General features: G+C 40.3%; 3 protein-coding genes across 5 annotated transcripts in view; all 3 read right to left on the bottom strand.

Annotated features, from left to right (window-relative positions):
* The window catches only part of IL26 (interleukin 26), a 6,036-nt gene extending 2,468 nt beyond the window's left edge, over positions 1-3,568 (bottom strand). The window contains exons 1-3 of the mRNA XM_059471550.1: positions 3,398-3,568; positions 2,962-3,018; positions 1,395-1,526 (exon numbers count right to left, since the gene is read on the bottom strand). Coding sequence (XP_059327533.1) covers positions 1,395-1,526; positions 2,962-3,018; positions 3,398-3,568 — 360 coding nt within the window. The remainder of the gene's footprint in view (positions 1-1,394; positions 1,527-2,961; positions 3,019-3,397) is intronic.
* A 14,930-nt stretch (positions 3,569-18,498) lies between these two features.
* On the bottom strand, positions 18,499-20,563 carry IL22 (interleukin 22). The gene is made up of 5 exons (XM_059473400.1): positions 20,372-20,563; positions 19,530-19,595; positions 19,293-19,436; positions 19,026-19,091; positions 18,499-18,612 (listed from the first exon to the last, which is right to left on the bottom strand). Exons 1-5 carry the CDS (start codon positions 20,561-20,563, stop codon positions 18,499-18,501), a joined length of 582 nt encoding a protein of 193 aa, XP_059329383.1.
* A 10,362-nt stretch (positions 20,564-30,925) lies between these two features.
* On the bottom strand, positions 30,926-52,186 carry MDM1 (Mdm1 nuclear protein). 3 transcript variants are annotated; one of them, XM_059472924.1, is made up of 15 exons: positions 52,031-52,186; positions 50,983-51,088; positions 49,480-49,832; positions 48,945-49,061; positions 47,059-47,202; positions 45,402-45,535; positions 43,201-43,300; positions 40,031-40,069; positions 39,490-39,665; positions 38,839-39,120; positions 36,994-37,139; positions 36,771-36,871; positions 35,617-35,857; positions 34,482-34,550; positions 30,926-32,243 (listed from the first exon to the last, which is right to left on the bottom strand). In XM_059472924.1, the coding sequence occupies exons 1-15, from the start codon at positions 52,184-52,186 to the stop codon at positions 32,137-32,139; spliced, it is 2,271 nt and encodes a 756-aa protein (XP_059328907.1). In that variant the 3' UTR covers positions 30,926-32,136. The 3 variants fall into 3 exon arrangements, with proteins under 3 accessions (XP_059328907.1, XP_059328909.1, XP_059328908.1); XM_059472926.1 differs by lacking the exon at positions 52,031-52,186 and adding an exon at positions 51,560-51,667 and having other exon boundaries at positions 49,480-49,574; XM_059472925.1 differs by lacking the exon at positions 52,031-52,186 and adding an exon at positions 51,560-51,662.
* Between the last annotated feature and the right edge of the window lie 19,903 nt (positions 52,187-72,089).

A 72,089-nucleotide genomic window follows, 5' to 3' on the forward strand; every position in this document is an offset into this window, starting at 1 on the left:
TTGACAGTCTAAACTCCTCAGTGAGTACTGGCATTTGTATAGAATGTCTGTTTCTCCAGACAAAAATGTAATCTCTATAAAGCATATTATATCATCTGAAATGATATTGTGTCACATTCTGGAATTACAGCATTTTCTGGAATTTTGACAGACACAAATAATCACAGCAGTATGATCACAGCAGACTGCTGTAATAATGGCTGTGAATCTCAACAGTTTAGCATGGTTTGAAATACAGAACCTGAAAGCTGGTGAAGTTTTCTCCCATTAGGATGTGAATTTTTGTACATTATGCAAATATCCCAGTTCAGTTTTGACCTCTGCAGAGAGGCCTGCAAAGAGATCTCTGAAGCTGCTAGGTTTTGCATTGCAAATGGTTTTGTGCATGTAGAACCACTGTCCTTTTCTTTCGAGCTACCATGCAGTTCAGATTAGCCAAAGTTTCAATTAATTTAATTCATAATTAATTGACTTGCCATCCTTCTCTCACTTTTTAAAATCACAACAGACATTTGCCTGGATATCCATGGCTATCTTTCACCCTAGGTCAGGCTCCACTTTCTGGGACACTGTTATTTGTGAGGACTTCAGGTTTAGGGGAGGAAAAAGGATACCCATAGGATATTTAGCTTTAAGACACATCCAGTTACTATTTGTTTACCCTTAAAAATTATGTGAGAAGTGACCAACAAGTGATGGCATCATCTCAGCATCTTCCTGGTATGTTAGTGAGTATATGCACAGGCAAAAGTGTGCTCTAACTGCTGTCCTGTCATTACTTAGGCAGAGCTGGTAAAAGTGCCTCTTCTCTGGGACACCTGAAGACATTTTGCCAGTGGGCAGCATCACTCTCTGACAACCTGCTCTGACTCTGAGCACAGCTAATACATAGGAACTGCTCCCATGTGCATTGTAATTGTGGTCCCTGCTCACTCATGAGACACCACCAGTTCTTTCAAAATTCAGTATGGAGGAGCAGAGATGACATGTGAGTAAAGATTACACACCAGCAGAGGGTAAGTTGTTAAAGAAAGAAAGCATTACCACTGTAACATCACAGAAACTTGAGGAGCCTCATTTCTCCCTGTGACCACCCTGTTTCTTTAGTGATGAGAGGGCAGCACAAGGTAGCATCATCAGTAGGGAAGTGGCTTGGCTCCATGGGATCTCCACCACTTGCACACTCCCCACAAGATCACTCTGGGAGGGAATTAATGGTGTTGAACTTCCCTGGGCCCAATGGAGAAGACCTCAAGAAGTTGGGTGCCCTGTGGTGTGGATCACACCATGACTGAATCACCCTCTGCCTCTCCATCTGCTGAAAAACTGGGATGGAGCCCTTCTCTAACTTTTGAGATGGATGAAGTTAGCTTAACTCTCAGGAATATACTCACACAGGCATCCATATTTGCTTGCAGGACCTGGAAGGCACTAATGAAGTACAACTTGTCACTTCCTACTTCAAGACGACTGAAGACATTTTTCACATAGAAGGAGAGGAGCTGATCTCGAACAGTGCAGTTTGTCTGAAAACAAATCAAGTAATATTTGTCAAATGAACACCCCCAAAGTCAACTTTTATGAGGCTGAAATTTCAGCCTCATAAAACATGCATGTTTAGAAAGTGTGCAATCAATAAAATATTTTTATTAATTTTAGTATCCAATTGACCTGTGACCTTTTGTTTTAAACAGCTCTATCTGTCTCTGTGGTTTCTGAAGGAAAGGCAGGAGGGTGCTGTGCTGGCAAGCACAGGGGTATTGGTAAGACCAGTCAAGGTCTTACAGAACAGAAGTGACAGCAACAAATATACTTAATACACAAAGAGTAAATGGAAGATAAATTAGGGAGTTAAGTAGACCATCTAGGTCAAATTGTTGGAGTGACTGTATGTGACATTTTTCCGCTCCTCCACATCACTGTCCCATGCCATTTGATAGGCTGTAGGGTATCCTGCCCATCCCCAACTGCTGCCCCAGAAAAGATCAGTCATCCTGTCAGCTCTGTATTGTATTATTGCCTGACCTGTGGGTTCTCTTGGACACCTAAAGGCGTTTCAAACTATATGCCTATTTTTAGGCAGTGGAATGAAGTGTCAGGTGAGAGGTTCCTGTCAGGAGGCTAATGCAGATGCAGATGACACCACTCAAATGTGGATATCTGTGTGTAGGTCCCACAGAAAAGTGAGGAGCCTTCACTCCCAAGCTAATTGGTGAAATCCAAGGGACATCAAAGGCCAATAGGTCTATACTTAAGGATAAACCAACTCAGTTGGTCTTGCTGACTAGAACTCTGCATGAAGAAAACTAAAATGTCTCACACACTTACAGTCACAATTAGACACCCCAAGGCTTGTTTCTCACTCCCATGCTGAGTTGCACTGGGAACTCTGATGATCCTCTCCCAGTGCACCTGCAGAGGGCTAAGCTCAAAGCAGCTCCTTGGGTGTCTCAGCTCCCTGCAGCATGCCCGGGCTATCCATGGTGCTGCACACCCTCAGCAGAAGGTGCCTCAGCCGTGGGACAGTGGCTGTGGCTCTGGCCCTCCTGTGGGGGCTGGTGCCTGAAAGCATTCCTGGGAGGCTCACATGCAGCCAGGGCTCACAGGAGGAGTGCTGCAACAAGCACACTCCTCCCTGACCAGAAACACCCTCACCCCAACCTCCTGGCACAGCATCACTTCAGCTGTCCACAAAGAAATGCCTCCAAGCAGGCTTTCCAAATCCACCTCTTTCTCCTCCTACCATGATCAACCATCCCTTCGTATCCCAGGGGAATATCCCTTTCATGAAACGGAAATAACACTCTTCCTCTAAGCACGTGGCTTTCATAAATGTCTTTCCCAATTAAACACAAGTGATTTTTGCATTAGTTGTCATTTCTTTTGATCACATATTCCTGTTTCTATTGACCAAAGGAAAGTCAAAGTAAGAAAAAGGAAAACAGGTAGTATAAATCTTACCATAAACAGCATTTTTGTAGTCTTTTTAAGCAATCTCGTGGTCTTGATGAGATCCTTCTGTAAAATATAATATGATAGTATTAATTAACCCGAGCAGAGGAAGGGAGACAGTTTTAAGTCTGGTTTGTACAAAACTTAGTAACGATAATATTAATCTTCATTGTCTTCTTCAGATGTAGGGTGAGGACTCACTAAATCTATATTCCAATCCTAGCTTAACTGCAAATTTCTTTAATGGAAAACTCATCCAGCCTCTCTATGCATCTTCTATGCATCCTTTTTTCCCACCTTTACAAAAGAAGTAGCTGCACTACCCCATCTCTCAGGACTGTAGAGATCATTGAACTTATTAAAGTTTCCAGAAGCGCAGTAATTAAACTATTAAAGAAGCATCTATAAATAAAATAAACTTTTTCAGTTAGTGGGATCAACTTACAGGAATAGATGATTTTAAAGTAGTTGCCTTGACATACAGGTTCTCTGTCACCTGGGAGAGGAGTCCTTTTCGGCAGGTGTGTTTTCCTGTAGGTGACTTTTTGCCTTCCACAGCAAAAAGACAAAGCAGAAATAAAAAATGCCCAGATCTGAAAATAGAACATCCTTTCATCTTCGCTCCCAAATCTTCGAGCCTCTACAGTCACAGCAGCATGTGTGATGCAGCCAGACTGGTTAGATGACAGAGGTTAACCTAATTTTGTTAACCCTCAAAGTAGCTTCTTCCCCGAGATGCTCACGCAGATAACCTATTGCTCATGTGGTGGCTGATCGGTATTTTTGCTGTGCTTTTTTATACGGCTTGCTCCACTTTCAACAAATTTGACCACAATCATCTGTGACGTTTTTCTAAACGATATCTCCATATTTACTGGCAACAGGGTCAAGGTTTCCAAGAAAGAAGAATTTCCCTATCATGTGAGAAGTCTTCTTTCACTTAAGTGGTGGTCAAGTGAGGAAAAGGTAGTTGAGCGCTAGTTTAGTTTCTCAACATGCCAAATGTGTTTTGGGGGTTTTTTAATTTTTCCACAAAACCTTATGGCAGAACTTTTCTGAAAGGTAATGGCCCAGAAGGGAAAAAAATCTTAATTTACTCTGAAAAGGATTAGAAAATCTGTTATCTATAAGGAAGCTGGACTGCATGGTGTTTAGAATTTCCCTGTTCAGTTTTTGAGATGGGTATTTTTCCCAGGGTATAGCATCTATCAGGTGTTTGCATTTTAAATTCTGTCATTTTTTCCAGGGCAGACTTTGCCCCAGTAGGAGCAATAGACTGCTTAGTGTGAAAGAGATGGCTCCAGGGAGGGCTCTGTGGAAGGACCAGGACATCCTTGGCTATCAAGTTAATTCAAAAGCCCACTGAGAGTTGTGGGCACTGGGAAAAAATGTGCAAGATCACAGCATATCCATCATGGAGGTGGTAAACGTAAAAGAGTAGAAATGATCACTCTTCTACAAAGGTGGTCAGAGATTGGGCAATCTCTGTCTCTGGCCTGTTTCCAACACAGACAAATGCTGCAGGTTTCTTAGGTACCACTCCAGACAGGCAAGAACATCACTCCAAGGATAGATTTGGAAATCGTGAAGTAACACCAGCCATGCGAGGCTGTTAAGCCAGAGATAGTTTTAAGTCAAATGTCAAGATCCTGGGTGAGACAACTGGCTGAGGTGTGTGCAAGAAGACGAAGAAAGCAGGTTTTGGTCTAGAACAAAATTTCCTTGGTACCAGTTTTGTTGGATGTGAAAGGAAGTCCTTGAAATATTCACTCAGGACAGGCATTTGACTTGTTTAATGTTTCAAAAGCAACATAGAAAACTTTAAACAGATCAGAAGAAGTGGTTTAAACTGCAGCTGAAATGACTCAAAGTGACCATGATCTGTTAGATCCAGCAGCAGAGCTGTTTGTCCCTCTATGGTGGCACAAGTGTGCCTGTGCCCAGAACGTGTCAGCTCTGGGAGGAAGAGAGGTGAGAGAAGCTGGGTAATTAATTCACTCCAGCTTCAATCGCACTGACCATTTACACACACAAGCACGCATGCGGCCTACAGGCCAAGCAGGGCTCTTCAAGCATCCCACCCATAACAGCTCTGGGAAATGCCTTTCTCCACAGAACCATCTACATACCACAGTCACTCGACTAGCACTGAAGTGCTGATGGGGTCCAGGGACAAAAACAGCCAGCAAGGGGAGGAGGTCTTAGATTTTGGAAAGTGGAGAGGATAATGGCCTGAGGGTTTATGTGCATTTTAGTGCTCATGTGAACTGTGGCCTCTGTTTAAACATTCCAAATGCTGGTCAGGCTTGCCAGATGAGGTGCACTGAACCTCAGCACACATGACATGTGGGCAGCAGCTTAGCCTCCTATTGCTAGTTTATTCCTAGAAGATGATCTTGGGTGAAAGCAATACAGTCAGAATGCAAAACTGCCTTGGTGTGGTACTCCATGGTCAACAGTTTTCCTCTAAACGGAATAAATGGGTCATGTAGCCAGTCTGTAGTGGCTTTTCATACGAAAATCAATAATTTTCAACATCTCTGAAACATCTAATGTTGCTGGAAAACCCTTGAGCCCACAAGTTTCATTTTGTCTCTTCTGTGAACTTCTATCACCGTACTTACAGGGCTGTAAGTGACACCTTTTCATTGGGCTCCAGACACCTCTGGATGTGAATCAGTAAATGTCTTACTGAATTGGCAAACTTTTCAACTGGGTGGTGTAAAAGGATGCAGGTAGATGCAAGCACAAGGTAGCCATACCTTGAAAAAATTAATAAAAATTAAATAGAGATTTCCTATCACTCCTTTCATAAAAGAATGGGGGCTATAATTTAATAACCAATCCTATAAAATCAATTACACTTCCACAATTTTTGATACAACAATTTGATTTTCTATTGAAAAATATTGGCTATTTCAAAAATATAGCCAATATTTTTCAACTTTTTTATGTGTTACTTGTCAGAACAAAGATAGTCTTATCTTTCTGGGTCTTGTGTAGCACTTTGTATTTTAGTCCCACTTTGGCACTCATTTATACCATAACTATGGTATAAATAATGTAGAATACCAAAGAACCAGTATTACTCAGTATTTTATAATTATAACAAGCAGAAGAAAAAACAAATTCGGGGACCAGCCCTTTTAGCAATGAAGTCAGAAAATACCTGCAAAGCTTTGTATGAGCAGCAGAACTGATGTATCCAGGTTAGTCTGAGGACAACAGAGCACACCACAAAGCATGCTGGCTTCCATGAGTAGCCTGGAAACCAGAGAAGTTCAAGGACCCTGCCCCAGAGGCAATGGGATCTCTCTTTAATGGAAAGTTAGATGTACACTATCAGCCAATACTTCAGGAACAACACAATTCTGGTAACACAAGTGAAGTTCATGTGTTACATCTATACAGAATTGATAAAACTTATGGCCATGAAAATGAGCAAGAAAGAAAGTATCTAAGAAAAAAGTGTAAGAAAAACCACCAGACTAGTCAGCTTATTAGATAAGAAAATCTTGCCTGATTTATCCTGTGTAAGGATTAAGTTTCAAAGCAACCTGTGTATGACCTATGCTCCATGTGAGTGCATGAAAACAACAGCCTGATGAAGATCCTTTCTTCCCTGCTTTATTGTGAGCCACAGAATTTTCTTGATCTACAAGAGCTTATTAGATATTATTAACATTAAATTCTCTTGGTCTGTGGAGAACAAACATGTACAGCTAGCACTTCTGCAAAATTCTGTTAGTCCGTTTAAGGTAACAATCATATGACTCGTTGTTTTGCAGCTTAAATGGCTTTTTGATCTCCATCCACAAAAAGCCTTGTCTAGTTTCTTACTTAGGAATCTTCTCACTTTTCACAATTTCTGTTTATTTCGTTTCCTGTTAGTATGACTAGAATTAAATGTCGTGTACTTCCTATGAACATTACTCATATTTGCTTAACTGCTGCTAATGTTATAATTTCTCTTAGGACTATACCAATTTTTTTGTTTCCTTATCCTGTTTGAATCACTTTGGTCTTCTGAAAAATAAGAGGTCTTCATGAAGAGGTGTAGTACTTGTCCTCAGAAACATGATTTGATAAACAACAAAGAAGTTTAGAGATATTTTACAAAAACTGAGGGTGACAACACTACTGTTAGGGCATAAAAAATTGAGATACCCCAGTACGTCCCTTGGAGAGAGTAGTTTGGAGAAGAGAAGCTTCTAGCATTCAATACTGAGCCTGCAATTTTCTAAAAATGGTTGTAATGAAATCATAGGTAAGCCCTGAATACCCACCAGAGTTAAACTGTTTCTTGTGACCTTCTGTTAGTATAATAGGAACCCTTGGAGCTGCTACAGGTTTTGTACAAGTTCTGTACAAGTACAGAACTATTATGAGCCTGTTTTTCAGGCAAGGGTATCAACATTACCCACGCAAACTCAGCACACAGGCACCCAGTGATCCACTACCAGTAGCCTCAGCAGTCATAAAAATCAGGGGAACAACAGAATAGCACAGAGAGATGGCACCAGCAGCTACAGCTTACATACTATACACACACTGCTCTGGCTAGGAAAAATAAACCTGCATAAATGAAATAAGGACAGTGCAAAGAAAATGAAAATCACTGGATGTCCATGACTGGATATCAGCCTGGTGCTTTTCCCATCCCTATGCACAGAATCCCTGCTCACCCACTTTTCATGGTGCCTGTCCGGGTGTCCCCAGCTGCCTTTGCCAAAGAGCAACAAAGATTTAGGTCAGAAGTGACCTGGGCAAGTCATCTTGTCCAAGAAGGGCCACCTACAGCTGCTTGTCTGGGACTGTGTTTAGTCAGCTTTTGAATATCTCTTAAGATGAGACTTCACAATCTCTCTGGTCAACCTGTGCAAATTTTTGGTCACAGTAGAAAACTGTCTTATGTTCTGGTGGAATTTCAGGGATTTTAATTTTTTTCCCATTGCCTCTTGTCCTGTCACTGGGCACCACTGAGAGAAGCCTGGCTCTCTTCTTTGCTTCCTCTTTTCAGGCATTTGTACACATTGGTGAGATCTCCTTGACTCTTCCCCAAGTTAACAGTCCCAGCTCTCTCTGCTTCTCCTCAGACAAAAGATGCTGCAGTCCTTTAATTATTCTGTGGCACTTCACCAGCAGATCCACAAATCCAATTCTCTCAGAAGTTTTTTACTCTATGCCTTACACAAACCTCATAAAAATTTTAAGGTATTAAGTAAAGCAGAAATCAGACTCAAACCCAGATGATGAAGACAAACTAAACCAAATCAACCCAAAACAAAACAACCCCAAACATCATAACAATTTTCCTTCATTTGCACTCCTTTGCACTTTATGTATAACAACTTCTGAGTAAACTTCAGATGTAAATTGCTATAAAACATGCTGTAAGTCCTCTGTCATTCTCAGGAGTAGTTCAGGTGGTGGATCTCCCTCTACTACTGGCCTGCTTCAGTGTTTCAGTTTGGTGACAGATGGCTGACAATTATCTGTCAAGCTGGTTTTTCTTCAGAAATACGATTGGAAGGTTCAGTACATTCAGTCTTTTCAGAGATAGAGTTTTTGAAACCACCAAGGTACTAGAACTGAAATTTTGCATTTGTGCACAGAAATAGACAACAAATAAAAAAAATAGTTTTCTAAGCAGTACCGGTTTTTATGGCAAACTGCTTCAGAAGAATGTTCAATGCTATCTGAGTAATAGTCAAGATACATCTCAAATGTCCAGTTACATAGCTAAAATTAGTAATCACTTTCTCGTTGGACAAGGAGTTGAATTTTATATAAAACCCTTATGCATATAGCCTTTACTAGTCACACACATGTAGTCTTGCATTTGAGAATAGAGATTATGAAAGAGATATGAAAAAATGTTTGAGCATCGTTCCCATCAACCAGTCAAGAGATCTCATTTAGCAACAATGATTCGATCCCCAAACTCTTTAGAAAACATTTGTTTGCCACCACAAAACTGACAGTAGGAAATCCCTGCACAGCAGTATTTCTGCAGAGTGTACAGATGTGCCAGCAATAACAGTTCAGCCTTCCCAGGTGGCTGATCCACACTCCTTGTCTTCTCTTGTGACATACAGGAGTGTTCAAAAGTCTGTGACCTGCTTTCTCTTATAATGTCATCATGGCATTAACAAAAGGCTGTACTAAAATTACAAAAGGAAAAAGCCAACCTCATGGAAACCTGGGTCTGGCTCTGGGGGAGGAGGATGTCCACAGCTGCTGGGTTGGTAGAAGTGTGTCAGTTTGCATGGCACAACTCTTATCCTGGAAAACTTGTCCTCCTTCTACTTTTGTGCACTATTTTTTTCAGTTTTCTCTCTCCCCACAATCTTTTTTAACCTTCATTCTTGCTTCTTTTTTCAAAATATTTTAAAGTTCTTTTTCCGCTCTGTTCTCTTAACCCAGGACACTCCTGAGTATCTTGGTAATACCAGGGCAGGCTGCCCACGCAGCTCTCTATGTGTTACACCCCCTGGGAGCTGGGCTGCAAGACTGGCATTGAATCTCTCTGCTGATGTGCCCATGCTAACGCCAGGCAATAAATTGAACCACAATATGAAAAATCACTTTCTATTTTTTTTTTCTTTTTTTTTTTTTTTTTTTTGCAAGAATAGTCCTTCATTAGAAAAAACAAAACCAACAAACAAAAAACCCTTATGTAGGAAATATTGCTTGCAATGAGAATACTTGCACTTCAGTAAAGAGGTGAAGTCATCCATTTGGTTTGCAGCTAAAGTTTTTCTACTTACTGAAAGCTGAATCCTAGCTTTAGCCAGGCAATTTTGAACAACAAAGAAAATCTCCAGCACACGAAAATGTAAAAAACTGGTCATGTCATCTCTCAGGTCAACTCCCTCACACGTGAGATTTGTTCCAAAATCCTGGCCACTGTTGGACTCTCCCACAGGACATCTGCCACCTTGACTCCCCAGTGCAGGAGCACAGAACAAAAGCTAGAGAAGCAACAGTGCAGCAAGCAACAAAGTGATTTCCCTGAGGGATTTTCTGTTTGGGAGTGCTGTTCTCCTCCGGTGAACTTATACCCGCAGGCAATAAATGTGCTTCCCTCTGTTGTCTTTCACTCAGAAGCATCCTTGATCCCCTCACTCAGAGATTGCTGCACGGGAGCCATCTCCCCCGCACCTTCGTGGCTTCAGACTTTCCACTTCCCACTGCCCATTTTCCTTCTTTGTGAAGTGCTGCTTCCAATGAACCCCATCAGTAGAGGCACATTTGGGGGAAATTTTACTTATTTAATTATCAGACATGGTCACATCTGGCACTTTTTGCTAGAAAATATATAGAAGACAAATAATGATTTGTTTGTGAGAAGTTCCAAAGCATGTAAAGTCCCATGGCACAGGTCATTAGAGAAGTACCTGATGGTGCTGTAAAAGAAGAGTTTCTTTTGCAGGATTTATAAAATAGAGACTGCAGTGTAAACACTCCTAAAAGTTATAGAAAAATAAAATATTGCAAAAAATTACTAGAAAAAAAAGAAAGAAAAATGCCACAGATGTCAAAATATCCATTGAAATTTTCACTTTAGATCAATAAACTTTTGATGATTTTTCCAATTAAAACAACAGAAAAACTTTATTTTAGAAACTTAAGAAATTTATTTTAGAAACCTAAGAAACTTTCTAAGAAAATTGAGTACAGGTTATATCTAATAACTTGCTGGTTTGGAGTTTCACTCTTTAGTCTGTTTCCAGGGTCTACTTTTTACTTAGTGTGTAGCACAGTATGTAAACACATGCACAACACTTTAAATTACAGAAATCTTTTAACAGATACTTTCTTTAAGAGTTTCTTGAACAAAAGAGAAATATTTAATCTCTTAATATTTAGTAGAGCTTTTAGAGAAGCCTTTTATGCAAAGTTAACAGACCTCAGCACTGACTTTGCAAACTCCCATACATCCAATTCATATTGTAACTGTGACGAAAGTTTAAATCATGTAATACTTGTAGGAGTAAAGCAAAATGAATTAGTAAGTCCTTAATGCACTCCATATGAAAACAGCAACTTTTAACTTTTTAAGCTATGATTTGCAGAGAACAATGAATGAACACCTTTTTGTTGTTTTCTTTTTTTTTTTTTTTTTTAATGTAATATCAGTGCTGGGCTTACCAGCTTTTAAGTTTACAGAAGAAAATCACTCTTGTGTAGAAAAGCAGAAAAACATTTTTTAAATCAAGTTAAAATGACCCTTAAACTTAATAAAATCTTTAAAGATACGATTTGCTACAAAGAATAAAAACAAAAAAAAAATTCTTTGCCATAATTTTTCTGATTTTTTGTATTACTTAAATCAACAAAAAGAGGTTAATTCTATAGTTCACTGTGTGGGCTGGAAAAATCACATGGTAGCCTTGATTTTAATTACTTTTTTCCCATCAGTACAAATTTTCAGTACTTGTACTCATTTGTGATGAAGCTTTTATCAGTTCCAAATACACATGGGTTGGGAAAGGTTTCCTCAGATTTCCAGGTTTAGGTTAGATTATCTGAAAGCAAATTTTTACCCATGAGAATTCCTTTTCTTGAAAAAAAGCCATTTTTGTACCAAATTTTGCTTTGTTTAGCTCAGCAGCTCCATAAAAACCACATTTGTTGCCTTGATCTGCAGACAACATGATTCAAAACTCTCAGATAAGCCCTTCAAAGTATTCTAGGTCTGAAATGTTTGCCCAAACCTCTGAACACATAAAAGTTTATTTTTATCATTCTGTTGCTTTGGGAAAGCAAACATTTTATTTATGTGCTATTTATATGGCAAGGAACAGGAGGTAATTTATCAATCTCTCTTATCTCAGTTCTGATAATGAGGTTACAGTATAAGCCTAAGCCTGCCAGCCAAAACTTCATACTGCAGGTCTAAGAAATTTTCTGGTTTACTCTTCACCAGTGTAGCAAAAAATTAGTTGCTCCTGTCTTCCTGTTTTCAGAGAAACATCACATATTCACCTCCCCTAAAAACATTCTCTCTTATTTATTCATTTCCAGTGACACTGGGTTACCAACAGAAAGTGAAGTCCATAACTGCAAGTACCAATGGAAAGCAGTTAGGAACTGAAAACTGAAATCTAATGCAGTTACATTCTTACTGCTAGAACATTTCCAAAGTAAAATGGCACAGAAAAAGCTTCTTCATTCTGGTTCTTTCACTTGCCCTCAGCTTGACCCATGAGCACCACACCACCCTGAAGCCCAAGCCTGGGATCTGCAAGGCCCAGCCACAGCCCCGAGGGTGCGTGCTGAGTCTGAGCTCGGTGTTGGGTCTGAGCTCATCACACATCACATATCACATATAACACGTCACATGTCACACGTCACACATCACACATCACATATAACACGTCACACGTCACATGTCACACATCACATGTCACACGTCACATGTCACACCACACACATCACACACATCACACGTCACACACCATACATCATATGTCACACATCACACGTCACATGCCACACGTCACACGCCACACATCACACATCACATCACACACCACGTACCACACACCAACACCACACACCGCACATCACACATCACACACATCACACGTCACACGTCACATGTCACATGTCACAGGTCACACCTCACACCCTCACACATCACACATCATCGTACATTACATGTCACACGCCACACGTCACACATCACACGTCACGCATCACATGTCACACGTCACATGTCACACGTCACATGTCACGTCACACACCACACATCACACATCACCCATCACACATGACACATGACACATCACACAGGGCTGATGGAGGCACCAGGCTCTCCGTGCCTGCCAGCCCTGCCGCTGACAGGGCGAGGGACGGGCTCTGCCCGTGGGCAGCAGCTCAGCTTTGCCAGCTGGCTTTCTGGCACCAAAGCTAGGGCAGATGACTCATATGAGGCTACTATCAAAATGAGGGGAATATGTGGTGCTTCAGCAATTTGCAGGATCAGAGTCTTGGTCACTGATTTGTTTCGAGTTCCCAGAAATCCAAGTCGGGTAAGAACTAAATCATTGGTAGATATTAAATGAGGGCACGGTGACAACACTGAGCAGCTCCCTGTTTTGGAGGCTACAAAACATGTGCATATGTGCATATCTCATGTGCAAGTAACTGTCCTGCATTTTCTGAGCCACACGTGGCTCCCATCAAGCCAAGATGCTTTCCTAAACTGAATTGAACCTCTATCACACAGAGGAGAAATGAACACAGTGTTGATGTTCACATTAATGACTACAAACCAGTCATATTTTTTGCCAAATGCTGCCCTTGACAAACAAGCACACTCCCTTTTTGAGCTGTCAAAGTAAAAATAAGCCCCAGAGCTGATAACATCCCCAAATCTGGTAATATCTACCTTAAATCTTAGTCACACCATTTATTAATTTATTTGGTCATAACATAAGAAAAATAGAGAATCTGGAATCTCTTTCCCTATTCAAAACTGTCAGGACTCACATTATAAAGGATAACTCCTGAAGGAGAAAAGCTGGTCAAACCAGAACCTTTACAGATGTTTTTGGTAAGAAGTAGGACAAGGTCTGAGTATTTTTAGACCAACAATAAATACAAGGTCACTGCAAAGACAAGTAGCATCTAAACTTTATTTTAGAACCTCTGCGTCTCAAACAAGTGCTAACACACTAGATTTTCACAAAAAAAACTTTTATTAGAACAGTCCAAACCATCACTTCCATTATCTGTGTTGAAACCTTTCTTTTTAATTTTTTTTTTTTTGGTAATAGAATTGACCCTATAAATACACAAACAAGTCTGATCTTACACACTTTGGAGTCAATAGGAGCTTACTTTCTCCCTTTTGTGGAGTAGGACCAGACACAGGATGAAATGATCCATTGGGGAGCTCTTACATCACAAGGCCTAATCAGAAAGTCAATCTTCATGATTGCACAGCTTTTAGACTTTACCACAGATGCATGATTGCCCCATTCTTTTCACTTCTTGAGGAACATCATCAATATTCTTTAAATGTGCAGTAGGAATCAGAAATCTTTCTTTTGGAAAAAACTGTAGAATAAAGAGAACTTTAAATTGGTGCAATTTTGCAGTTTTTGGAAACCAACATCACTTTGCATTCAGTCATTTGAAACTAGGGCTACAATTTCCAGGGGAAAAGCCTTACTGGTTCTTGAAGAAACAACCATAAAACAGTTTCAAATAAGCCAGTTAAATACATATTCATGAGTCTGCTTTTTTTTTTGAAATATTTTTATCCATGCTGCCCATAGCTGAAAATAAAACATTTTTTGTTTAGAAGATAGCCTTATTTTTTTAAATCAAACTTGGATAAGAAAAATGGCCAGATCCTGGAAATAATAAATGCTGTGCTTTAATCCTTCATACTGGAAAAATATTTACATTTGGGTCCCATGAGCTAGTTTGCTGAGGAGAAATGGTTCTTCCCAATATAATTTTTACTTTAATTTCTCCTTAGGGGAGGAAAGATGTAGGAATCTTTACTTTTCAAACCATTCATCATTGAATTCCAAATTAAACTATAGAAACTGATATATGTGCACTTGCCGGGGATTTGTAATATAAAGGTTAACAGAGAGAGTGATTTCTTAGACTTGAGAAGAAATCTTTTCACTTGCATTGCTGTTTAGCACTTTTGTTAGTGGTGAAGTACTTGCAGTTAATCTGATAATATCTGCAGTGTTAACCAATGCAAAAGGTGTCACAAATGGATATGTGCTATGAATCATATGCAGCCCCAGAAGTGCCACCAGCCTTGGCACAGTCTGTATTTAGTTACCTCACCCAAATCTGACTTTCTAACAAACATTCTTGAATGTTTGTTAGAAATAGAATCCTGGTCTGGATCCCCAGAGAGGTTGCATTACTTTCCATCTTAAATATGTTATTCTATGTAACTTTTTTTTTTTTTTTTTGATAGTGGCCTGCCAACAATACCCAGGGTCCCACAGAACTGCATTGCAGGTTTTTCCTTCTTTCTGTGGTCATTACCTTGACTGAAAAGTTTGTCAGGCATTTACTGCTGCTCACTGCAATCCATACCTCCTTCAGAGCAGCTAATTGTGTAGCTAAGCGTGCTTTAAAGCACAAGCTGACATAATCACATGCCACTGATTTATGAACAGGATAGCTTCAACATTTTGCACTGCCTAGAATATACTTCCAGTAGCAAATTGGAAATATCAACCCTGTATTATTCTAGGTCACTTGGGGAGTATATATTCACACATTGAATATCTAATCTCTTAAATGAGTAACACTCCAGGCAATACATTTAAGACATGTTTCTTAAACTGTCACCAATACTTACTCAGCAGGATGTGGAAACTTCTGTTCATGCTTTGGGTTCTTCTCTCTTCACTACATGACATTTCAGAAGCAGTTTTATAAATGTTTTACAATTATCTGTGTAGGGAAAAAAAAGCCTGTTCTGGTCACCTAATGTAAGAGAAGGGGAGGAAGAGTCGATGAAACGCTAATTTGACAGTAGAGTGGTCTGTGAATTTCTGCCCAGGAAGAGGTCCTGGAGCCCCTGTAGGGGAGGTGTCCTCAATGTGGAGCAGGTGCTTTCCCTAAGGGTGCTAGTCGAGGATCTCTGGGAATTCCAAACAGCTCGTGACTTGGAGGCAGAAAATGGAAATGAAAATAGGGCAACAGGAATTAGAATTGCATGAATAATGGAGTTTCTCTTTAGTGGCTCAACCACAAAATTAAGCCAAAATAATTCATTTTGTGTAGGCTCAAAGCACTTGTCCAACTCAAAATGAAACAGCTCATTTTGCTTACAAATCTCTTTTCAACCTTTGAAAGAAATGCACCTAAAACCAAAACACTAACTTTTTAGAAAATGTCAGAACAAAACATTTCAGCAAGATTTTCCCTTTTTGAGCTGGAACTATTAACTGGATTAAAACCCAGCTTGCCTGACTGAAACTACATTTTTATTTTCTTTTGGTCAATAATTGTTTGTCCCAGACATTTCCTCCATTTAAGGGAAACCTATTCGAACTTCTACTTCCTTTGTTCAAAACTGACCATCACCACCACCCTTCACACATCCTCAAGTCACACATACCCTGAAAGAAAATCTGAGAAGGAAATTCTACAAATTTTGCTGTGTGGCATTTCCAGGGCTCCAGCTCATGAGGTTTCTGTGGTACAGTCTTCCAACTGGTGGCTTTTAGGTTTGGAGAAGTTAATAATTAGTCAACTTCATTTTTATGCTTTTGTGGACAAACGGATTTTAATCTGCCCAGTGTGGAAAACTTGAGACTGATGTGACATTTCTGGGTAGGGTAACTTGGTAAGGACAGTGCAGAAGAGACCTAAAGGAATCAGAAGAAGGAAATAAGTTATTCATCCATTTGTGAAGTGATTTTATCAACAAGGAACAGCATGTATGTGGCTCATGGTCTGGTCTTTATCATTAAGGAAGAAAACAGGTACTTTTAGCGTAAATTGTGTTATCCTGCCCAAAGCCCCAACCTTTATAAACTTCTAATGCAGACCAGGGAAATGACACCTGTATAATTCCTCTTCTCCTCCACTGACTGTAAAGGGAGACAGATGTAGTTCAAGAAGATACTGTGCATGTCAAAGGTCAGTGAAGTGAACTATTCATTTGGTATTAACCTCCCTTCCTTTGCTGTCAGTTATCACAAGTTTGAATGATAAGAGAAAGGATGCTGGCCAATAGCTCTTGACAACACCATTCCATATCCCAGAAGAGAGGAAATATATACCAAACTGAATATGTAATAAAGGTTAAATCCCTGAAACTGTCATGCAGTACCAGATCCTGGCTGCCTGTCATTTATGGGCCACTTCTGCCTTGACTGTTACTAGGCATGTAAATCATGCCTTGTGATATGCAAATGAAAGTGTGGGGAAAAGTAAATCATGTTGAATGAATCTAGTTTGACATGTAACAGGCATCCATCACTCAAATGGATCAATATGCTGGTCTAATATGTGATTTCCCACAAGAAAGTGCTGTGATTTCAGTTCACATAAACTATGTTCAAAACAGGTAAGGATGGATGCTTTTAAATCCATCTTTAATTTGCTCTGGCTCAGGAGCAACACTTTTTAAATGTGGACATGATACTTGTTGCCCTGATGAATAAATGGTAAGGCCTCACTCAAGAAGACTTCAGCAGTTGCTGGAATCTGCTGTTACATATTTCTGATTATTTGGATGCTTTTCACCCCTTTAGCCTTGGTCCAATCACCAGTTTCCCTGGCTACACCAGAGCAACTCTTTTGTCTTTCCAGGAGACACTGCTCAAGGACATGACAGGATAAACACAACTAAACAGTGCTTCAGGGACTTGGGGGGTTTTTCTGCCTTGGAGTTTGTGTTGAGAATAGGCACCAAGCATTCTCTTCTGAAGGACTCTCAGATCCCTGATGCTGCAGAGCACTATTTGTGCTCAGTATGCTGTGGATGGGCAGTGGGAAGACAGAGCTCTGAGTTTTCATTAGCAGCTGCTGCCTGTTTGTGTCATCTGGCCCATGGGGACAGTTTGGGACTTTTCAGCAGCAGCAATTCAAGGGGGGATCTTGTCTCTGCGTGTACCGAGGCAGAACCAGTGAACCAAACCAATGGCTTTCAGGAGTGATGCTGTTTTTCCCACCATCCCCTACAAGAAAGGCTGACTGACATGCTGCCCACTGAGCCCTGGCCTGTGAGAAGCCAGAATTTCAGGCTTATGGTGAAGAAGCACAGCCCCAGGCAGCGCTTGCATCCTTCCTGGGCACAAGAGCACAGCCACTAGTCCAGCAGCTCCACAGGTGCAATGTGTGTCATCTCCCTTGCGTTTGAAAAAAAGACAAAAAGCTCTGCAAATGGCAATATTTGGGGACCAAAATATTTATTATAATAAATTAAAGCATTTATAAAACGTTCCATCTGCATATAAATATCACACAGGAGTGTAAATTTCTGGTAAAGCTTCATAAATACATTTCCTTGAATATTTTTCAATTAATCTATATAAATAAAAGTATTTTATAATTATTACCTTAAAATAAGTTACTGTTAAATACAAAAGACAAAAATTACTTCTGAAATACCAGCTTTTCAGGCAAAGGTCAGAAGGGGGCAACATATGCAAAAGAGATTTCCAGCTAGGAGGCTCAAAATATCCTGGCTAAAACATCACATCAAAACATCACGGCCTTAAACAGAGCTGATTCATAGGTGTCAAATTTCAGTGTGTAAAAGACAGAAATGGTTGCCTCGTTCCTGTGGGGACCAGGAGGACAGAACAGTGCTTTTGTAAATAACTAATGCCCTGCGTTGCAATCAAGAGGCAATGTCCTGGAGTTCTCATTTTCAAAGAAGGCAGCAATATCCATCCTGTCTCTGCCCACTTAGTTTTCTAGTTTTGACACAAGTGAAACATATACTGCATCTGGGGGGAATGGACATAGTTGCAGCTAATCAATTTGAGTTATTGCAAGAGATCTGCAGAGACGTCTCTTCAAGCCTGGTCCAGAATTTTTTCAATTTTTCTTCTTGTTCCCTCCCTTCTTTGGGGCATCAGTACAGGCATTTTCCATGTAGTCAAACAGTAAATCCAGCTCTCCAATGGCTTTAGTCTTTCCATTTTCTCCCAACTAGAAAAGAGCAGAATGCAAATCTTAACAAATAGGTTTGGGGTTTTTTTGAAAATTGAAATTAGGATTGTCACAGAAACTGAATCAATAATTTACTTTCCTAATTTTCTTACACAGTTCTGCTAGTGTCATTTTATCATAAGATATAAATTAGTTTGTTCAAATCTAGACTAGCATACAAGTTTCCTGAAACCTAATTTTTTAAGGTTTAAATTCCCATAACATGTGCAGAGAGCTAACAGGACAAGTGAGGGAGGGCTAGAAGGGGAAGTACCATTAATCTCCTATTTCATGCCCTTGTAGGCTTCACGTCCTAAATAATCTCGAGTTTGTTTCATAATTAGGTCAGCCTTAATCCAGCTAAAGGACTGGGGTTTGAAACAGCTTTTTCTAAATGTCTGGGGAAAATGTACCTGTTCCATTTTGTTCTTCATTTGTTCCAGGTTCTTTTCAATGTGGTCTCTCTTTCCTGAGAATTGCTAAAAGAAAGGAAACATCAGACATAAGATGGACAGATATATGCAGTGAGGTACTATTTTTTTTTCACACCTTTCTATTAACTCTGACTTTCATATCTTTGATCTGAGGTTTCCTTTCATATCACTGCCTTTTGCCACTGCTTGTAGCATTCTGAGATTTAGGAGCAGCAATGAGAGGGAGAGAAACGCAGTGTTACTCACACAGCTGCTGAGCTCTGAGGTCAGGGATGCCAAGAACTGTGCCACCTCCTCAACATAAGGGTACTGGCTCTTGACTTCAGTGAGGAGAACATCTTTTACTATGAGCTCCACAACCTTCTTCATCACGTAGCAGCGGTTGTTTTCCTATGTATGAAAGTAAAGCAATGTTAAATCAAGGCAAGAGATCGTAAGTGCTGCAGAGGGATGCAAAGAGCAGACTCCTCATGTAAGGCTTACCCTGATGTTAGCAAAGAGCTGCTGCCCAATCAATCTGTTGTCCGTGTCCTTGTCTGAGGCGCTGGCCTGAGAGGAAAAATGAAGAGTCAGGTGGTGTTGGGAACCTTACTTAAAAATTAGTAATAAACCCAGAAGTTTTCATCAGCAATGAAAGTGCAGGTGAAATGAGGGAATGGACCCCACAGTCTGTTACAGGTAGATAAGCTTGGACATCGTGTCTGTTTCTCCTCTCAGCTGGGTGAGATTCAAGGTCAGTATCAGAGGAAAATAAATAAGCTGAGGTCTGAACTCGTATCCCCCAGTTGAAAGTCAGAAGTCATCGTGGTTATGGTGACTAAACCAGATACTGCAGGTGGCCGACCTCACAGTGGCCCACAGTGCTGCAGGGAGGTGCTCGGTGGTGTGCACCCAGGGACACCCACCCACGGCAAAAGCAGCCAGGAAACCTGCCCAGCAGAGCACTGTAGGACACCAGAGCATCTGCTTGGCTGTGACTGGAGTCATGGACAGGCCCAGCTCCAAATGGCCTGAGCACACTCAGAAATTTAATGTCATATTTCACAATTTACTCACTTTGGCAGCAGCTGCTTGACAAGAAGCAGCTGTGCTGTTCCAGGGGCTGCCTTTCCCTTGGGGAGCAGCAGGAGGAGAGGCAGCAGCTTCCCCTGGCTGCACAGCCAGCAGGCAATAGACCTGCTCCAGACACCCAACCTCTGCCTTAACTGCAAATCCACTTCTTTTTATCAGGGGAGAGAGGGAGGAATGCCAAAGGCTAGAAGTCACAGCACCAAGAGAGGAGTAGGTCCCCAGACCCCACCATGAAGAGCACACAATGACTGTACCGTTTTGGCCAAGGTGTAGGTGCGATTCCTGATGTAGGGCTGCTGGAAGTGGATCTTCCTGAGCCTGCAGGCATGATGGGCACCGGGAGCCCCTTTCAGAGGCAGAGAGATGGTGAGAAGAGGGAGGCAGCAACAGCAGCAGAAGAGAAGCCATCCTGGGAAGCTGCTGGCCGAGGTGTGCAGGGAGGCCATGGCTCGGGGTCCGGCAGCGTCCGTCCCAGCGGCTGCAGAGCGGGCTCAGCACTGCAGAGGAGACAAGGCAGCGTTAGCACCGGGGAGAGCGCGTCAGAGTGAGAGCAGCACAAGGGCTGCAAGCCTTACCTTTGCTGTGATTCTTGGTGTGCTCTGCAGGAGGTGAGCTGCACCTTATATAGGGCCACCAACATCTCTCTCAGCTTTTTTTTTTGGGGTACTGGTGGTGAAATAAAAATGACATCAGCAAGTCTCTTACTTTCCAGTATCCTCTTCTGAGAACTACCTAACCACTTCAAAGCCCACAAATACAACTTCAAGGCCATCATAATCTTTAGTTTCCTATAAAAAAAACCAAATATTCATGTGGGGCAAAGCAGGGGCTTTTACCAGGGTGGGAATCCTGACTTCTTTTTGCATAAAAATATTTGAGAATTGTAGGAGTTTGTGCCTCCTGTCCTAATTATTACGCACTCACTTGATTGACAATTTGATGGCAGAAAACCGTCAAATCTTCTGTGGTACAAGACTGGTTTCACTGCTGCTGACTGGTGCACACAGGTGATCAGAGATTGTATGAGAACCAAAACACTGACCACCTGTGGCTCCTACCCTGAAAATACCTTTCCCCACACAGTGGCCCACTGGAGTCACTGGCCATCTGCACATCACTGTGCAATCCTCCCTGAGAGATCAGAAACTGTATAGGACCAACACAGCATTTATCACATGCCTGATTTCCAAATTCTGTTTTTCAAAACTATCATCTGTATTTAAGGTTGTAATCTGGTAAAATGACCAGAGCTGTGGTCATGTATCCATCCAGGTGATTCCCATGTTCCTAAGGCTCTTCTGCTAACATGCAGGCAGTGCTGCACCTTCAGTCTGGAATGCCAGGCAGTGCTCCAAACAGGACATTGCACTCTTTAGACAGTAACTTGCAACCCATCTGTAGACAGTAATGCATGAGAACACAGAACTGGTACAAATGTAAACTCTTGGTTTTCTAATACCCAAAAGGTACACAGCTGACAAACAGGAGAATAGAGACCTGGAAAACCAAGGCTTCAGCTCTGCCTCTGAGAGTGGATATCTGAGAGCTCTGAGGGTGGGCATCCATCTGGCTGGGCTCTATTCTTCATGCCTCATGGTCTGAAACGCCCAGATCTTTTTCTTACACCTGAAAGGAAGCAGTTAAAAGCTGAGTGGAACGAGGTTTATTCTTTAGCCTCCTCTGATGCCTCTGCAGCATGAATTTATCCCTCCATGTCTCAGTCCTGCCTCAGTTGCCTTTAGACACCTGCTACATCAGCACTGCACAGATCTGTGCCCTCGAAGCTGAGCCCTGGAGCCATCATCACCACTTCCTTTTCCTTGCCCCTCTCAGGCACCCATTCCCATGACCAGCCTCCAACAGCATCTTGACTGCAGCAGGAGCAGAAACTTAGTCTGGACCCAGGATGTCAACAGTCTAGTTCACACCCAAATGTACCACAAGGCTACTCAAGAATATATTTCTAAACTCTTTTCCACTTACATTTCAAGCTAATAGTTCCAGTGGGGCTACAGGTTAATGAGAAGATGAAAGGCTGAGTTTTACAAAACCAAAGGACAGATGTTAAAGACCAAACTGGGAGAATCCTGATGGATAGGCTGATTTGAAGTATTGAGTCTCCCTGAAATGCATTTCCATTAACTGCTCCCCAGGTGTTAAACACAGTCTGATAACCAAAGTCTGCTTCTAACTGAGGTTTCTCCACCAGCTCATCCATCAGAACTGAAGTCCCACACCCACAACAGGAGCTGTGGACAGGCATTCAGGTCCCCTGTCCTCTTGTCCTTCTGGCAGGTGTTACCTCTCCATCCCTTTGGTCACTCACTCATCAGACACAGATCCAGCTTGTATGACCTCTTTTTATGTCTCCAGCCCCATGGAAAGGGTGCATGACCTAAGCCAGTGCTGTGCCACGCCCATCAGTTCAAACCACCATGAGGAGCACACCTCATCCCTTGTCCTGATGGATATTTAAACAAAATCAGGCAGATTAATGAGGAATTAGATGCTGAATCTTTCTTCTACCCCTTCCTATGCAGTGATTACAGCATCTCTTCTGTCTTCCTGCTCTTTTATTTCAAACCATACAGTGGGACATACCTATTTTCATAGAAAACCTTAAGCTAGCCTCCCATCTGTATTGTTAGCCATCTCAGCCATGCTACTGTTTGGTTTTGCCATCATGTCCTCCTTTTGAGGCTGTTTCAGTTGTTCAGTTTACCTTGGTATTTTCCAGACACTGAGATGCTGAAATGCATATTTCAAGTTCATTAAGTTTCACAAAAACCATGTTTTGCAAATTCTGGTTTTATGACATTCCTAAAGCTTTTGCATTATTTACCCTTTTGTTGGCAGCTGTGAGTTACAACTATCTTTCATCCCTCTAGCTTACTCTGAGTATGGTCCAGCCCAAAAGCAAACAGCCAAGATGTTTCTGGACACTAGCACAGCAGACTTTACATTTCCCATGTTCATCAGATCATTCCTGGCCTCTTCCCAGGTCTATTGGTGCCACAGAGCTATGGTGTAGCCCCAGTCATGGCTTCAGTAGTTCCTTGTAACACATCAATAGGATTTCTTTGGAAGTGGAAAAATGCCTCCCATTCCTAGGGTCTTGTGTTTCTGTCATGAGATTGCATTGAACAAAGACTAGTCACAGTTACCACGTCTTTTTCCTGGATGGGAGATGCACACCCAGCCATATATCCCATGGAAAGATGGGGCTGAAAACCTGGGCTAGTGCTCCAGGATCTTACTTCAGTCTCCAGCTGAAGTCCAGAAGAGACTTCAGCTCTGTGCTTTCTGCTACATTTGAGGAAGGGTTTATTTTTATTCGTGTTTGAGGAGGAAATACAATAGACTTTTCAAAAGCAAGGTCTTGAAGCATCACTTAGGGTGAGCCTCAGGAAAATTGCTTGGTTAGATTCCCCTTCTCAAATGGGCTACCCTGACCTGCACAGCAGGAGAGATCAGAGGAAGGAAAGCTGCCTTTCATTTAAAATGTGGTACTCTGGATGAAACCATCACTGGAGAGTCTTGCTTTGTGGAGAAAGAGTAAACTGAAAAAATGCATCTGAAAAATGAGAGGGAAGTAATTTCCCTTTCTTATTTCATGATTTTTAATAGGTTTAATGATATTTTTCATATTTAAGGCTAGTAGCACTGTTTAAAATATGAAACTCTCACAAGAAAATATGTCCTCTGCTTTCATTTTAATTAAAACTTACCAAAGACCTTTAATCTTCTATAATCTTCTATTTTTTTCAAGTATAATTAATTAAGGAAATTATTTTGAAATTGTTCACAGGTCACTTTTTCTCCCTGGTACCACCCCAAGAGTTAAGTGTCTATCCTATCATGTAACTCACCTATAAACTTTTGAAGTCTAATTACAGGGAACTTCCCTAATTCATTAAGAAACCATAGTGGTAAATATTCTCGACAATGACATGTTGACCCATTTTGAAGAGAGAAGATTTTTTGGGGAGGACTGGAACTCTGCATCACATCTGCTTCTAAAGCCACAGACACTTCCTTCTGACTTTGAATGAGGCCACAGGTGAGCAACCAACACTGTACTTTGATGTTCAGCTGTTGTGTATCAGCAACAATGTACCAGCATGCAGGAATTCTCTTGGGCTTTAGGACATTTTCAACCAGCCAGGATTATACTGCACTATTGGAAAAGTCAGGACTGGCCATGGGGCTGGAAATACTGTCAAGAGTGGACATGAGAAAAAGTGAGCCTGTGTACTGTGCTCTTGTGTGATGGTGTTCACAGGGGTCTTAGGATGAGGGAAGAGACGAGGATCTGACTCCATGTTTCAGAAGACTTGATTTGTTATTTTATTACCTATATTATATTAAAACTATACTAAAAGAATAGAAGAAAGGATTTCATCAGAAGGTTAGCTAAAAACAGAAAAAAGAAAGAATGATAACAAAAGCTTGTGTCTCGGACAGAGAGTCCGAGCCAGCTGACTGTGATTGGCCATTAATTAGAAACAACCGCATGAGAACAATCACAGATCCACCTGTTGCATTCCACAGCAGCAGATAATCCATGTTTACATTTTGTTTCTGAGGCTTCTCAGGAGGAAAAATCCTAAAGAAAGGATTTTTCAGGAAATATCATGTCTACACTCTTGGATCTTTTATTTGGCAATGAGATTCTCTCCCCTTAAACCCTTGTATGAATGGGCCATACATCATGTAACACCTAAAACTGAGCACTCAATCTCACGTTTCAGGTCACACTCATCCCCTCATTTTGCTCCAGCTCATTTGTGAAGCACTCAGCTGTCACATTCATTTTATCTCAATTCTTCTCTGCTTTTGTCCAGACTTTCAAACTTCCAAAGATCAAAGTAGACTATAAAATTGTTTCAGCTCAAGATCCAGTAAACTTATTTTAGACAGCTCTCTGCCCAGCAATGAAAACCTCAGTCATGGAAATAAATTCTTCCCTACAAAACTTGAAAATAAGCTTTCCTGTAATCCAACCATTCCTTATGGAAACCTAGTACACAGGCAAGTGCCTTCTGGGCACAATCATTAGGAATGGCAGCAGGGATTCAATTTCTACAGAGGAAATGGTACCAATACAGAGACTGGGAGAGGACATGTAGCATTCAACCATTATACTTTTGCTTGACTTGTTTTTTTTCTTTTTTTTTTTTAATAGGTTTAATGTTATGTAAGAAATTGTGAGTCCTTTGGAAGAAGAATTAATAGCATCAATAAAATTGCTTAGCCTGGGAATATCAGGTGATTGAAAAAGACTGGAGACAGTACTCAGCACAGACACTGCTGAGTCAGGGCTTTTGCTGAGACTGTGCGATTTCCTACCTTCCCTGGCTGTAACATTTTTGTAACACAGAGTAACACATTTCCTCTACCAGTAACACTTTGGCTTTTATATCTGATCTTTCATCAAAGATCTTTGTCTCTGACCCTCACTTGGTTTTGTTACATAATTTTTGGGTCTCCTAAGCATAAGATGCTATATCATAAAGTTGGTATTTCATATAATAAAACATCCAAAAGGAAGGGAAGTCATTGCCTCAATTTTAAATTACATTGGGGGGGGAAGGGGGGGGGTGAACACCAACAAAATAAAAACCACAGCCATATACACACAAAACAAAACAAACAAAAAACCCCCAACCAAAATAAACAAACACAAAAAACTCCCCTTCTGTTTTAAATAACTTTATTCTCAAAAACATTCATATAGTGGAGATACAAGAGAAAGCAACCTAGAGATACATTGAGACAACACTATATTGCTGCTACCAGTGTTCTTAATGTGTTAATACCATGTAATTACCAGGACCATTGAGGTAGTAACTTCTACAGCAGTCCCTAAATGATTAACTAATTAATACAAAAACAACAACAAAAAAACCCTGTGTCAGTGTAACTGCAATAGATCCTAGTCCAGCGGTCTTGCTTCTTCAGAAAACTCCTGCCCACATCAGTAAAACATAAAGAAGTTTTAATAAGGCTTATCAACACACAGTCAACACTCAGTTCACACAGAGGAAACAAAAGAGAATTGAGACCATGTCAGTGCACACAGCACCAAAGGCACCACTATTAACCCCTTCCACCAGATGGCAATTCTTAATTCAGAGTGTAAAGTCACATACATATTATAAGACTATCACCTTATATAGTGACCTACATGTGTCCAACTAGGTCTTGTGAACAGTCAGATCAGGTGAACTGAAACTTTAGAGCTTCCTGTTAATGTGTGGTGTGGTTGCACAGCCATGACTCAGTAACATGATGAAGTGGAATTAATGACATACTGTAGCTGAAAGAAAACCACTTTAAATGGGAACAGAATTTTGCAAACTGGCTTATAATTCAAAATCCAGTAAGAAACAGTTATTCAGGTTAAGAAATGGCCCCAGCACCTTGGTTGAACAAGTACTAGCAGTTTTATCATGTAACAGATTAATTATATGAAGCCATTTTGAAGACTGTCCTTTGGGAAAGCAAGGCCTGATTTACGTACAGATTTCACAGCTTCTGTTGGATTGCTCGTTGCACTCGTGGGGCTCTGTTAAAAGTGTAAGAACAAGAGCACTCATTTGCCAAGAGCTTGCTCTTTGCAATGAGAGCTGGGTGGTACAGCCAGAGCAGCAGATCCTGCTTAGTGTTGATGGTTCTTCAGCGGAGGGCGCAAAGAACAACTCAAGCTTCTTACTCCTCACTTTCTTCAGAGGCCATGATGATGTTGTCTAGCAAAGCATGTCAGCTTTGTAAATGTGCCTGACATTATATTTATGCCAGGTAACCTTATGGCAAGGTAACTAAGGCAAAACTGTGAAGGTTTCAAGTGGACCTCAGAGTTTTTCCTTTTATCTGTGTTTAAATCTGATATACACATATACTCTCTGTGTAGGTATACATATGTGTGTGTGCTGGAACAGTTATTTTTTTCCATAGTAGCTAGTATGGGGATGTGTTTTGAAATTGTGCTGAAGATAATGTTGATAATACAGAGGTGTTTTCTTTATTGCTGGGCATGGGATCAAGACCTTTTCTGCTCTTCACCCTTCTCCATTAACAGGTAAGCTGGGGGTGCACAAGAGGTTGTGAGGGGACACAGCCAGGACAGCTGACACCAACTGACCAATATCCCACACCATGTGGTGTCACGCTCAGCATATGAAGCTGGGGAAGAGGAAGGAAGTGGGGAGACATTCTGAGTGATGGTGTTTTTCTTCCCAAGTAACCATTATGCATGATGGAGCCTTGCTTTCCTGGGCTGGACACCTGCCTGCCCATGGGAACTGGTGAATGAATTCCTCATTTTGCTTTGCTCATGTGTGGATTCTGCTTTACCTATTAAACTGGCTTTATCTTAACCCACAGGTTTTCTTACTTTTGCTCTTCTGATTCTCTTCCCCATCCCATTCCAGTGGGAGTGGGTGAATGTCTGAGTGGGACTTAGTTCTGGCTGCAATTAAATCATGGCTGTGTGTACATATGTATATATGCATGTATCATTTTTTCTGAAACTCAAGGTGTCTTTGTGTAATACTGTCATGTGCTGGGATGCCTCCAAAGCACCTACTTTAGGTTGTGAATTAGAATGCCTGGCAGGATCCAGAAAGGATGTACTTTTGGATTTCTCCTTTCTGGTTACTGGGTTGTTGTGACACATAAACTTAATCTGCAGATGCACCCTGTTCTGGAGAACTGGGTGCCCAGCTCTTGCAAGGTTCTCTGCGTGGACTAGGGAAACCTGCTGAGGCTCAGCTCAGCTAGAGTGAGCCTGTGAGCTCCCAGAATGGTGCTCTCGTGAGGAATGCTTATTTGTGTTTCCAGGGGGAAGCTGGCTCCAGCCTGTTTGTGGATTTTAGCTTACACGACGCATGGCTAAAAACAGATAACAGGAAAACAGCATCATAATTCCTATGCTGTAGCTGCTTTTTCTGGCCCCATAAATCTCACATTCTTGACAATTATTCTACTCCAAGAGGAAACTCATTGATTCACAGAACTCTCTTGGGGGATCGTCAATAGCAGTACACTCGTCTGGGGAAGGGCTGGGGCAGGGGCTGTTGGCTTCCTGGGGATGAACACAAGTTGGAAAGCTGCTTTAGTGACATGAGAGCTGTTACCTTCCCTAATGGCTCTGTTGTAGTGAATAACTGAGCTGCCAGGACTCACTCTCAGAGGCGCTGAGCTCAGAGTCTCAGGGGAAATGCTGATACTATGGGCAGTGTCTGAGCACAAGTACTTCACCTTAAATAGTGTTACTTCCCTTCAAAATGGCTTCATGTAATTAATCTGTTACATGATAAAATTGCTAGTACTTGGTCAACCTAGGTGCTGGGGCTATTTCTTAACCTGAATAACTGTTTATTACTGGATTTTGAATTATAACATAGCTTGCAAAATCCTGTGCAATTCTTCCACTGTTACCTGCCAGAGAGCAATGAGACCAGAAGTCAGATTAGGAGAATGTATTAGTACCTGGGCTCCAAGAATTTTTGAGTGAAGAAAGCTGGTGGCTGGTAAATAATTTCATTTCCTTTCACCTTACAGCAACACACACTGGGTTTTGGGGCTGTGGCCCTTGGGTGCAGAGGGAAACTCCAGCTACCTGACATTGGTAAAGCCAAACCTGTTTTCAGAAGGTTGTTACTGACCACATAGGAATCCATCAGCAATTTAGTAGATGTGGACGTATTAATCTAAAAACCCCTACACAACATACTCATAGTGATTAAAGTACCACTAGATGACTACTTACTGAGTGGCTTTGTGACTTAATTCAGACTGTATATGCAAAACCAGGTAGAGAATCAGAGAGTAAGCTGAGGTGGAAGGGACCCACAAGGATCACCAAGTCCAGCTCCTGGCTCTGCACAGCATCATTCCCAGTCACTCCATATGCCTGAGAGCATTACCCAAATGCTTCTTGAACTCAGACAGGTTTGGTGCTCTGACCACTGCCCTGGGGAGCCTGTTCCAGTGCCCTACCACCCTCTGGGTGAAGAATCTTTTCATAACATCCAACCTAAACCTCCCCTGACACATCCTTAGGCCATTCCCTCAGGTCCTGTCACTGGGCACCACATTGAAGAGATCAGTGTCTGCCTCTCCTCTTCCCTTCCCAAGGAAGTTGCAGACTGCAATGAGGTCTTCCCTCACCTCCCTTGACCAGCTGGTGACAAGTTGGGAACAGCTGAAGACATTCAGACTTACTGACTGGGTCAGCTATTACTGTGCTGGTTTTGTAAATCTTGACCTTGAGTTGACAAGCTCACAAGGTTGTTTGTTCCTGAGATACATCTCCTATTGACAGCTCCCTTCCTCCTTATGTTTCACAAGTTTCCTTGACAGAAAACAATACACATTCAGTGCATATCACACACTTGTAATTATTAATAAAGGGTGCACTTTTGAACATTTTTTCCATGTTCAGCTTGCTTGAAAGCACAACAGGAAATATGTTTGAAGGCTGGTCTGAAATATTTAGAAAAACCAGAATTCCTCTTGAATTAGATACACATTAGCAGAGAACATGCATAAAGAATTTTACATCTGCTTTGAAGACCACAGCACACATTTCAGCAGCTTTGCACGAGTGTAACTCAAAACCAGTTTTTTTTGCCCACACTTCCCTTTGAAAGACCTTCTGTCCAGAAGTAATTCAATTAGATATTTCAGGCACATACTAGAAGTTGTTTAGATGGGAAATAATGCCCAGTGATGTGTGAGACACCATGAACTTTCATTCCAACATCTAAATTGGTGTGTACTCCTATGCAACCAAAACGTGTCCCCCCTGTACCATAGCTATTCTCTGCCTGGCAGAAATCAATACACATGGGCCATACTGCACACATCTGACAAACTGAGCTACCTCAGATGCACCAGACTCACCTGTGCCACTACAGACAACACTGTGAGCAACACTGGCACATATGGTGTTATAGTATCTGCCACTTACAGGCCTCAAATCAGACCTGCACAAAAACTCTTGAAAGAGCTGTCAGACAGCCAGGAAAACTAGGCAAACGTAGAAAAACAAAGAAAGAGGACACAGTTCATAGAAGTCAATTAACAGGTATCACAGAGAAACAACGAATGATGAGAGCTCTTGGCCAGGAAAGCAAGGAGAACATGTTGATATGAATAATGTAGATAGGTACTGCAAAATCAATGCACCCACGCCACAGTAACGTATCATCCTGAACAAAAAATATTTCCCCTTTTAGCCATTAGTTTTCCACTATAAAACTATCATTTTAGAGGAAAAATGGAAATTTTCATCAATGCTGTTGCACATTTTCCCTTCCAGTAGAAATTTTATGGCCAATTATAACTTACACATTAAGTGCACACCACAGAACAATCCAAGAAGCCCTTGAGATAAAATAAAATACCTTGATTTGTTTCAAACAAGTCCACTGGTAGGAAATTACTGTAACATACAATTTCTGAAAGAAGCAAACACCCTTTTCTAACATCATCAGTACTGGACAGCACTACTTCACTCACTCTTTAAATCATTAGTTGGGGAACTGACCCTTTGGGCATTGCAGCCCTTCCAGTCTGTGCAGCACCCATCTGCTTTGAGTCACCATTTAAAATACCTGCAGTCAGCTGCGATTTCTAGGGTCAACATATCTAGCTTCAATACATTACTCTTTCTGAGGCATGAAGATCAGCTCTGAGGTAACTTCTTGTGTTTCTTAAATCTACAGATATTCAAGCTGAACAGGTGAAACAGAATAGAGAAGTGGCAATGTAATAGGCTTTGCCAAATTATCCAGCGTAACTTAAAAAGAAACAAAGCAAACAACCGTTTTTATTTTCAGTAATATGCATACATAATTACATACAAAATGCAATCAAGTGTGTACAAATTTCAAATTGTTCTTGTACAAAATGTTCAAATTAAAACCTGAAGCCACACAGAGAACTAAACTGCTTGCTAGCCACATATTTCCTCTACTTCATTTATCTTGTCTGCATCACTTGGAAAGATAAAATGAGCTGTCAGCATAAATCACAGACACTTTTCACTGTAACAATCATAATGCAACATGAAACAATCATAATGTAACAATCATAATCAGTCTCCCCAAAACAGGAAACTAAGAGGTAATTAAAATATAAAAGTCAAGGAAAAAAACATTCTTTTGAGTTTACTTAAAGAGATAACTAGTCCTAAATACCTGAGTTTGAAGTGGAGCTGGGAAACACCACTGTTTAAGGTGGCTGAATTTGCTTTTTCTAGAGAAGCTGAAATTAACATGGATCTCAGTCTACAAGACAAGCATTCATGTTAGTATAGCTGACAAACTTCAATACTGTACACTGAACTCTGACAGTCATCCTGGCCAAAAACCTGAGGACAAAGAACAAACCATAATGCTTCGCTTTTCTTAAACTCCTGTGTGTTCTACTGTTAATGACACTCTATGTTAGTGTCATTAGGAAATTAGAATTTTTTGGTAAAAAGTTAAAAGCAGTAAGTAATAAAAGTAACTCTTTGTTACAGTGCTGTGTTATGCTGACAATTCATACAGTAACATAAACACATATACCACAGCTGCCCTTAAGATAACTTGATAAAATAAAGCAACTGAGATATTTGGTGAACAATGGTGTTGCCCCTGAATATTGGTCCAGGTCATACTGCATGACTGCAGCAAATACCTTGAGAAGTCACACACAGGTTCCATAAAAAAATAATTATCTCAGTGTCAAAAGGTGGCACGGCACAGTAAAAAATAGCCTCACAGGCTGTTGTAACAGAGTGAATTAAGACCTAACTCTCAGAAATAAAGAACATTAATTTTCAACATCATCAGTTTAAATACTTAATTTTCAATTGGGATGGCGAGTCATAAAAGTTGAGCCATATCAATGATAAGTGAAAGGATGCTGTGTGAAACCTACAATCACAATATTTTAAAATGTACACTACAAGCTATACAAAATACATCATTTTACTGAATAGTTTCTGTACAACAGGAAGGAGAGACTACGCCTTGCCCCAGAAATCCTTCCTCTTCTGAGCTCGTTCCAGGATCTGAGACGCAAGAGAACTAGATGCTGCCGAGCGAGCAGAAATCTGAGACAGCCTGTCGTCTGTGGGAAAGCAAGGGAAAAAGTAAATGGGAAGATTAAACATACGTATTCAAACACAGCTGACATTTTTTGAATATTTTTATGCCCTCTTTCACAATGGATGCTAAAATAGTACCACAATATACTTCAATTCAATTACTTGGCAACTGACATGCTGGAGAAGAGACTCACAAGGAAGCCTCTAACATGTTAGGTAAGTTTAAGAGAGTTACATTAGGTAAGTTTAGGAGAGTTACATGCCCACCTCTTGAGAAACTCCAGAATGAGACCCCTGTGTTCACCTGGGAATCACCCAATTCTCCAAGCCACCTTGATCTTTACTCTCCTGTGTCAGAAGACCTCAGGAATTGTTCCTCTGCCACTGAAATCTATATAGATTACACTCTGGTAATGACATACTCTTGAAAGCAATCCACTGCTTCAAGCAAGGCAGACAACCTTAGAATAATATGACTAAAATATCAGAACTCATGCTGCTAAGAAGAGCCCTTCTGTGCCAAATCCAGCTAGTGTGCCAAAAGCTGCTAAAAGGAATGTGTCTTCTGAAGAAAACAGAAGTCTACCACAAAGACAAGAAGAAGCAGGCTTTAGAAATATACTTTTGGAGGGTCTTCCTTTGGAATACAGGATCCATTTCACACACAGTAAAACTCCTAACACTAATCAGTCCTGATGCTGCTTGCCTGATAAAGCACATTACAATTCTTCAACAGCTTTATTAAAATGTTCCTACAGGTCTGTCAAGATGGCCTCTATGAAAAATGACCTTAATTACATGCATTCTCCTGCAATGGATTAGAAAGAACTGTATCACTAGCTACCAGATGTGTCACCAACAAAAAAAAAATCCAGGGAAAAATGCCTCAACTCAATCCAAACAGCACCAATATTCTGTCAGTGTTTGAATTAACTTTTCAGCAGAGTTTCTAAATTCTTAAAACACAGTTAACCTAACAGCCTGTAACAGGATCACACACTATGTATAACAACTATATTCCCACGTGTAAGAAATACTGCAAACTGCAATTCTGCAAACTGACATGTCATTGGAATAACTCCCAGGTTTGTACCTGAACAAATATGGGCATACAAAGTATCTGGGAGCTGGCACATTTCACCCGTTTCTGCAAGTTCATAAAGTACCATTCAGCTCACAGGGAAAAATAAAAAAGAAACAGCAGCTACAGCATTTAATCTGGGCAGCAATCTGTGTGCAGCAAGCTGCAGAGTACTACAGGATTTTGCATGTTTTATGCAGTTGCACAGAAGTTTGGCTGAGCCATCTGCACCACCCACATATTTTGCAGCCAACTGCAATGAGTAAAACAGAGAATTAGCCTGAACCTTGGTTAAAACCCAAGGAGCAAAGAAGCGCCAAGGGGTACAAAAATAAGCTTTTGGTGGTATAACTATAAATAAACTGCAATCAGATTCAGATATAAACCTGCTCTGCCATAGTCTGAGCTGAACCAAACACAGGTGATTGCAACTAGCTCAGCTCCACACCAGGCTCAACCTCAGACACCACACTAAGAAAAAGTGTATTGCATATACAGTGCCTTTGGTTGACTCATGCTACTGAAAGAGTTTATTTATGTCTGCCCACAAAAAGGCCAAGAAGATGCAGCTGTGCAATGGCTGCTCTCGTAGATTAAGTTTAAAACAAACATTAAAAAAAAGCCCAAACCAGCAATCAGAATAGCAGCATGCCATAAGCATCCCTAACACACTGAGCAGAGGACGGGTGGGACAATTAAAGTCAAAAGGGATCATTTCATGTTGCACATCTGGGGCTAAAGTCTCAGAGGTAAAACCTTTATCCTGAAGTTTGTGGGACCATTAAAGTCGCAACCAAAGTTACTCCAGCTGCAATTTGGGCTGTGTTGCAGTTTCTTTTGGTTGCTATCAACACAAAGGCTGAAAAATGTGTGTGCAGGACACAATTTAAGGTATGGGACTAACCAACCTACGTAACCATATCGAGAGCCACAATGGTCTGCTAATTTTCAGCCACATTTAATGGTTTATTCATATTCGTTAAACCTTCATATTCCTACTTCAGATTACTATGTTGAACATGTTCAAATTATTTTGATAAAAATACACTGCAGCCACTCAGGCAAACACATAAACCATGCATTATTTACTGCATTCAGAAACATCTCACATTAATGCAGAAGTTAAAATTTATTTAGGCTACATACACAATTTACAATAATACTTTGGGACAAGAAATACCTTCATCATTACGGTTTCTTTCCCGAAGGGGCAATTGGAAAGTTCTCACTTTTGGATTGCCAAGATTCCCTAGGACAAAAAGTCAAAAGGCAGAGATTGGAATAATTTCAAAATTGACCAAAGATAATATTTCATTTTAGAACATCTAAAAATGTTGTAACATTATTTCCAAAACAAGAGTCTTATAAATAGCCCACATGAAAATTCTACCAGACTCATTTACCCTAGGATGAGGTAAAATAATCTTGCTCCACTGCATTCTTCTCAAGACACCATTCTTTGGTACATGCTACAAGTCACTTAATGCACTGCACTCAAGGTGCAGAACTAGAAACCAGCACAAATTGTAACCTTTCTGAGGAAATTCTCTGCACTTCACCTTCCTGCTTAACCTGACAACTGCTTGTTCTGTTCTAGAATAGAAATACTACTTTTTAGCTGATCTCTGTAATCAAAGGACCAAGAATTGTGGGACCTGAAGCAGCTGTGGAAAATCTTACCGGAATGGAGACTAAGGGGACAAGGAGTCTTTTCCTTATCAAATTTACATTCCCAGTACCCTTAAACACTGTTAAAAACTTTTTAAATGCTTCAGTACAAATCTCTCCTCAGCCAAGAAAAGGTTTTTCTCAATATCCAATAAACATTATAGAGACAGTTTTCTAGTTTCCTTATCCTGCAGAAATAATTTTAAGCAGCTTACCTTTCGGAAATCCACAGCTCTTTCAAAATAATACTACATGACAGAGGTCCCACTTACACACTGCAGTTAGGAACTGCAGCTGGAAGTGTCACACCATCCAGTTGCAGCTTAAATATTAAAATTTAGAGCTGTTCATGCTAAACCAAATTATTCTCATGAGTAGTATTTATTGAAATTAATAAAGCAAAATCAGACAACAAACTGATCACTGTAATACAGTGATATTAGTGGAATCTGAAACTAAGGTGGATGTTGTGCCCATTTCCTCAGCAAGACTAACCAACTATATAGTTAAAAAGCTTTTGTTTTTAAACAGCACAATCTTTGTAGATACTGTAAGGCAGGAAGCTCAGCACCTTTTGGCCTAAGCACAGCACAGTAGTCACTTACATCCTGCATCAGTCTAACACAGACTTAATAAACAAAACCCACCATTATGCTGGAATTCTGGATCCTTAAGAGTCCCTTGAATACGATGAGAGAGACTCCAGCAACGCACAGAGCGGCTTTTTGCCGACTTTGATTGCTCTTGATGGGCTGAAGCAAGAGGAACTTGCTCATGAGCAACCCTGTTAGGAGGCCACTGGTCCTGCCTAAGTGGCAGAGGATCCACAGTTCCCAGCCCAGCAGGTGCAGAGTTAAAGAGTGAAGTGGCTTCCATTCTCACATCAGGCTACAAACATAATAGAAAGAAAAAAAAAGAAAGTATCAAAAAAGCACAAAACCACAACATCTCATATACAGCCTCCAAGTACAGGCCCTCACATATGCAGCACATGTTGACTTTACACTTTTATACTTCTCATGCAAGTACTAAAAGAAAAAGTATTCCAAGCTTGTGAGTGTGAAGAAAATCTGTTCCTAATAAAAAGTATTTAACAAGGACTGAAAGTAATCTAATTAGGTCATACCAAGAGCTTATTTTCTAAAAGTGTGATTTTTTAGATTTTACAACAACATAACCAACTCATGCAATTGTTCTCCTTCTGTTACAGAACTTACTGCAGAGGATGTATGCAGTCAAATGGTAGCTCTCTTTGTAGAACACAGCGCGAGCACAACTGACAAACAACTACCAACATTTTGAGGATAACAACTCCTAGATGATTCTATTTTTATTTTAGTAACTACCAAAGTTGCAAGTAAAGTAAAAGCAGCACAAAAGTAAAGGAAAAGTGAAATTATGATGGTACACTAACCTATCTTTTAAATAAGCACCCAACCTCTCCCTCCTGAGTTTCTTCCAACTCAAGCAATCTGCAGTTGTGCCCTATGTCAATGGCTACAATAACATTAAGGGGAAATTCTACTAGCAAACTTTTTGTTTTTCCTTAAACAGATCCTGTGCATTTAGTCAAAGAGGCCAAAATGAAACACATCTAATCTCACTCCAGTAGTCTCAACTCATTTGTTTGACACCCAAAAAAACCCTAAGCATTCAGACATGCTTTTTTTAGTCACAGATACTGACAATTTTAAGACAGTAACTAACAACTAAAGAAAAAGATTTCTTAAATAAATTATTAATTATTACTTTAAAAGAGCATTCCTAAAATTCATCATGGTAAGTCTGTTTTCTGGCTCACCTGGAAGGACTCTGTTTTGGTAGGGTTTGTTGCTGAGTTTTGCCTTCTCTGAGGTGAAGATGAAGACTTGAACTTTGGAGCAGACACTAGAACAGTACCTCCTGTTGTATTGGAAAAATATTAAAAATGCCTTATTACATTAAATAACCTAATAAATTAATTAAATTACGTATTTTTATCTTTAGTTCTTGAAATACTGCTTTGCATTTACAAGTGTTTTTACCAACAGCTGGGGTAGTGTGATTATGATGAGTCCTTGGGGTTCCTGCAAGAGCTCTCAGCTTCAGAGTAGGGTGCTTGCTGCCTCTCCTTGAAGATACAGAAGAATCTGACACAGCAGCAGAAGTGTTCAATACTAAGGCATTCTCACTGAAAAAAAATGAGTAATGATTAAAGGATTAGCTAAGGAAGGACTCAGGCATCTTGCACTCAAGCTTTGTTTCCAATCCATTCCTACAATGAAACTCAAGGCGAGACAGTTAAGGCCTTAACACCCCAACAGCCTGTAGCTAAAACATCTGCTTGCCAAGGGGAGTCCTGGATTCCAGCCCTTAAGCCTCAATTTCTGTATTTTGAACAGTCTCAAGCTATAAATCCAGGCTCCCTTTGTCCTGAAAAACCCTGAGCATACTGCTGCACAATACTGCTCAACAGAAGGGCTGGAAAACTTTGAACCCAGAAAAACTTCAAACATGGTTGTTGCCTTAGAGGAGGGAGTGTGAGGTTCACATTCTTCAGTCAATGTGGTAGAACTGAAGCTAAATATCCCAAATTTCTGTAATGGTTATAGCCCCTAGGTTATTAGATACACATCATAATATGATGTAAATACATATATCATACATTATATATGTACATATAATATACATCAGCACTACCACTTCAGTCCTCTACCTCCAAGTGCATTTCATAAAGAGCAGCACATCCACAATGTGGAGAAACCTGATTCTATCAGTACATGACAAACACATCTAGGCAAAGAATTCCTCATTTCCAGCTCTCAAGAAGGTAACATGCAAGCATTAAGCTGCTCTGCACGGCTGAGTCCAGTGCACATCCCAGAACACACAAAACAAGATGACAGAAAATGGTCAATGTCAATCAGATACATCTATGAACTAGACTATCTCTAGAATTAAACAGAAACTTAGAAAGGTTTCTAGATGCAGGTTTTGAATGCCTGCATTTAATATCTGTTCAAGTCTAACATCTCAAATTTTTTTGTTTGAATACACGCTATTACTCCAAATGGAGGCAATTACAATTTCTTACCTTTTATTAGTGCTGCAACACCAAAGATAAAATGCAATGAGGAATACAAAATGTGTAGCTGACATGGCTACAAGGGTCAATGCTACTCGGAATTTTATGTCCATCAAAGTAAAATATTATTCTAGAAAAAAAAGGTACGCAAAATATGCACAGTAACAGAGACTTCTGAAACTAGATACAATTTGGATGTCTCAAATGTCAAATACTATACCAGGCACATACTGAGCTGATCTCCCAATATTTGTGTACACCCTGCCACATTTTTCCCACCCATGCTTAGTAACATAACCACCGGTGATTACTGCATATTAGGGCTTTTTTTCCTTCAAGTCCTTAATCTTTGTCCATTAAATGCTTTAAGAAAAATAGATGTCTATGTACAATATTAGCATATATCCTCTCCTATCAAATTCTACACTGTCAACTTGAAGCAAATTACGAGCTTTAATTTTCACTAAACTTGGCTGCTGTGTAATGGGCCTTCTAAGAGGCCCATACTGTGGATTTCATAGTTTTGGAGAAAAATATTAGAATCATTCATGAGTCTGGAAACTTCTGTCTTGCAAGTTAGAAATCCAGTATTTTTAATCATAGATCCACTTCCATCAACCAGTCCAGTGTCTTAAACCTTTTCATTCCTTATCATACTGTTGAAAACAGAAGTACTACCACACCAAATTACACTTTCTTTAATACAAAAACTATTTAACCTACAAATGTGTATAATATATACATATATATACACATATACACACACATATATAGATATATACATGAAAAAACCATTCAGTTTTACCCTTCAGTTTTTGTATCTTCTTTAGCATCCTTATTGTTTTCTGCTAATTGCTGGGCCATGACTGCAGCCTGTTCATCTAACTTTTCTTCCTCTTTCTCTTCTGCTGATTGTTGATCTTCCCTTTCTTCAGTACTTTCTGGTTCATCCCAAGCTAAACGTCTTTTGACTGGAACAGTTAAAGCATCTGACATGTCTTTCTTTGTGCTGTCCTGATGAGCTTGCTCTCTGGAGTCAGGCTGCTGTAGCACTTCAGGGCTTGCTGCAGTCTCTTTTTCAGAAATACTGGATAAGAAAGAACACAGCATTTTGTACCTCTGATTTGCACAATACACATGTGTCTACACAGAACATATTCATCCAGTTCAGTTCTTTGCAAGAAGAATAGTTCATTACAAACTAGTATGAATGATATGATGAATGGTTAAATTGCCACTGCAGTTTTACTTGATGCTTAAGCACATCCCACTTTCACACTAGATTTTATGAAGACTCTTTCCAAAAATGCAGTGTAAATTAGGGCTGTATTTTCAATTTGAAAGCAAATTAGATTATGAGAAGTACTCAAAAAACAACTACTTCCACACAAGCCTATATTCAGCACTTTGCTCAGCTTCAAAGCTGCAGAATAACAGGCAGGAATGACAACCTTACCCAGCAAGATCTAGTGCTCTGATGTTGTTGCTGATTCCTTCTTCTGAACTGGAAGTTGAGGACACATCCCAAAGACTGTTATTATCAGACAGGATCTGATTGAAATGGTATCGGGAGAAGTGTGTTCCCTCTACTCGTTGCCTGTAAGCCTTTGCTCTTTCTCGAAGCTCTCTCACCTACACATCAAGGTTTTGTAAGTTTCACAGCTGTTTAAACTTCACTATTAGGCTACTATAAATATTTGCATTAGCTACTGGCAGCTAGGAGAGAAAAGCAGGTTATAATACATAATACAGGGCCAGCCACAGCACAAACATTGCATTGCATGCCACAGTATGTGTAAGAAGATGAAAGCAAATATAATATATTCAGTAAGCATGTTTGAGCCATGAAGCCAAAGCAAAATTGGCAATTATTCATTCCATGAGCACAAAAATTTATGCAGTAACTATGAATAAGTTTAGTGCTGGATTCTAATTTTTCCACCAGCGCTCAGACACGGTGCTCCAAACACTGAAAGAGGAACTTGGATGCAACCAACCTCCATATACCACATGGAATTTAGGGTGTTTTGAGATGCCTAAAGAGAAGAATACAGAGTTATTTTTAAATTTCTTATTTTTCCTCTCAACACTCAAGATTGATATTATTATTATCACCTTTGTAACTTTACTTCAGTCTAAGAAAGAAGCTAAATACTAAATATCTGCCAACATAGCTCTATGCTGCCTCCCTGAGATTCAAATAAAGCTCTCTAACAAATACAGTCTGCACTGGCATTCCACCAGTTTTTGCCAAGCTTGAGGAAGTTAATTTAGATTTCTAAATATCAACATTCAAAAATACATTCCCCACTAACTTATGATAAATTCAAATCAACAGATCTATGTGTATGGTTAATACTGAGTTTGTATGCTGCAAACACTACCATTGTCTCTAACTACATAAACATTAGTGAAAAGTTAAGATTAATACAAGAACTCTGGGTGCTATTGTATGCAAGACATAGCATCAACATTATTCCTTCTAGGCTATCAAGTAACTGCAAGAATGAGATACAAAACTGTTCAGGCGTCAGTTTTACTCCAAAACAGTAAAAGTGATAACCTCTCTCTTCAAACAGTATACAACATCATTTTTACAGTTAAGAGTATTTAAACTCTTGCTGTCTTGTGTCCTTCACCCAAACACAATTAAAGTGCAGGGAGAAAAAGTAAAACCAAGAAGTTTATGTTTAAATTATTAAAAACAATTTTGTGATATTGTGTGAATTTTGACTTACTAAAAAATGGTCCACAAGAAATAAGTATTTGTCAAAGAGCAGAAAAGTAATACTGACATTTCCTCTACCACATTTTCATAGCTTTTCTTTTTTATTCTTTCTTCATGATAGATTTCACATCATTCCTCCTGCAAGGAACAGAGTTAATGGGCTAATCTCAGCTAATCCCACTAAAAGTAACTGGATGCAGCAGATGGATATCCAGCTAACATCCCACAATTTGACCCACTAAACTTCTAAAGAATAGCCCATTAAAAAGATATGCTTGTCATTTTCAAAGAATTTGAAATTTGATGTGCAAGTGATTTACTGGATTGCTCACTTGAACTAGAAGAATAAAAAAATTAATTATGATAGCCAGAATAGAAAGAATGTAAATCCAGAGCAAGAGGGTACCGCAGGGGGAGGAAGAATACTAAGTCTCCTGTGAATTGTGAAGAAGTACAAAGGACAACCATCTCCTTCAGCAACTCAGCAGGCAGCATTAACTCAGCAGGACACAGGCCCTAGGGAGTCCAACTGCAATTATGAATTGCTCACATTAATTTTTCAAAAGCATAATTAGAAAAGAATTTTTTTTGGTCAACTGCTGAAAAGCACACTTAATAATAAATTGCAGAGAAGCAGCCTACAAATAATCACTATGGCTAAGGTCACACCAGGATTCCATAATGGCATTTGCCTGTTTGGACTCAGAACTTCAGAAAGCCTGCTTTGGACAGAAAGTCACCCACATGCCAAGCAACTTCTTTCTAGTTTCCTTCAAATCCCTTTTCAGCAAGAAAATCTCTGTGGAAAAGTCTGATGCACTCCAAACATATCTTGACTGTGGGAAATCCTTGATTTTTCATACACTCTAATTAAATGCCACATATAAAGCTGACCATCCATCTTCCACTTCCAGTATTCTCATTCCTTCCCTCAACTGTACTACAGTGACTCCTCCCAGCTGACTGTGCACAAACACACCATATCCCAAGGCTCACCCTCTAGCTGCCTACCACTCAATTGCTCCTAAAGCTGAGCACTGTTCCTTATTGGTTTGAATGTTTCATGATGCAATATCAACAAATTAAAGTATTATACGCCAGAAAAATGACATCATATTCTACAGAAACATTCAGTATACCACTTAGGCTGCATGCAAGAGTTCATAACATTTTGCAATCTTAGTTACAGTAAATCTAATGCATATATCAATGCATATAAAAATTAAAATATTGCTTCTTTTCAGTCCTCTAACATCCTCTTGAGGCTATTTACAAAGAATGGATTGTCTCATGCACGCATACACAAACTCAGATTATTAATCGTCTCATACTTTAATATACTTTAAATATTGAGATTTATTTCTCATTATGGACTCTGTATATATTCTGAAATTCTTTCTTTTTGCTAAAAGCAAAATTACTTGCTATATTAAATCTAGCAAGAAAACACAGAACTGAAAGCTACCAGACTACTCCTGCAATTCTCAGAGAACCTTATTTTCAAAGAGAACCTATACTCTCACAGCCCAGCACCCCGGAACCATTTCGTCCAGTTCTACCTTCCACATCACCGTGGTCTGAAGTGATGAAGAAATTCACATTTCCAAGTATTTGCCACACAGGTGCCCTACAAAGGCTCCCTCTATCAGCTCACAAAGGCTCCTCTCTATCTTCTCTATCAGGGAGAAGACTACTACATCAATTCAGTGAAATCAGAGTTGCAGAGCTAGGTCTAGCAGTTCCTTAGCACACTATTAATGATTTTGATTTCCTTGACTAACTCAGGAATCACACTTAATAATGCTAAGAAATGTTGTGGTCTTGAAGCTACTCAGCATTTTCATAGCTCTGTCAAATGACTTCATGTACAGTATAACATGAATTGCAGTTTCTGAATAAACAACAAGAAAATACACAGACTGAAACTTGCAAGAAAATTTCTCTATTCTATGTTGTGTATTACAGAATTCAGTGGATTGCATGTAATGGATTCAGGCACGGTAAGCTACAGAACTGAGCCTGACCATAAAGCCAACCTAGGCTGATACATTTTGGTTTTATTCCCTTGGAATCTCCTATCATTCAGCCCCGTATTTTGAACACTTCTGCTTGTTACAACCGGGCTGAACATCAAGAATAACATTACCTGTCACAAGAGACTCTGTCCTGAATGAACCTGATTGTACAGGAAACAAAATTTCTCCCTCATTTTGGAGGTCACATTAATAAATTTTTAGTCTTATAATCTTTTTTCTTTTTCCTATGTATTATACTGACTTGTCAGAATCTAATTGTCTTTGCATACTCACCTTTGGGAGCTTGAGTCATTAGCACTACAATCTCAAAGCTGTATCTAATAAATAACACAATTCAAAGTTTTGCATCTAAAAATCAAACTACAAAGCATACTCAGGCTTCAGATTTTCTAAGAACACTCACCTGGTTGTGAGTTTTACTCTTAATACGAGACCAAACTCCATCTTTGTAGAAATACTGGGCTGGAGACAAAAATTTTGACCTATATTCAGTGTTCATCTTCCTAAGAAATCAAGAATGAGGAGAAAAAAAGAAGAGTAAAGTTTGATATCCAAAATACTCTTTAAGAACACTTTTAAAGTTACTCAACAAGCATAAATATACTTGCACCCAAATGCCAGTGAGACACAAAAACCACATGCACAAACAAGAACTCAAACCAACACAACGAGGAAAGCTGTGAAAAATACTCATTCACAGTTGGTGGTCCTTCAAGTACTTACTCCTACTGGTTTTTCCTTGCAACACCTCCACCAGAAGCTTTTGTCCTGACAGCCAGAACATAATACACACACCAGCCTCAATTACTTCAATGCAAAGTGTGGGACCTTGATTTAAGTCACTGATGAAGGTACATTTAGTAAAAATGCATGGTTTGGCATTAATGTGTCTGAGACATTTCCTTCTATGAACCCCATTTTAAAGGCTCTCTGCATATGGGTGGGGTGAGCTGCTGGAAACATCTGACTGCCAGAACGCTGGTCAGAATAATTCATCTACATCCTACTGGCTTTGATCTTCAAAAGGCCTCAGTACTTGAGAAGATGGGTTCATTTTTCCATTCTGCCACACACATACAAACACAGAAAAATTAACATCATGTAACCTATAGGAGGCAGTAAGTAGTACTTCAAGTCCTTAAGCACTGAACTGTGGATGTATCAGCTTAAATCTAAAGATATTTTTGGATTTAATCATGCTTCAGAACATCACCAACTTAATTTTTATATATACAGCACAGGGTGGAAAAGCCCTATTTTTCAATCCTTCTTCAGAAATAAGTCATAAAAGTCTGAAGTCAGAGCATAAAATGAACGTAAAAAGAAAAATACGAAGGTCAAAAAACCCTTTCTATTCAAAATTTCTCTCAATATGTCCTTTTCTTTAAAACTGACAGAAATCCTTCACTTTTGGTTGCCAAACCAATGGACTAGCACAAAAAACACAATACTGTTGAACCTGGATGCCATTCTGCTGCAAAAGCAGGCCATGCATTGCAACACAGCTTGCATACAAGCAACAATCCTGTCTGCATATTCAGAACTTGCACATTTTTACAGCTATTCGCCCAGTGATTTTTAAGAGAATTTTGTTTAGTGCTACTACACTACAGGCATAAGAGGCAGAAATTTGTCTTTAGATGAAAAGAGCCCCAGCAAATGATCAAGAATTTTTTGCACATTACTCACTGCAAAACTGACTACAATCTACTGCAAAGAGTATGAAAATCAAGTAGTTAAAGGTTTTAGCTATACCATATCCTCTCCCTTTTCCATAAACCAATTTTACTTCATAGAATTTTGGGTGATCATTTTGTAATCAAATCCCAATATCCACCAGTCTCCCCTCCCATCTTCAATTTAATGCCTTAACACTGCCACTAAGAATGAAAGCAATTGCTGGGGCATACATTAAGCACAAACACAGGAAAGATGGAATAATCTATGCATTTTAAAGCCTACTTCTTGGCTTTTATTGCTCTTGACATATCTCGGACGTGTATGAAATGGAAATACAATTTCAATTTCTGCAATGTAGGCCATGTGGCAAAAATAAAAAGATACTCTGATAGCACTCAATAGCATACAATTTCACTTCATTTTCATGCTTGCCAGATTACTCTAAAAAGGACAGATTTCTTTCATTTACCTTGTGTGTTTGCTTTTGTTACTCAGGCACACAAGGCTTTACTGACCAGAATAAGCAGACATCAAGTACAATCACCACAGTTTTAAGGTGTGGAGTAGGCACAGTAGATAAAGTAGTTTGAAAGGTGACTTCCAAAGCACCAGTTGAAAGTTAAGCAGCAGCACTGCACTGATTCTATTTCACTCATGCTGTATTCATTACTACTACTGTTGTTGCATCACAAGGTTCAGCTGAACAGGAGTGGTTACAAAGATTTCACTTTGCTGCCCAGAGAAGAAGATGGAAATTAACATCAGGTTTAGATGTACCCACAAGCAGCTCAACCTCAGTGCTGCAAGGAGCATCTGGCCCTGCAACTGCAGCATGGTGTGCTTAAAGGTCCACAGTCCATCATCCTAAACACTGGGCCACTCTACGCCTACTCACTAGTCTAGGTTTTCCTATTTTATACATACCCACGACTTGTATGTAAAGTGAGGGGCTTTGGACTGATATGTTGCTTATTATTTTGTTTAGGATGTTTCTGTTCTGATTTCCCTTGTTTTGTTGCATCTTCTGCTGGTTTTTGAAACGGTTCTTCCCTCTTACTCTAAGGCAAAGATAATTTTAAAAATACCACATTAGCTAACAATCTGAAAACCCTCATATTTCTTTTGACATCAAGCACTTGCAAACAATTCATTTTTGTGTTAGCTGTTTTGAATATTTAATACAAACAAGAATACCACATTCTTTTTCAAGATAAAAATAAACTAGCAAAATGCTAAAGTTGAGTGCAACATTCTGCTAGCTAGATGATCCATTTTGACCACTTTACAGAATTACTTCAACATGGAACACAGAAATAAAATAATACAATATCTACACATTCTAACCTGAGTCCAAAAAGTAAATTTTAAAATATTTATATTGTTTTATAAATGTTTAGATTGATTTGCTTGGGTTTTACAAATATTTTTTTCCTGATTATTTCATTCTTTCAGAAATGCAATGCATGACTTCTAATTATGCTAGAGATCTTCAGAGATATTGTTCAAATTCAATTAAAAAAAATTTAGAAGCCCACCAAAATCCCCCAAAACCTTTTCAAGATACTCATCAGAGACAAGGTATTGGTATAAACAACAAATTTTTAGGCATTTTCACAAAAATTCCCTTCTCGTGACTTCTCTTACTTCATTTATTAGCTGTTCTCAAAAAGTGACCTGAAATTCCAGTATTAAAACCAGATAAATGCTTCCTGAAAGCCTCAGGCTTTTCAAGCTTTTTTCATATCTACTAAAAGGGAAAAGGGGACATAAAATTTCTCACCCCCAGATGGGATTTAAAGAACTGGGCAGATCTGAGTTTTAGATGATAAAGCCTCCAAGCCAACAATCCCCTCAGGAGTACCAATGGCTTAGTTTAAGCCAAGGCATTGCATGCTAAGTACACCTTTAGCCCAGCAGTGCTCCTCATGAACACCTTCTCTCACAATGGCCCTTTCTGTTCTGCCAGCAACAGAGATGGGTGGTGAGGAGACTCAGATTAACTGGGAGCATCACACAGCTTGTACAAGCCAGGCCTGAAGATTCCTAAAAAACCAGAATGACATCTTTTTGGAACAGGTCATAAGGGAGCTGACTCAGAAAGGCAAAAAAAGGAAGATGTATGCCCAGTGGAAGCAAAGTCAGCTGACATGGAAAGAATACAGAGATACTGCTTGCCACTGTGGGGAGAAAATTCACTATCTCTGATTTATGAAATTCAGAAGTTCCAGACCTCCCGTCTAGCCCTACTGCACACCAAGATACAACACTAGTACCAATCAGAGTATAAATCAGAGATTCAGATTGCAGAAACTATCCTATTAAAAATAAAGTGTCAATTGGGAACAACAACAAAAAATAGAATCACTTCAAAACTCAGAAACTTAAAACTAAAAAAAATGCTCGACAGAGGACCCACTACAGAGCCCCCAAAGAGCAGAGCTGTACAGAAACCACTACTGAGTCCAGTGTCACTAGCAACAATAATAATTTCAACCTAAACCCACCCCCATACAGAACAGATCACACTGCAGAACTACTACAAAAGCTTTTCTTTCTGGGAAGTATTTACTTGTTAACACACCAGAAATTCTTTCTCTTCTGAACCATCTCTCTCTTGTGGACTCTTAACAGAAGGAGACCCCTTGGAATTTCTCTCATATGCAGCTTCAGAAGTAATGGCAAGAGGTTTAACCGGAGGTATGGATTTCTTTGTGTTGCAAATCAGCTGTGTGGGAGGAAGAAAACAAAACAAAGAAAAAAGTGTGATTTGTTTACCTTAAGGCTAAATTTTCAAAATCTGTTAACTTATTCACACAAATACACTCACATATGAGCAGAGAGACAGTCATCTGTAAAAATATAGCATGTGTAGACTAATGAACTTCTAGGAGAAATTAAAGAGAAATTTAAATACATTTAAAAGTGACCAAGACAGACACAGTTAAACCTGTGATCAAACACTGTTCTTAGTGAAACTTACTATCAAAGGTTTTGTTTATTTATTTTCTTTTTTGTTCACCTTCAGAGCTGTATGTAGGATCATGACTTTCTAAAGGCATGCCATAAAACTTCCATATGAGTCCTTAGTATATGTCCTGTCCATAAGTAACAAAAAACTGCTCTGAGTTTTAGAGTTGGATGCTTAGAGCTTGAGCAAATTAAAATCCACTCCTTTTCAACTAACATAGTATTATAAATCAAGGTAGAGAATTTGCCTCACATGTGGTCATGGGGTTCCAAATTTCAAGACTGTGCCATATGTGAGAAGCATACATTTTCCAAAGATTTGCTAGGAGAATTTAGGTCTGAATTATAACCTAACTTGGATACCTTTGATATTTTCACAGAATCTCTTCAAGGGAAAGGGATTGTCAGTATTGAGGTATATTTTCAGTCATATCAACAGTAAACAATAACAACTTGTTAATATGTATAATTTTTATCATTAAATTTTCCCTAGGTTCTACTTATCCAAGTATAGTGCCTACAGACTTATTCTCACCGCTTCTTCTTCTGTGTAAGCTGTGGAAAAAAGTCTTTCTTCCAAAAAAAAGCACAATGCTCACAAGCATTAATAATGAAACTATCAAACTGATTGCACACAGAATCAAATGGAATTCTTTTTGACTTTTTCCATGAGGTGACTTTCTGGAAACTCTCTCTTCCTCAAAAGGTCCTTTGTCTTGTCATATAGTACTATATGTATTTCAGTGAGTTTTCATTGGATAAGGGGCTGTTGGGAAACATATCCTGCAGTAAATCCACCTGCTTGGCACTCCAACAGAAAAATACAGGATAGTGATTATCTTAGTTATCAACATTTATTGCCTCTGAAGATGTTACTGAAGAAAGAGAAGATAAATGCAAAAGTGCCAACTTTACACTGTGGAATGACCTAAAGGCTGAGTCTCCTAAGTATCCTAAGTCTCCTAAGATCCCAGTAACAGTTAATTAATACACAAAGCAGTCTCACACTCAGTTACTCTTAGTGGTCTCACCAGAAAAAGCAGCATTTTCAACCCTACAAAGCCCAAAAGCTCATGAAATGTATTAAAATGTCACAAGCCTATCTTAAAACCAGAAAATTCCACTTTTAAATATAAGCCGTTCTCATGAAAGAATAAAACACTAGAGAGACACACTTAAGGGCTTAAAAGTGTATGTGCACAGAGATGGAGACTAAGAAACTGGGGCAAAACAGGTAAATTAATGCAAACAGAAGAACAGGAAAGAGCAAAACACAAGGCCTAAGGAGAACAAATACTTAGGTCTGACCACAATAAAGAATCACATGGAAACAAATAATTTTTTTCTCTCTCTCTAGAGAAGTGTAGCATAATTGTAACAACATTAAAGTTTGTCATTCCTCCACCAAAAGAGCAAAAAAAAGGAAATATTTTTGAAAGGAAAACTTTGCTGATACATAAAAGAAAGTATTAATTTGCTTTTTGGAATATGTAACATTACCTGTTCAGCTGCAAGTATTGGTGACTTTTCATTAGGACTCTTCCAGACAAACTGGCTTTGATATTCAGAATTTCTGGGGATATTTACATCTGCTTTCCTCTGCAGGGCTCTATGAAACTGACAGTGAAAAAAAAAATGCAATGATTGTTCCCTTTCCTGCAATATTTTGCAACTTAAACATCTTTCAATACACACTTTCAAAACAATGGTTTGGGTTTTGGTTTCAAGAACAAAATGAATGAAAAGTACATTTTCTAATTATAGGCAACTACCCCAAAATCTACACATTATTGGCTAAATCCTTGTTAAACTGAAATCAGCAGTGATGTCGCATTCTGAAGATGCAAAGGAAGAGCAAATTCTATTGAATTAAGAAACTTACTGTTCTCCCAACAAAGAAGCTACAAGAGTATCAAAATACAAAACCAAGGAAAGAGAGAAACAGTTCGACAAGAGAGGCTGAGCATGGTTATGAAATTACTGTTAGTAATTTTTAGACTGGTCGATTAAAAAAAAACCAAACATATTCCCTTACCCCATTACCCATTTTTTCTGATTCCTTTTTTGGAGATGAAAATGCTTCATTTTGATTTGGTGGAGCTTCTGAGGGTGACTTCTTCATGTTGTTCTCTGCAAGGGCAAGAGCTATTTCACCACCAGAATCTACCACATGTGACTGAACTTTTGGGGGGAGTCTGGGTCCTTCTGGTGTTTCAAGTTTTTCCTGATTCCCATTATCATTTTCATGGTCAGTGTGCAACTCTGCAGCTTCAGTCTCCAGCTGGTTATTCAAATCACAATCTGCTGGCCATTCAAGGGACTTTGAAATCTGTGGATTACGGTAAGGTACCCTTCTCTTGGAAATGAATTTTGGTTCTCTTGTGATTCCTGAGAAAAAGCCATACTAGATTTAACAAAAACATTCACTGAAGACATAATATCACTCTGTAACAACAATAAACTGAAAGTTTATCATGCAACTGATTACTAGAAAGCTTGGAGCAGTGACAGACTATGAATTACAGGCATTGCTGTGAAATTCTGCGTTCTTTCCTATTTGCAAATTACTTTCCTTTACACTAAATAGACAGGAACATGGTGCTCCAGAATCATGTTAGATTAAACCCTATAAAGCAAAAATGTCCACAGGACAACCCTGTGCAAATTGATTCTGGGAGATGAACAGCAAGAAAACTAACAGCCAGTGAAAAGAACATGGTTAACCCCATTGCCAGTAGTCAGTTCTTAATTACAAGGCCAAAATTCAGAACATTTATTGTAAGAATGAATGCACTGTACTCTAATTACACAGACTGCATAGTGCAGTTGCAGTGAACCGCACCAATATTTTTTTTACTCTGCCTTGTGCCACTAAAATAATTACTATTTTTTATTACTCTTTTTCAGAGCACTGCAGTTGTCATCACTCTTCAGCTTACTCCTCTTCCTCAGCTCCCTACAGGTCTTTCAATCCAACTGCTATTTCCTTTTCCTCCTGCTTTCTATCCCCACATTTACCTGTCATGATAGTGTCTACAATCCTTAAATCCTACACTACAGTATCACAAGGTTTTTGCCGTAGTGGCTGACCTCTTTCAGTTAGCTGTATCTGTTATGTTCATAACAATCTTACTCTATCAAACTTTGCCCCAAGTTATTCTCCCCTTAAAAATGGGATTTTATTTACTATTTCCATAGATCACAAATAAAGCAATCCCACCCTCGACACACCCTAGATAAGTTAACACTGCACCTGTGTTTCATGTTTGGATCTGAGTTTATGCTGCGTGTCATAAACTACTTTTTTTTCCAATATTTATATAAACACCACTAATTGAAAACAAAGTTTCAGTATAGCCGTAAAGAATACGGAGTTCAAAAACACACTATCTAAATGATGACCAAGACCATACTTTTAATTTAATTACGAAGTGCACAAACTGTAAACAGCACCAGTTCCCTGTGGCCATGCACTCATCACAGCGAAGCTTTCCAGGCCTTGGCTGCAACCATGGGGGCAGCTTCCAGGGGCACTCACCAAACTGATCCGACCGAAGTCCTGCCCACAAGGATTTCTGCTGTTGGGTCGGGCTACAAAACTCTGGGCTTCTCCATTTGAAGTTTCTCTTGTATTCACTCAGTCCCTACAGCAAACAGAGAGGAGTCTGTCAAGCCAGCGGTGCACATCCCGCTCCACTGCTCCCGCCGGTAACAGCTCTCCGAAAGGAGGAACACCACCAACACGCTGCTGCAGGATGAGCTAAGCTGGCAGGCTGCTCTGCATCTTCCAAACCCACTCCCGTCGGAGAACAAAAAGTGTTGCTGAGAAAACGTGGAAGCATTTCATGCACCAAAAAAATAATTTAAAATTTTAAAAAACCAAAACAAAAAGCATGTATCTTATGTCTTCAAGTAAATTGTTTCAAGAACAAACACAGCCTGGACCCGCTGTCACCGACAGAAGGACAGAACTCCTTCTGCCTTTACCAGCCGGTGCCGCAGCGCAGGCCCTCTTCCCTTCCCCGCTACCCCGGACCGGCCGCAGTCCCGCTCCTGCCGCCCCCTGCGCCCGGGGCTGCGCCCGCCCCGCCGGGCCCCGCTCCCGTTCGGCTCACCCTGAACCGCACGGGCATGATGCAGCCGCGGTCCCCGCACTGCCGGGGCCGAGCCCCGCGGCTGGCCCAGCCCGAGCCCCGCTGCTGGCCCGGCCCGGCCCGGTCCGCCTCCCCTCGACCCGCCGGGCGCCTGCGCAGCGGCCGCCCAGGGCGGGCGTGGAGAGCCCGGCCGCGCCACTTCCCCGCCGGCCCCGGCCTGGGGGCCGTGTGGCAGCCGGAGCCGCTCGCAGCGGTGCTGCCGGGGGCTGTTGGCGCCGCGTTGTCCACGTTAAAAAGACTGGCCCCGGTAACGGTGCTGTGCGGCCGGGCTGTGTGTCTGAGGAAGCACAACGGGGAGGCACCCGGTGTTAATGCATCGCAAGGCCTGCGGGATCTTGGGCGCCTGGTTACAAAATATCACGTGTCCACGCATGCAGCTTTACGGTGCTATAAAAACAGCGTTTCGAGAAAGGAAAAAAACAAGTTTCTTACCCTTCTGGAGTCTCTGCGATGGCGTGTCAGCTGCCGGTCCGCCTTCGCCACCTCACCTGACCTCGCCACCCGGTCAGGAGATCTTAATCCACCTTCTTGTTCAGATCTTCCCTCGGGGGTCGCTTTTCTGACTGCCCTCCCCCTGCTAATCTCCATCCCGCCTGGTTTGGGCTGTTTCACATTAAAAAGATCGGGGAGGGCGGTAAAAGAAAAGTGCAGGGGCGGACGTGCCGCCCGAGAACGGCCCGGGCGGTGTGTTTACACTCCCTGTTGCCCTGGCTGCCGACCCTCCCCGGGTTCCCTGTTCTGGGAAAAAAACTGCTGTGTTCTGTTCTTGAGCGAGGGCTTTGTGCCCCCTGCCTCTCCCAGGCACAGGGGTAATGTCAGTGCCAGACTCACTCAGCTCAAGCAGAGTTTAGGTCCGCTGGGACCCTGTGTAACCAGCGAGCAACAATCTGTTACTGTCGATGTGAGGCAGGGGAGAGCACCGATCTGTAATGAAACGCTTGCGAGCAAAGTAAAATGTTCTTCTGCGATGTGTACAGCAGCGGGGGAGAAGAAGAAAGGTGCTGCATTGATAGTGTTTTCAAGTTTCACACATCTTTATTCATGAATTTCGTGATCAAGACAACAGTTTTGGTATAATTTACTTGCTGATTACACTTGAAACCGCTAGGTCCAGCATAGAAAGTTGTTTGGTTTGTTATTACAGTGATTTATTTTGTGATTTTCAATCAGGTCTAGTTCAGTACATTTTCTAAAGTAGTGTGCAAACTTGCTATAGAATGTGAAAAGCCAGCTGGCAGAAATACAATGTTCAAAATACATATTCCAGGTTTGCCAGAAATCTTTCCTCTTTGATATGTATGGAAACCAGGCCAAACATAATATGTTTTTAGGGTGTTTTTCAATCACCAAACTACAACAATGCTTTTATAGATGGTTTGGGGCTGTCTGAATTTAGAGATGGATTTGATTCTTTAGTGCAGAAACATAGTAGGACACCATGCCATCCTGATATGCATATTTTTGTATTTTTTCATGTCTCTTTTTATTTTTTTAAGATAAAACAAAATAAATTATCTTGAAACAATGGAATTCACATCCCTCTTTATGTGCTGATTGAAATTGCATTTTAGATCTTCTCCTTATAGCTATGAGATAGGAATAGCTTATGGGGGGGAAGCACTTCAATAAATATGTCAACCATTGAGCTACTAGTGTCTTTACTTCATGTTTTTTATCACTGTTGATGTATATGAGCCACTTCAGGTTCAATGCATACACATTACAGAACATACAGGTATTCAAGACAGTATGATGTAAGAATGCTAAGATGCTCAGGTCAGTAACAGTATTTCCATATGAAAGTTGAATAAATAAATGAATAATGAAAACATGGGTCTGTGTGTAGAAAAAGTTGCACTGCATTCACAAACTCACAGTCTGGAAAAGCAGGAAAGGATTGTTTCCAGTGTTCTGGAACATAAACTTGCAGGGACTGATGTAAGTGTGTATCCCTCAGTAACTGGTCTCTATAATTTATTGGATCCTTGTTTAAAGAAATAAGCATTTAAAGCTTGTGCTACATTACACATCTAAGTAGTTTTGAGTTCAAGTCACTTCACATTTCTGTAACCCTTGAGAGGTTGACCATCTTCCTCCTTTATTTCCTATAGAGCAAATTTAAGTATTTTAATTTGCCTTGCTGATTCTTACTCCACATTTAAATTATCTTGTTTTTGTTCTTCAAATTAATCAGAAGTGGCTATTTCTTTTGGTAAACCATAAGAAAATTCTTTTGATTTTCTTTATGCATATAATTTCAAATGAGTAATTTGTGACCCATGTTTGTTTTCCCATCAGCTTCACCACATTTTGCTATACGTCCAGACCTAATCTTTGACCTTTTCTATCTCTTGACACCCATACTCTTGAGTCTTGACTTCAAGACTTTCACTTCAGCCTGTGAACAGCTAATTATTACATCTAACTAAATAGGGACCTTCCCATGACCCATTTCTCTCGCTGCTTGTAAGCTCACATACCACAGGCATCCTTCTCTTAGGGAGCTGGTAACCTGAAGTGTCTCCCTTTTGTTTTAACACTGGTGGTGTCTCTTGCCAAAACTCAGAGCATGATGTATCAGCAGCCCTCCCTGCAGCCAAAGAAGGCTAGACACAGCTTGCTGTGAAGCCTGACAGCTCCACTCCATGTGTCAGCCTCAAGGGAATCAAACAGGAGCAATGAAACGTGTTTTCTACCTCCAGAATCTGTAGCTTCTGGCACTCGCTGGTACAGGAGTAAAGGAGGAGTGGTAGCACAGCTGGCCTAGCTCAGATCCCATGGTTTTACTCTTAAGAGCAAATGTTTCTTGTGCAAACTTGTCCCAGCTTATTTTACAACCCATTTAGAAACTGCAGTGTTAAAACTACTTTCATTTTAGAACTCATTTCAATCCCTTTTTCAAGTGACAGAGCTGATCCAGCAGTCATTAAAAGGGCAGTGTTTTGCTGCTTACAGGAGTCTGGATTTGAAGATGTCCTGGCTTCATGTCCCTGAGCTTGGCAAAAGCATTAACTCTTATCATCTTAAAGTAGTCTGTCTCTCTAGTACAATTTCATTCTGAACAGCGAAAAAGCTTATATAGCTCTTCTTTATAGCTGTAAAAGAGGTCATAAACATGAAATATGGATAGACAGATCCAATTCTCAACCTATCATCTACTTACTTGTGCATTGTATGTTCTTAGGGGCAAGACACTATCAAAAGTGATGGCTGCCTTTGAGAAGTTCATCTTTAACCCCCAGGGCCAGACACATATAGCAGGGCTTTCCATAACCAAGGGCTGACAAACTCCATGGAAACCCAGGGTGATCTTGGATCTAAAATGTCTTAGATCAGACCATTTTGGAAATCAGCGTCCATAGCCCTTGATTCCTCCCTCTTTAAAATGAGAATAATGAGATTTCTAACCATGGTTTGATATCTGCTAATCACGAGGGTTGGGTTTTTTGTTTTTAATAAAAGCACAAGGTAGTTTTTAACAAGTGTAGAATTCCAGTTCGAAATCAGACCAGAGTATCTCAAATGTGTGTAGATGATGCAAGGGCAACCATGGCCAACTTCATTTTTTACATTAGAAGATAAAAGAAAGTAGGAGAGCATGTGTCATTTTGATCTAATGTTTGCCTGAAGAGCACAGAGAAGCCACAGCTGCTCATCCTTCAGTGAAGGAGCTTGCACCCACTTTGTAGGTATAAACAACAGTGATGTCTGTGTCTGTAGGGAGCACAGGGCATTGCTTTGTGATATGTGTGCAGCTCTGTGCACTCAGTCATTGCCAGCTGACGTGACTGTTCATACTGTAAAAATAATCTCCTTTCTGTTTTTAAAGGTGCATAAGATTTGTGCACTGCAGTAGCAAAATTGTGCAATGCTGGCATAAATAATCTGTTCTGACAGCCCCTCAGGGAGTAACTCCTGTACACAGGATGTGTGAGTATTATCCCGGGATGATCTGATGCATTGGTAAGTGCACTGTAACAATGGAAACATGAGATGGGCCCCAAGTACAGTACCATGGCTTTCGTGGGCAAGCTTTACTGGGTCTGCAAGGTAATGCAACTCAATCTCAAAAGGGAAGGCAGAGAAGCTAATAGTCACTGTAGACAGACAGAATTCCCCATGTTGTATTAAGAATACATTTGGTAAGAGACATCCTGAACTTTAAGTGAAATCTTTGGCATTTTCCATTTCTTACTTTGCTCTGCATGCCATTTGTAACAATAATCTGTTATAGCACTATTGGTGCTATATGCATACATCAGTAAGAAATCACACTTCCATGATGCTGACTCATAGCCATTTAGAAGGGAAGATTCATTAAGTAAATTAGCCACACTGTCCAAAGGAGATTGTTCTTTATGTTCTTTTGGAATCAGGATGTGAGCATCTATCCCTCTTCCCTGCTGCTCTTGGCAGCATCCTTCAGGAGGTGGACAGACGGCCCAGAAGGACAGAATGAAAATTTGTTCTCCTGCCTTTGTCTGCCCACACACATCAACTGGTGTATGCATTTCTTACCTGTATTTAGGTGTTGCAAGAAATCTGTTTGACTGTGTACCTGGTTCTGACACACGGTTGTAGCTGTTCACAAGGACAAGAGCTTCTGAACATTCTGTATAAGCCTTTAGTTACTGCAGATCATCTTTTCATCAGTGTACTGTGTTAGGCAATACACAGGAATATTTTAGGGCACTGAATACTGCATCACAGTGCTGCAGCCTTATGGCATAAAGTGCTCTAGGCACAGGATTTGAATGTGCTTTAAAAGTGTTCCAGCTTTTATTGGTTTTGAGTATATTCTATCCATACCACACCAGTTCCCCCCAGACAATATAAAGCCAGTATAAATAACAAACTCTGCACTCTGGATAGTTCACCAGAAGTGCCATCATGTGCTCCTGCCTGGTAGGTGATCCAGTGCCACACAAATCAAATGATAATTATCTTGTCAGCATGTCCTTACTAAAGCTGAAATTTCTTAATTGTCTGAGTTTCACTTCTGTCTGATATGCATATGAGCACAAAGAAATCTAATATTTACCACCACAGCTGTTTTCAACCTCCTTCCCCATCTGCAGCCCCCCAGGGACACCATTTGAATAATGTCTTGTGTAAACAGCAGTTGGCAAAAATCCTGAAGGCCCTTCTACAGCAGATATGACACACTGTGACACAGGTGCTGTGTCACTGTGACACATGTATATTGAGTTTCTTCAAAAAATTATTTCCTCCAGGTAATGTTCACCAAGGAAACTGAGCAAGCTGAGGGTGTTCCTGGAGGGCCTTACCCATCTCTGGCTGAAGACAGCATCAGTCTTTGTGTTGGCTGCAGGGGACGCAGGTGTGGAGCTACAGGCTGAGCCTGGCCCTACCCCTGGTGGTCCCAGGGAGAGGCCCAGTGCTCCGTGTTGCTCTCTGGGGTCTCGTTAATGAGATTTTCCAAATGCAAGGCTTGTGCAGTTGATCCTTACTCCACACATTCCCAGCTAAAGGAACTCTGCATCATTCCCTAGCCCTGGCAGCCAGGCCTCCCAGTGGTGAGATCTCAGGATCTTTATAAAATGGGTACGGTGTTTACAGCTGGCCTGCACAAATAAGATGTTTCTAGTATTTTCTTTCAATCTGTGTTAAAATCTAGAGTTTCCAATACCACTTGAAAAGGAAAATGCAATCTGGTCCTTATCACAGTGGCTTAGTCTCTGTACCCAAAATTTAAGTTTCAATCAATTTAGTCTTGGATGACTTTTCAACTTCAGATAAACCAGAGCTTTGTGTACTTAATAGCTTTCAGAAAATATCTGCAATTAAATGTGATACTTTGAATTCATTTCAAAATACCTGACTTGGTATGGCACACTTCCAAAGATAATTTCATTAGGGTTTTTCTTTCTGTGACAATACCAGGGAAGAAAATGCTGGAACTTTCTTCTAAGTGGCTTCCACTGAAATCAATGGAGCAAACTCAGAGGTACAGTCTGCTGAAGGTTTTTCCCTTTTCTTTCCACACACCAAATCTAAATATAGGGCCATTGGCTGATAATCTCTGCTAAGAGTTCTGAAAAGGAGTATTTCTTGTAATCTTTTGTTTTCTAGTCAGAGGCTTGAGCTTGGCCATGTGAGTGGTGGTTTGATGTCATTCATGAGAATCATCAATAGTCAGTTCTGGCAAAATCTGAATATGCTTTGTTTTTTTTTTAATCTAGAATGGCAGCAAAAGGTTTTGTGATAAAAATCTCCATCTGCAGATGTGCTGGATGTCACCATCATCAGTTGCAAGGAGCTGTCAGAATCTCACCCTCAATGACAATACCAGGTGAAGAGATAAAGTTGTAACTGTCATATACTGAAAGTTCTGTTGATGTGAGGACCAACATTCCTGATGACCTCAAGAAAAGGAAAACAATTATCTTGTTCTGAACAGAAGGATGGTGAAAGCATTAATCTAAATAGCAGTGTCATAGTGAATTAAAACCAACAGTCATGGTACTTAATTGTTTTTAAAGGTTACTTCAGGCAGGTGTTCCACCAGTTCTACTATCATAGCCAAGCTGAAATTCAGCAGACAAAACAGTCCTTCATCCGTGTCAGGATGTAAAGCTGCAGGAAAGAAGCCAAGTTAGTAGTAGGTAGGTTTGCAAATATCCATTTAAAAATAGAAATGTGACGGGAAAACCTCTTTCTTTTGAAGAAAAGAAACTTGTGCTGCAAGTTTCCATCTGGGTTTGTATTTGCATATACAAAAAAGTAGAGTTAACATTTTCAGAATATCCCAGTGGTCCTAGTTTTAAAAAAAAATTTAATGGGTGAATCTCTCTGACTACACAGTGTCCAGTGTAGCAGCATGGTAAAGACAGATTGTTTGTGACTAATTATCACCCATTTGCAGAACTTCTGGGGCCGTTAAGGCAAGCAGAAAACTATATCCCACCTTTTATTTGGAGAAAATTTGCCTCCAGTGTGGCATTAACTTCCCACAGAGTATTTTCTCTACTGGAAAATATCTGGATATTAAATATTTCATATGCAATCACCTGATGATGAACAAATCTAAATATTCCAATTGAAAAGTATCAAATTTTCCAAATATTTTACACTTTTGTTGAAAAAAACCAAGAGCAAAACCAGGAGAGTTTAAGTCTGCTCTGGTCTTATGAGAAATTAAACTTTGTAAAAATAATACCAGGAAGATGTCTGACAATCATTTGGCATGTTAATTTAGTACTGCCAACAGGATCCAAAAAGTCAGTCCATCTTTACTGCATTATCACAGCTGATACATTATTCTTAGGTTATAGAATGATATTTTGGGGGGTTTTCTCCATTTTTCAGTCTCTCCTTTAAGTGTGGGTCATGCTGGCAGCCTCTGGGAAGTTGTTGCTTTTTCAAATTTAGTAAAATTATTTGACATTTAATGTTTGGGTTTTTTCCCCCTCTGCTCCTTCCCAGACATAGTCATCCTCAAATAAACAATTTGCTGTTAAAGAAGATGTTACATTCGTTTCTGTCATAACATGCTGTATCTATCCTAACTTCTAATGTAGCAGCTCTTACAGGTGATTTTCCTCCTAGTTTACATCTGCCTTTGCTCCACCTCTGGTGCTCACTGAACACTGAAAGCATCATATTAAGAAAGCTTAAAGAAGCCATATTTATCACATTTTTTCTGTCTATAAAATATTTAATCTTCAACAAATTATGCTTTTCTAATCCATTTTTTATATTCCTTGAGATGCATGGCTCATCTCTCAGACATAGTTCTCATTGTGTTTTGAATTGGATTATTTAAGGAGCACTGATTAAATCCCTAAAAGCCTTTATTGGCATACTATCATTTCTGCTACTCTCAGAAGTTTTCTTTTCTTCCTGGGCCCTTTGGGTAATCCCAATGGCAGAAAGGCTTATTGGAAGAAGGATGCATGGCCGAGAACAAGACCAGGGCCCACATATCACACAGACAGCAGGATCATCTACCGAGGTTCTGGAGTAAAGGTTCCATATTAGCAAGAGATTTTATCAACATTTCTTATCAGAAGAACTCATAGGTGATCCTGCTATTATTTTAAAGCTAATCTAACAGTTTCCAGGAAATAGTGGCAGAAATGCCACATTTTTCCATGTTCCTGAGAAGTAGAGCAATTCAGGGTTTCAGATTTCTTCCTACCTCCTCACCAGGTCAAGTCCAATCTTTGATCTCTGAGTGGGAAGAATGCAGATTTTATAGCATTACAGTTTTTCTGAAGACTTGAATGCTGACTTTCTTTTTAGTATTGGCCTGAATCCATTAAACCATACATGAATGCACAATACTAGAAAATTTCCACTGCAGTCTGTTCTGTGGCTGAATCAGTTCAGAAAGATTGAAGTCAACAATTATTTCTGTTGTGTTTTGGTCAATAAATCTGCTGCTCCAGATTAATTCCTGGTACAACTCCAACACTGCAATGTGGATAGATGCTATATTTTTTTTATTTTTCCCTGAATTAAATTGTCTAACCAAAAAGATGACAAATCTTCAAAAGTATTTTGCTTAAGCAAGGCTGAAAATGTCATTTAACAAAGATGAATTTTAATTTAAAAGAATTTTAATTTAAATTTTACTGCAGGTTTGCTGACAACTGATTGTTACGTCTATCCTGGGTTAAGACAATAATCATAAATCAAGGTGAAAGACAAGATCAGTTAAATAAAGCTACTTGGAAACACTTATTTTTTCAGATACACCTTCCAGGGTTTCTAGGCAGTGCCCAGAATGCCTAGTCCAACAATGGACTGTTGACAACTGTATGATTACTTGGGCAGATAAAGGAATGGCAATGAGTGAAAACTGCCTGGTTTCTCCTCTCGGTGCTCCTCTATTCTTGTGTTTTATTACTGCATTGCCTCTGGCTTCAAGACCCAAGCAGAGCCAGCTGGAGTGGGCAGGCAAATTTACAGATGTTAACTCATGCCTTTGGCATTTTCTTTCACCAAGTCAAGGATATCATCTGCAGTCTTCTAAAGGCTGATGTGTGGTTTGGAGATGAAAGGTAAAACTTACCGGAGGATCCAGTGTACTGATTAATAACCTGGAACATGGTGCTTTAGAAAGTATACTCTGATTTTTGTTTGTTTTCATGAAAAGGTGGGAAAACCACTGTCTGCGTTGCCGAAGGGACTCAACACGGTGGGACTGTCGCCACTAGGTGGCAGGAACCTGATGCAGCAGCAAACGTCTCGAAAAGGCTAAACATTGGCGCTTTGCTGAGCAGCTGCCATCCAGCGATCAGCCCCAGCACCACGCCAGCCATCAGCACAGGACTCGTCTGGAGAGCCCACTTCGTTCTCAACTGTCTTCTGAATAATGGGGAAAGGACGATGTGTTTGGAGCAGAACCTCAGTGTTGCCTCCTCCCTCCAGGCAAAAGGAAAATCCATTTCTCTATTTCTGCAGCATTAAAACTATTTAAAGCACTTTTTTCTTTGTTTCGTTTTTTTTTTTTTTTTTTTTTTGTTTGGTTGTTTTGGGTTTTTTTCCCCACTTGGAGCAGCAGTGATGTGGACAGCTAGGACCACATCATAAAAATAAGGTTAGCTGTCTGCCACATCGTGGTCCCATTGCCTTTGGCTGTGGCCACACAGCTCGCTCAGTGCCACCTTGTGTTTAGGCCCCAAGGTTTAACGTGAAATATCTCAGCAGTGCTTTGCCCCCAGGTCAGCACTGACCCTGCACTGCAGCTCTGGGGAGAGAGAGCTGCTCTCCTGCTGTCCTCTGAGCAGACTGTCAACCTGGAAAACTCCAAATTATTGCTCTCCAAATAGGTATTACAGATCCCAAGATAATTCCAGCTAAAACAAGTGATCCTCAAAATTTCTTTAGGGATATACACTCTAGTATTCTGCTGATTTCTTATTCAAATTTGCTAGTATCTAATCCATTCCTTTAAGCAGCATTTCTAGGTAAATATGGTAATTGATCTCTCCTAAAATACAGAAAAGCTGCCCTTGCTATTTACAACAAAGAAGACTAAGAGCCACAGAAATACATTTTGGTTAGGTGTGCAAGTCTTGATTAAGCTTCTATAACAATTTATTTCTACATTATAGATGTAGAAGGCACTTTAAAGAGAGAGAATATCATCTTTAAATGTGGTATCATATATGCAGAAGGCACACAAAATAAAGAAAATTAAGGCTCTTGTACTAAAGCACCTATGCTTTAAATGACATTAAGTGCAGGATAAGATAACAATAAACAAAGGGCTGGTTGAAAAGCTGGCAGTGGTGAACAGTCAGACTTAATAATATGACCATATCTTATTTCCTCCTCAGATTTTTTTAATACAGTAAATTTATTGTAATAGGATTTCTGGACAGCATCCATTTGAAAGCCTGCACAGAGGTTAGCAACAGAAGACTGCAAAAAAAAAAAAAAAAAAAAAAAGAGGCATGTCAAAAGATTTTAAGGAAGTCTGAGTCTGCAGGAAGAAAAAAGATCAGAGGCTGTTCCTTTAAAAGTAGGTTTAACAATTGCCATTTCTTTACAGACAGCACACTTTAATATATTATTCTAAGCTCCTGAGTCATTTGTGTCAAATGTGAATTTGGTTTGGTTTCCTGGAAGTGTGATGCTACACCCAAACATTACAGACAGTCAGGAGGTTATGCACATGAAGCCAGTCAGAAACTGTGAGGGTGAGAAAGAGTTCCTTACAGGAAACTTGATTTGTTGGCAGAAAACAAATTTCTCAATTTTGGCCAGTGAGGTAAGAAAGGGGGGAAATACGCTTTTTGTATAACATAGAGGAAAGCAAACTATTTCTAAGAAAAACAATCATTTTGTTAAAACCTGAGTTTTCATTAGTACAAGCTTCAGTCATCAATTCTCAAACATGTCTAAGGCATTTTGTGTATTCTCACACTGCAAGTCCCTTGCCCAAGAAGTACAATTTACATGCAGTTGTCAATTATATGCCATTTAGCAACAGATTTTTTGTGGATACTTAGAAACCCCGAAGCTTGAAGCTTGCACAGGGCAGGAACTTGCTCAAGGGCCTTTGCCTGTAGCAGGATTTCAGCTCAAGGAGAGATGTTTCACCAGCCTATTCCCCTGTCTGTGGAGCAGAGCTTGGTCTCGCCCTATTTCCATTGGAAGTACCCAGCCTTTGTGAGACACCCAGCTCCCCAGTCCCACAGCAGTGACAGGGGCACAGGGAGTAGACCTTGAAACAGTACCTGCAGGGTGAATTACTGGGACTCAGTATTTGCAAAATAAATAGAACTAAATAAAAAAAAAAAAAAAGCCTGCCAGTTCATATCAGGGATGCACCATCAAAACTCTGCAAATGCAAAACATCCAATATTAACACTCTTACTTTCTAAAGAGGGGTGGGAATTTGTGCTGTTTCACAGACAATTGGTCTGTGCTATTTTTGAGATCAAAAGAGAGAGGCACTCGTTGCATCCAGACCCTGGAAAGTGCAGCCCTGGACTTCCTCATAAAAATCCGCTTTTCCCCTTTGCAGCCCCACCCTTCACAAGCCCCAAACCAGGTGCACAAAGATACAGCGTTTCTTTTCTGTTCAGCTTTCCTGAGCAAAATGGCACATTTGTTAGTGTTGGTCCTAGGATATTTGGGTCTGTGTTACAATGGAAGGAACTCATTTTGAACAAATCTTCCTAGGACAATCGCTGGGCTTATTAGATCTTTTGTCTGTTACAGCTAAAAATCTAGCTAGAGATCAGCAACTGGAAATCTGCTGTCCCTGAAGAAGCAATAGGATCATTAGTATTTTATATTCCTGAAGGAAAATGTTCTCTGAGGTCAAAACATTGCATGATAGTGCTGTTGAAGGTGCTACACCATACATCTGTACTCATTTCCATTAACTGCGAGTGCGCTGGATCAGTATTCAAACACTGTAATTTATTCTCTGCGATACCACCAAGCGTCTAAAAACTGTCTCTAAAACCTGGGTGGTTAATGTGAACCAGGCATTTTTAACTAGATCAGCTGGCCCACCCATGATTATAAGCCTGAACATAAGGCAGCATGTTTTACAAGGTCAGTTCCAATTAAAGCTCCTCTCCCAACCCAAATATCTTTAATCTCCAAAGACTACTTGTATGCATCATTTCACGTATGCAAGTCTGTTGTGTGATTACTTCCAATTGCTTCCCTGCCCACGTAGCTTTCTCACCCTCATCCGTCACGGTTAGGAGTACACACGTGGGGATGTAAGCGGCCCTTGTGTACTACAGCTGCTTTCCTCAGGTGCTCCTTTGTAAGGCAGCCTTCACAACGTGATTTAATACTTGAGAACAAGCTGGCATGAGGGGGAAGGGGAAGGAACTGCTCAGACGATGATGCTTGGTAGATCATGTTCCTGCTATTTTTGTTACTAGTTTCACTTTTTCTCTCTACAGTGTATTCACAAGCATAAAGTTGCAGAGTTGCTAAAAAGAGCACAGGAGAAGGGTTTTTGATAGTAAAAATAAAATGAGATTCTAGTCTTAAACATGGATTAGTGTCAAAACTCCTGATCTATGCTGGAGGAAGGCTCAAATGTCAAGGGTAGATCTTGATCTTAATTCTCTGCATGGAAATCTGAAGTAGCTCCACACTTTGTCAAATGCTTTGATGGAAACCTCAGTGAGAGCACAGTGTGAATCAAAGTGCCCAATCCAGGACCAAGAATGGAAATTTGTTCCAGCCCATTTTAATTAAAAGATATGTTTTAAAAATGTTAATACTTTAACATTTTTTAAATGTATTCTAACTTTAGCAGCAAAGGTCAGTCGGGACACAGACCACTGTAGTATTTGAACAGAGAAGAAAGGCATCTGTCTCCAAACTCTACCACAATATACTGATTTCTTTCTTACTTTTCAACAGGCATAAGAATCGATGGGCTTCTGCAATTGTTCCATGCCAGGAAAGGGGAGTGATTCCGTCTGATTCAAAATTTGAAGGCTTAGCATCAGCCCCACAGGACAAAGGAAGGTGGGAAACCGCCAGTCTCCTGACCTGACTGCCCTCTCTCTGGGGAGCTCTGGCCCAGCACCAAGCTGCCACGTACCCTTGGTGCATCAGAAAAGGGAAGGGCGGGGAGGGAGATGGCCAAGCCTGTGGTGCTCCCATCCCATCTGTCAGCCAGTCCAGTGGGACACTCACTCCTCAGGAGAGCAGAGCAGCCTTCGGGCTATAGCTGGCTTCTCTGAGACATCTCTGCTCAGCTTGGGTGTGCCCAAAAATCAGAGCCAGTGCAGTTACACCAGTATGCATGAGAGCTAATTTTGGCCCTGGCTTTTTAGTCTCATTGTTTTGTGTTGGTGATGCAACATGATTAATTTGTTAGGAATAATAGTGCTGCACTCAAATCTGCCCCTCTCAGAAATAAATTCCTTGCAGGCTCATGAAGAGTACTGTTTTAGAAAAACAAATGCAATTTGCCTTAGTTCCTGGGAGAAAAACAACTTTAAAGTAACAGATACTCCTTTCAAATTATACCATCTTGCTGGTGTATTAGGTGTAATATTAGGTGGCATCATGCCTCATTTAAATAGTGCTCCTCAAAAAAAACCTAAAAACATATTTTTTAAGAAAATTATCTCCCTTAAACAGACATTGCCTACGGAGGCCTGGAGTTTGCTGGTGTGGACTGTCAATGCAGTACTATAGAAATAATTGGGGTCTGTGTGCTCCCAATTGGGATTGGGGGTGAGTTAGGAAATTCTTCTATTTCTCTCTGACTATTGTGTCAAGTATGTGAATTCCTGGTGAACTTTTCTTTCGTTGGCATAGAAAGATGAGAATATGTGTATTAGTTCACCTCACTCAAAACACAAGAGGCCAGAAAGGTTTTACCTGTGCATGTCCTCCTACAGGTTCAGACTTCATTATTTCTACAGGTATACAAATCTAGCCTTGGATGTTAAGCATGGGTTTCCTAGGAAAGCTGGTGATTGGAAGAACATGAATAAGAGTGTCATAAAATGGCAAATGTTCTGGTACAATATTCACTTCAAGATAGAAGGAATTCCTTTGAATATGGAAATATTTTTGAGAATGCCTGAGAAATTTTCCATTGCCCTTATAACAGTCAATCTGAAAATTCTGCCTCGCTGCTTCCCATAATTTTTCAATTTGAAAAATTTTTAAGGTCATATTAAAAAACAAGAGGTACTAGTAAAGATACCTTGCTAATTTGGTATATTTATTACATATGCCTGCATAATTTATTTAGATTTTGAGGAGAAAATGAACAAGTGTATACATTTGAATGAAACAACACAGCATATATTTATCATCAAAATTTGCTGCATTGAGTATATTTTTTCTACTTCTTACAGAACATCTCCAAATCATGTCTGATGTCTGCTGGAATTCATACAATGCGTAAATTAGCAGACAAACTGTACCTGAAGTGTTATCCCCAAAAACACACTTGTTTGGAGACCGTGTGTGTGCTTACTTTCTGCAGGAGCTGCCCGTGTCCTGAGGAGTCAGTAGTTATACTTGTTATGACTAAGGTAGTAGGCCTTTGGAGCAGATGTTTGTATTGATCTGATTTCGAGGACACACATCACTGTAGTGTCCAAGTCACCTTAGGCAGCATATTTCAGGACTATGTATAAAGAATATTGATTTTTGGATGCCTGTTTCTAAATGGAGAAAATGCAACAACTGCATCTTTCTTCTCCCTGAACTTGCATCTGGTATTTCTAATTCCTTCCATGCAGACTGGCTATAAAGCACTTTCTTATATTATTCCCTCTGAGTGTTTCTAGTACTTGATCCCACAGAAGTCAACAACATGATCTTCATGTGCACAAGATCAAACCTTGAGGATGTAGATTAAGACCAAGGTGAAGGAGATAATTATGCACTATTCCTGCTTCACACTTTCATACTGAAAGCCTCTTTCTGCTAGTAAACTGTGTACAGTGCTTTGTCCAGATAAAAATACTTTGGAAGAAGCCATGCTGTTGCAAAGGATCAAACAGAAAATATATATCCCTCACACATTACCCCTACAAATTCATTCCTGATTCCCTGGGCATCATCATAGAAACAGAAAACAGAGTGGAAAAAGAAACGGTCCTGTGAGAAGAAAGAAAATATATCACAGCCTACTCACTTAGATCTTAAGGCAGAAACAAAGATTATGCTGTTATTGGCATACTTTGCACCTTGGACAATGGTATTCAAGATGGTCTAGCTGAAAATTATCTCCTTCACACATTTTTGCAAGTGCAGCTTGCAAGCATGAGCACAGTATAAGCTCAGGTTTAGATTGGCAGTAAGTTGTGGTGTGGAGGCTGTTGTGTGATGGTGCCCAGTGACATTTGTGAATGGCCACTGCAAGGAGTGAACATTGCACGTGGCCTTGTGTGACACACTTTGCTCTGCTTCTTTGAGCAACAAAGGAATAAAGACTAAATAAAGTTCAAAGAGTGGGCCCAGCTCACCATGCAGAGGCATATAACATATTTAAATTTACACCTCAAATTTTTATCCAAACTGCTTATCTAAGCTGCAGTGATGGATACAGGGTACTTGCATTAAAATCTTCACCTTGATGACAAATAATAGGCTATTTAAAAAATCTTGCAACTGTAACACTTCAGTTAGATGATGTATGACTAAGTTAGGTGATTATGGAGAGGGATTGGTTATGTTCTCTGTTAGTGTAGGAAACCCATCCACTATGCTTTAGCAAGACATATGGAAGGTTTTAAAAGTGCCTTTGGCACTGGGACCTAATATGAAATATATTGCAGCATAAAGTAGTTTCATAAAATGTATCCTGGTTTATCACAGCCACATTAGGAAATCAGCAGAGATTATTTTTGTGAGCAAAAGGTGCAGAATTTGGCCCAGCTTTTGATTGCCTGTTTGTGACTAAATGCAAGTTGCTTTCTATGGGAGCATGAATTGTGCCCTGTGTATTATTTGCATGTGTTGAAAGAAGCATTGATGTATGATAGGAGCCAGTATAAAACCACCAGGGGAAGGCTATTAAGACACGCTGAACTCAATAGGCAAATTTGTCTTGTATTATTTTTAGTAGAAGTCCAGTTGACTGTGTATCCCCATTACATCTCCCTGAGCTTCCAAAAAAATTTAAAAGGCCTAAATTATCAAATTATTTGTCTTTCAAAAAACAAGTAATTTTCATTGACAATCTAACACAACTCTGAGGGGCCATGGAGGCTGCCTCTGTAGCTCAGTGGCTGCAGCAGTGGGAAGACCCAGACCAAATCACACCTTCAGGCTGCATACCCTGCCTTCCCAGCTGAATTAAGGCAGAGTTCCCCCTTAATCAAGGCAGAGTTATTCTGTGTGTAAGGAAACCTCTGCAGCAGAAGAGGTAGTACAGTAAAAGAAGTTGAAAGCTGGTCTCCAGTAGAGGATGTGTGGAGTCTAAAGCATCCTCAGGCAGCAGAAGACATCCAGCCTGGGTTCACCACATCTTCGGAATGTTTCTCTTCAGGAGAAAGAAAGGAAGCAGAGATGTGGCAGCAAGAGTTCTTGAGCAGAGACATATGTACCACAGCATCCCTTAGGAGGACAGACTCCCTAATTGCAGTAGCTTTTATAGCTCCTCTGGCCAAGTACCTTATTGTCCCTCATCTCCATGAACTGCCATGGCTCAGAGCTATGACTTCAGCTGATGACAGCTGATAATTTATGAAGCATTTCATCTTGGCCTGTAGCAGGGATTTTTCTATACTGCAGTGAAAATCAAAACTCAGTTGTAATGAGAACGCCATTAATATCTACACAGAGCTCCCAGCTGAACATGTCCCATTCCTCTGCACCAGTCCATGCTCCACTCTGGCATCACACTTCCACAGTCATCTTCCCCACCACTGGAGTGTGGAGCACCCTCAGGGTGCCAGCTAACCAAAATCTTCTTCCAGCACCCTTTCCTCTACTCCAATGCTGTTTGCTACACGACATTCGAAAGCAAAACAGGCAAGAGCACCCTGACTGATTATGCTCTATCCCACTGGCTCCTGGCATTTTTCACGTGGAAAACAATGAGATACTGACTGTGGCTGAGGAAACTGGGACCTGCTGGGTGAGTTACACAGCAATTATATCTATTTCAGGATAATTCAGGTACACCTCATTAGTCCTGGTGCATCATTGATTTTATTGCAATTAAATCCTGGAGGTTTCAGGCTTGGCTGAAATGTCAAATATCAATTAAAACAAAAAGAAAAATCTCAGACATTCACAAAATAGATGGTTCCTGGAGATGCTGTAGCAACTCTTCTGCTCTCCCCTGTTTTTTGATCACCAGCTCCAATGAACATCAAACTGAAATCTGCCTCTCATAATATAAAAACATCATTCAAAATGGCTGCAAATCACTAATACTTCAACCTTACCAGCTAAATTTATGCACCTCAGCTATACACAGGGAGAGATAGATATGCTGTGCCAGCACAGGTCAAGGACAACACGCTAGGTAAAATTATAGTAGTACAATTGTAGTACATAATAGGAGATGCTTCTCAGGAGTCAGACAAGCTTTGACACAGAGGAAAGTAAGGTATTGCAGCTGCTGCCTTTCTGTCCCTCCTTACTAGTGCTGGTGTCTGAGCTGTGAACCAGTTGTGTTGACTGGGGCTTGTCTGTGGACTTAATGCAAAAGGCCATGCTGGCTGATGCTAAAAGCCAGGCTCTGGGCTGGAAGATCCCATAACCCTGTTCTTACCTCCTTGGCTTTCCTGTGTTGGGTGAACATGTCACCCAGATCCTTCACTGGGAATGGATCCATTTGTTGTGTTAACTGACCCAAGAAGAGCTCACTACACCAATACCACTGTCATGCTCACACAGGAGAATCTGTGTTGGTTTCCAGTGTACAGGTGCAGTCTATTGTCCACATCCTAGGAACTGCTTCTCTCCCTTCTGCTCCTGCATGGAAGAAAGAAACAGTATTTTCATAAAGGACACATTAAACATCGCTGATTAGGCTTGAGACATCTAGAGGGTGAACATTTAAAATACTCATCTTGTGCTCATCTTGTTAGACACTGTCTGAAAACCAATAGTTTACTAGTTGTGTTTGTTGTTTTCTCATTTAATTAGGGACTTAGCTCAATGTTCCAGTATCAACAGAGCCAGCAAATACTTAAATGAGATTGGTATGCGTATTTCTTCCTTGCTTTGCTAGAGGGGGAGAAGACACTTTAGTGTCTGTCTTTCCATTTAATATTTTATAACAAAGCAAAAGAGTCAAGTTATTTAAATTGTCCATGTGTGTGTTGAAAAGAAGGATGGTAGAAAGCAAGGCAACAGGAGGCTAAAACACCTTGTCTCTGCATTATATGGGAACACAGCTGGATTACAGCAAATTGATGTCCTAAGCAAAATACAACACAGAGTCCCATGAGGCTTTCTCTGCTCCCCCAAGGACATGCAGCATCTCCACTGCTACACAGAGCTGCACTGACAGGGCAGTTTTCTTCTCTGGCAGGCAGAGGCTTACCTACCATGCACTTCTGGCACCATGCTGCCACCCCTGGGGACATCCAGCAGCATTTCCCTGGGCCAGGGTAGTGTGGCCTGAGATGTCATACTCCTCCAGCAACACCTTCCAGCAGCAGTGCAGCTCTCTTGGCTTTTAGAGTTTGCATTCTAATTTGCCTTGGACTGGTCTTCGGGGTGCCAGTGGGCTCAGGCATCATTGCATCCATTATGCATTCATCCTTCATGGATTTTCCTTCTGACCCTGAGATCTAGAGATATGTATGAGATTCTGTTCTGATGCAGTCATGCAGCTCTCAGACAGGGAGACTGAGATTTAGACCCAGTAGAAGAGGCACCATATCTAGCATGGGGGCAGTTGGGAGCATTTGCTGTGGATCCATTTCGCAGAGGGTGAGATGTACCCCAGCGGTGAACAGTAAGTACAGGTGGCAGCACTGGCAGACCCTTGCAAGGCTGGGCTTCCTTCCTTCATTCCACCATCCCCCGGCACACTGAAAGATTGGGAATGGAAGACTGCTTCAGATGTAAAGCATCCATTTGTATTTAATAGCTACCATTGATTTCCAATTTCATATCTGCTGCACAGTAGCCACTGGCCACATTAGAATTCATCATCGTCTTCACTGCACCTTCCAATTCAGACTCTACCATCACCCTTAATGAATCAATCCATGTCAGCATACAATGTATATTTTTTTTAACTATTCTCAGTGACTTAATGAAGTTAAATCAGCTGGACTTTGAACAGCCTGATTTTAGTTTGTGGGTCTAGGAAGATTTTGATATAAAACAAACTGTTCAATTACATGTTCAACCTGTATTGAAAAACTTAGTATTGGACTACTCTCTGTCCTTAAACCACACGTTTAATGCAGGATAATAGTATTTATCCATCTTCATGAAGCTTTGTTGCTCCTGAAAGCAACATGGAAAACACCAATTGTCTGTGTTATTCTTTGCCAGTGTTTAGGTGCAGCTCTCTGCACTGGTCACCCTTTACCCACACCATGAGCATGCACCAGCCCAGTCTGCCCAGGAGCTGGATATTTGGAAGGATGAAGGGAACCTAGGTTTATTTGTTCCAGAAAGGGAAGCAAATATTTTATTTCATGGCTCTGTGGCTTTGCAGCCAGCATTAGGGTTTGTTTCTCTGTCAGAGGGTTGTAGACCTTGCCATCCAATGGCCTTGCTGGTAACACCAGCAGAAACACTGGGAATGTCAGTGATGCAGAAGAAGGTGACATGGGGCTTTTCCAGCCTGCAAAAAGAAACGTGGCATCTTCGGCCCAGGGATCAATAGAGGCTGCTGCTCGCTTTGTTCCGCATGGCCTGGAACCACCCTGCTTGTTTCACCTTGTCACAGGGCAGCGCTGAGCCACGTGTCAGTGTGTGGTCTCCTCAAAGGCTTGTGCAAGGAAAAGGCTCAAATCTTCATTGCAAAGGATTGTGAAAGACTCTGACAACTGACAGCAGCAAACTTGCTTGGTGCCACGTGTAAATGAGGTTTTTTGTTTGCAGAAGGACAGCTCTGCTTTTATCATGTTCTCCTTCAAGAGATTAATTCTCCCTAGATTTAATGTTAGCACAGTGAGTCCAGAGATACTACTCATCAATTAAAAATTCAATAAAAATAAGCTGTCATTACCATAATCCTTCAGACTGGGAAACAGAGTCGAGGGCTGTACCATCCTGGCCTGTGACAAAAGCCCCAAAGACTGCTGGCTGTGGTGTTAATTGATTGGTGTCATTTATAAGTAATCTAACAATCCTGAATAATTTATTTTGCAGTGGCATGTGCTGAAAATACACAGCTGCATAGATATTTGCACAGCTTCAGAAGAAATAGTGCTAAACAGGGTGTAAGGCAAAGATTAAGATTCAGTGATCTCCTTAGGAGTAGTTTATCACGTGCTCTGCTCTCCAGTGCTTTTATTACAGCAGTAGTGTATAGATCTGACAACAGGAATATATAGACCTGGGTGGCCAACACATACAGGCTCGATATTCT

Source organism: Ammospiza nelsoni, chromosome 5 (genome assembly GCF_027579445.1).
Source record: "Ammospiza nelsoni isolate bAmmNel1 chromosome 5, bAmmNel1.pri, whole genome shotgun sequence".
Lineage (NCBI taxonomy): Eukaryota > Metazoa > Chordata > Aves > Passeriformes > Passerellidae > Ammospiza > Ammospiza nelsoni.

What these genes read in the sequence shown, in the direction of transcription:
- MDM1 (XM_059472924.1), bottom strand. Translation starts at nt 52,186, where the DNA reads ATGGAGATTAGCAGGGGGAGGGCAGTCAGAAAAGCGACCCCCGAGGGA. An exon ending in AGAGTAAAACTCACAACCAG is followed by an intron (nt 40,070 to 43,200) that starts GTGAGTGTTCTT and finishes TCTTCTCTTTAG; the next exon opens with GCATCTCAAAACACCCTAAA. An exon ending in AGAGCACTAGATCTTGCTGG is followed by an intron (nt 39,121 to 39,489) that starts GTAAGGTTGTCA and finishes TTTCTTATCCAG; the next exon opens with TATTTCTGAAAAAGAGACTG.
- IL22 (XM_059473400.1), bottom strand. Translation starts at nt 20,563, where the DNA reads ATGGCCTCCCTGCACACCTCGGCCAGCAGCTTCCCAGGATGGCTTCTC. An exon ending in CCTCAGAGCTCAGCAGCTGT is followed by an intron (nt 19,092 to 19,292) that starts GTGAGTAACACT and finishes CCTTTCTTTTAG; the next exon opens with CAATTCTCAGGAAAGAGAGA. An exon ending in TGAAGAACAAAATGGAACAG is followed by an intron (nt 18,613 to 19,025) that starts GTACATTTTCCC and finishes GCTCTTTTCTAG; the next exon opens with TTGGGAGAAAATGGAAAGAC.